Source organism: Bidens hawaiensis, unplaced genomic scaffold (assembly GCF_021521415.1).
Source record: "Bidens hawaiensis isolate Kalapana, Puna unplaced genomic scaffold, B.hawaiensis_p1.1 tig00019208_1, whole genome shotgun sequence".
Classification (NCBI taxonomy): domain Eukaryota; kingdom Viridiplantae; phylum Streptophyta; class Magnoliopsida; order Asterales; family Asteraceae; genus Bidens; species Bidens hawaiensis.
This window is the reverse complement of record NW_027492914.1, coordinates 164,393-236,481: the sequence shown is the minus strand read 5'-3', so window position 1 is coordinate 236,481 and position 72,089 is coordinate 164,393. Positions and strand designations below refer to the sequence as shown.

General features: G+C 36.1%; 7 protein-coding genes and 1 pseudogene across 7 annotated transcripts; all 8 read left to right on the top strand.

Moving 5' to 3' along the window:
* Nucleotides 1-11,014: 11,014 nt before the first annotated feature.
* On the top strand, nt 11,015-11,344 carry LOC143557880 (auxin-induced protein 15A-like). The gene has a single exon (XM_077046848.1). It carries the CDS (start codon nt 11,015-11,017, stop codon nt 11,342-11,344), a length of 330 nt encoding a protein of 109 aa, XP_076902963.1.
* Nucleotides 11,345-12,591: 1,247 nt separating this feature from the next.
* Nucleotides 12,592-12,891, top strand: LOC143557879 (auxin-responsive protein SAUR24 pseudogene; annotated as a pseudogene).
* Nucleotides 12,892-14,380: 1,489 nt separating this feature from the next.
* LOC143557878 (auxin-responsive protein SAUR24-like) lies at nt 14,381-14,710 on the top strand. The gene has a single exon (XM_077046847.1). It carries the CDS (start codon nt 14,381-14,383, stop codon nt 14,708-14,710), a length of 330 nt encoding a protein of 109 aa, XP_076902962.1.
* A 6,778-nt stretch (nt 14,711-21,488) lies between these two features.
* LOC143557869 (auxin-induced protein 15A-like) lies at nt 21,489-21,788 on the top strand. Its single transcript, XM_077046837.1, has one exon. It carries the CDS (start codon nt 21,489-21,491, stop codon nt 21,786-21,788), a length of 300 nt encoding a protein of 99 aa, XP_076902952.1.
* Nucleotides 21,789-29,979: 8,191 nt separating this feature from the next.
* LOC143557877 (auxin-induced protein 15A-like) lies at nt 29,980-30,279 on the top strand. The gene has a single exon (XM_077046846.1). It carries the CDS (start codon nt 29,980-29,982, stop codon nt 30,277-30,279), a length of 300 nt encoding a protein of 99 aa, XP_076902961.1.
* A 2,885-nt stretch (nt 30,280-33,164) lies between these two features.
* Nucleotides 33,165-33,512, top strand: LOC143557868 (auxin-induced protein 15A-like). Its single transcript, XM_077046836.1, has one exon. The coding sequence runs from the start codon at nt 33,213-33,215 to the stop codon at nt 33,510-33,512; it is 300 nt and encodes a 99-aa protein (XP_076902951.1). The 5' UTR covers nt 33,165-33,212.
* Nucleotides 33,513-60,320: 26,808 nt separating this feature from the next.
* On the top strand, nt 60,321-60,876 carry LOC143557867 (auxin-induced protein 15A-like). The gene has a single exon (XM_077046835.1). It carries the CDS (start codon nt 60,537-60,539, stop codon nt 60,834-60,836), a length of 300 nt encoding a protein of 99 aa, XP_076902950.1. The 5' UTR covers nt 60,321-60,536; the 3' UTR covers nt 60,837-60,876.
* Nucleotides 60,877-65,826: 4,950 nt separating this feature from the next.
* Nucleotides 65,827-66,126, top strand: LOC143557865 (auxin-induced protein 15A-like). Its single transcript, XM_077046834.1, has one exon. The coding sequence runs from the start codon at nt 65,827-65,829 to the stop codon at nt 66,124-66,126; it is 300 nt and encodes a 99-aa protein (XP_076902949.1).
* Nucleotides 66,127-72,089: the final 5,963 nt, after the last annotated feature.

Below are 72,089 nucleotides of genomic sequence, written 5' to 3'. Positions count from 1 at the left end.
TTTTCTGAATTCCAAGGACAAAGCTGCTGAATTGATCAAGAGTTGTGTTACAAGGATTGAGAACCAACTTGATGTGAGGGTGAAGGTAATGAGAATTGACAATGGGAGTGAGTTCAAGAACAAGCAAAAGGAATTTTTCATCAATTCAATGCCCCTAGAACTCATGAACAAAATGGTGTAGCTGAAAGAAGAAACATAACACTCATTGAAGCTGCAAGAACCATATTAGCAGATGCTTATTTGTCTATTACTTTTTGAGCAGAAACTATCAATACTGCTTGTTATGTTCAGAACAGGGTACTTCTCAACAAAAGTCAAGACAAAACTCCTTATGAGATTTTGTTCCAAATAAAACCCATCTAGTTTCTCAAGCCTTTTGGATGCAAATGTTCATTTTTGAATACCAAAGACTATTTGAACAAGTTTCAATCGAAGTCTTTAGATTGTTTCTTTGTTGGTTACTCCACACACTCAAAGGCTTATAGAGTATATGTGAAAGATCACTTGAGTGTGATTGAATATCTGATGTGATATTCAATGAAAACTAGTTAAATACAGTTGATGGAGCATCCTGGTTGTTTGATCTTGAGAAGTTAATAAAGTCTTTCAAGATTTATTTTCAAGACTTTGATGAAACTTTGTATAGACCAAGTGTCCAAGAAGAAAAGTCAGAAAAGAAGGTTGACTTGGACAAATTATGGTCAACAGTTGCTGACAAAAATGCTAAATACTCCTTTGATAAGAATGCTTCTGTCAGAAGATAAGCAAACTGACAATCTTGAGCAACCACCTGTTCAAGAAAAATCTATCATGGATGATGAGTAAAACTTACCCAACACATTCCTACACCACTCACCTCACCTCAAAACCAGCCCTTAAACCAAAACCTATCACCACCCCAACACCAAGACCATGAACCATACATCCCATCCCCACCAACTTCATCACATACACAGTACCAACCCAATCACCAACCCAAAGCCAAATACCAACCCAAACCTTAACCCAACCTTTAACCCAAACCCAAGGCCAGGCTGTACATGAACCTTACATTCTTCAATATGTACTAGCCCACCTAATAGACCAGCCAAATACACCATATCAATCCCCAACCCATTCACAAACAACTGACCAACCACATACTCTTCCAAATCATACATACCCACACACCTACCATTAGATCCATAAATCCATTACCCTCTACAAGTACAAACATTCTAGAAATCCACCCCATGAACCCAACCAACCTCAAACTAATATTCCTGACCCATTTCCAATTTCACCTATCAACCCCCTTCCCCTGATGCCAATTTTAGATTATTTGACAGACACATGGATGTTTTGATTGAAAATGTTGATTTGAAAAGGGAGAATGAGGAGTTGAGAAAAACAAATGATGAACTTGAATCACAATCGTCACAGGCTCTTAAATGGATTCAAACCCTGGCCACTGAGGTTGAGAGTCTCAGCTGCACTAAAACAGAGGGAGAATCCACCTGTGATCAATGATGCTGATAATGACATTTTAAAGAACCTTTGTGATGTGTATGGCAGTAGTGGTGATGAAGATGAGGAGGTGAATGAGAAGAATGATGAGGAGGGTTATGAAGCTGATAAGTCTGATGTTGCTGAACAAGACTACAATATTTAAGAGAATGATGCTACTGAGGAGACTGTACATGAGAAGGTGGTGGATGATGAAACTACTGATAAGGAGATGGTTGATGATGAGAATGTTGATGAGATTGTGAATAAGGAGAGTGTGGATAATGAGGATGATTTATTTGATAATGTTAAAACTTTACTGGAAAGGGAGAAAGAGGCCGAGGTTGAAAAATCTGTGGATGAGGAGATGAAGGACTTATTTGATCAAAATGATAATTTTCCCATTGAACCAACTGTGGTGGGTTACTTTGGAAGAAGAAAAGAAAAAAATAATGGGAAAGGCCATTGCTAAATCTGAAGAGTAGTTACACCCTCTTGAAACTAATAAAGTTAAATCAAGTGATGAAGTGCTGATGAGTGATGAGTCTACTGAAAGGGCTGCCAAGAGGCATGATGAGATAGTGGGGGAGTGGTTTGAAAGAGAAATAATCCCAAGATTTCTAACGGATAAAGAAATTGAAGACCATAGAATTTTGTTAGAAGATGCTGAATTGAAAAAAAACTGGATGAAGAAAAGGGAGAGTTAGAACAAGAGGTGATTGAGGGACTGCTAAGAGTTCAACAAACTGAAGAAGCTGACAAGCCTGTATCAGTTCAAGAAAACCCTAGAAATTCATGAAAAAAAATCACCTGAGCAAGCCACTGCTGAGGAAAATGATGATAAGCTGGTGGTTATTGATGAAAATGGTGCTAAAACTGTGGTTCAAATATTGTGTGAAAAACGGTAACAGACTGTTGATGATTTAGAAAAGAATCCAGAGAGTTGGGATCATGGATATGAGGATAAATTTGCGAAGGAGTATGTAAAGAAGAGGAAGAGGGGTGATAAAAATGAAAATACTGATGAACCCATTCCAAAGAAACAGAAAAGTCCAATCAATGCCATACTCATCCAAGCAGTGAAACTGTGACACTCGTCAATTTCAGGTTAACTCTGTTAATCCGAACTCCGTTAATTCAGACTTAAGATCACACGAACTATAACGCATATCTCATTACATTTAAACTAGGGTTTAGATGACGCATGGCAATCACTACACAAGTAGTCTTTCGGAATTTCACCGAAACACACACGAGTCGACTCAAACTGTTGGTGAACGAACAATAAATATCATGAACAAGTATTTGATAACTATGTGTTAAGTTATGTGTTACTTGATATTTACATGTATGAAATTAGTTATGAATGGTATTAACTAAGTTGTGCTAGAAACAAGTAACTAGAAGTGCAAGGGGTAAAGTGTAACATGTATGATATCTAATAAATATATAAACAACATATTATCATAAAACCCTAACACCCCCTCTCTCCCTCCTCTCACTCGACGGCAGCCTCCCTTCCCCTCCCCTTGACCGATTTTGCACACACACATACATACAAGGTGATTACAAGTGGTTTTGAAGGTCCAAGAAGCTAACTAGGTAATATAAACACCATATCTAATCCATTCTATCATTTAATTGTATGATTAAACCTGTAATCATAAACCCTAAGTGTTAAGTATGTTTTTTGTTGATGAATTAGGGTTACATGCATGATTGTTAGTTCATAGGTTAATTATTTGTTGAGTTTTGATGAAAACTGATGCTGGACAGATTATTGAATTCGTGTTTGGACGACTGTAACTCGATGTTAATGTTATGTTTTGATGTGATTTTTGATTCTATAATATACTAGGTCGAGTCTAGTTTCTGAAAAGTCCGAGTTTGTAATTTTTGGACGTAAAAAAGTTTGTTTTTATTATTTTACAAAACTGTTGTGCAAGGTTGATTTGGGAGACCTGCTGTTAGGCTGTTTTGCGACTAAGGTATCTCATAAACTATAAGACCAAATGGGTTGGTTCCACTTATGGAATAAAATATTTTGAGTTAGGAACCTAACCCAATTGGTCTTGCATTAATTGGAGTTGTCATTTAACGGGAATAACAAATAAAATTCTACTGCGCATAATAATGATTGCTGTGTGTTTACTGTGATGTTTTGATCATTGTGATAAAACCATACATGATAAAAATATAATAAAAATATTTTTAAAAACCTAACCCACATGTCTTCTGTGATGATTTTTGGCAATTTATTTGACATGTTAGGATATATTAATAAGAGTAACCTTGTTGAGTGAAAATCTGCCTGGATAATTTAGCTGCTGTATTTCTTGAATTGTCATGAAAAGTGCATAACCGATCAATGTTTGCTATGTTTTGACCAAATTGCCATTGTGGGGGATAATTGCTAGTAATGTACAATGTTAATACTTGACACTTAAGTAGTTGTTCACACATGTAACGTATCACCAACGTGTTTGTCGAGTCGCACTTATTTCACAAACGAAACACGAAACGCATCTCATGCATAAGTTGTATGTGTCGAGTCTAGGGACTCACTCGTAGTTTAAATACTTAGAAAATCTCGTTTTTGTTTTTAGAACACTAGTGAGGATTTTCTGTGGCGCACACCTTTTCTCGGATCTTTTTGGTTATCTTCGCAAACAGTGAGTTTCACGTCCCCTTTTTACTCTTTTTAAAACGCTTTTATTTGGGGAGATAACATACTCCAACGCTGTAGATTTTGTTTAGTTTTTATATATCACTTGTAAGGCTAAGTGGCAAACAAACCAACCAAAGTCCTTTATAACATCGAACCAGTTAATATTTGGATAATAGCGAGTCACTGTTGAGTAGTACTACTGGGTTTGACAAACCCAGCCCAACTCTAAACTCGACTGTAGGTCGAGTGGGTGTAATTTTGGCTAACACATTACCATGGTCGTGGTTGACATGGTGGCAAGGCAATTGATAAGCAGTTAGCTTCGGTGTCGAACACTTAGTAATACATGCTTGATAGGTTAGCTACCTATTGATATATAACTGACTTAACACTATCTTGTAACGCAAACGCAAACGCAAATGTAAACGCAAACTCAACACTTTATTTATATAAACCTGTGAACTCACCAACCCTGTGTTGACACTTTTAGTAAGTTATTCTTAGGTAGCCGAGGCGGGCACGCGGTATAGGAACATGCATTAGCTAAACACCATCGCTTTGAAAACTTCTTTTAATTCTTATCTTAATAACTTGGGTTTTTAAGTCGTCCTGTGTGGCGCAAACTTTTTGGTTTACAATTTACCCTTCCGCATTTTATTTAAGACTTAATGTCTTGTTGGTTTGAAAACGTTAAACATGGTGTTTGATTATAACTAATGATTCCAATCCTGTTAGTTCACACCCTCGGACGGTAAAACTCTGTTAGTGGATTTTGAGGGTGTGACAGAAACCTACTAATGTTGAAAGATGAGCTTGAATCAAATGAACCAAAAATTGATGTAGTTGTTGATCTATTTGATGATGATATACCTGATTCACCGCATGTAGATATGACTGATGAACACAGGGAAAATATACAACTCATGTTGAATAAAGCTAAAAAGGAAGATCATAAAATCATAAGTCTCATGAAACATGGTTATAAGTTTGAAACACTAGCTCCTATGACTGATGAGGAGTTGCAGGACCTAACTGATGAAGAAGTGAAGGATTTGAAGAAAAAGATTGAAAATAGAAATAAGGATACTAAAAAATTCCTTGCATATCTGAGAGTTCATGGGCTATCAGAGAAACAATTGAGCCATATGAAGTTTGAAGAACTGGAAAGTGCATACAACTCAACAAAAGAAAGTGTGAACAACGAAGAGTGGGAAAGACTAAAGAAGATAGCATCCGATCAACAAGATAAAATTGAAAAGCTTTATAACAAGTATAGGGAAAGTGTAAATTTATGATAGATCATGGTGTGGCTATAGAACATGTTGAAATAATGACCAAAGAGATTGTAGAAGAAAATTTCAGACTAATCTCTGTGAAACTTAAGTCTGAAGCGAGTGCTAGCAAGAGAAAACCAAGATTGATCACATTGGCTGAGAGGGAGAAGAAAAGCCTGGGAGGAAGAACATATAAAATTGTTTGAAAGGCTGGTGTCTGCAAGAAGTGAGGGGGAGAAGATAAAAGGTATGAGCAGGAATGAAAAATTATCACTTTATGAGTCTAAAAAGGCAAAATTTAATGAGGCAAAGGGCAAGTCAAAGTCCTCTCGGACTCCTCACCCAGTGAGTTTACCTAATCCAGTTGTTGTGAAGGAAGAACCTCTTGAGCCTGTTGAGCCCTAGAAGATGAGAACAAAATCAAAACCTTGAAAGGTTTGATGTTATGTAAGGGCATGGCTAAGGTTGTTTTTTATAATTTGGGCAAAGGGCAGTTAACAAAATTATTTTATACACAGAAAGAAGAATGGGAGAGACTAGAAGCAGATGAGAGAAGATTACTACAATTCCAGTGTGGACCAAGGGGTGAACCTATTGGAAGCCAAAGATCTATCCCTGTTGATCCAACCAATGATGAGATGATGTGATGATTATGAAATTGGCTAAAGAAGGGGGCGATTACTTGAAACTTATCCTGATGCCAAAAGATCAAATTGTCAATTTATATGAACAACTTGGGCATGTGAGAAGACCAGGAGATATGCTCCAAGGTCTTCCACTATAAGTGTCCTAATTCCAACCACCAGAGCAACTCATCAGGGATAACAAAGGCCACAAACTGATGTGGACCTACCCAAAAGACTCTATTTTGATGCCAGAACTGAATATTTAAAAGTCATAATGACTAGTGGTGAGTTGAGGCACATTATATTCAAAGATGATTTCCTGTACTTTGAAAAGGAACAATTGGAAGAAATGGCAACTCTGAGCTTATTTGATTATCAAGACAGGCAGAGCTTTGCCAGACAACAACAAAATGAACTATCCAAACATTTAAGAGATCAATCTAGGAAGGGATTTCCAATGCTGAATATGAAGAGGAAGTTGGAACTTTCTGATTTTGAAAGGAAGAAAAGGCAGAAAAGGATGTTGCACTGAGGCTTCTTTTCAACAGAAGAACAAATATTCCAATCCTTTTGCCAACTTAAAAGAATGTTTGAGCATGAGGCGGAGGATGACCAGGCCAATTCATGAAGTCCAAAAGAATGGAAGGATCTCTAAACTTGTCTTTGAACCTAAATTAAGATCAATCCTTTATTCTTCGATAATGGACTCGCTCTGGGAATAATTTATCATGACACTGACCTTAAATTTCTTCATATGGAAGATTGGGAGGATATAATCAGATGGACTCTGCACTCCCAGCATCACCACAATGAGTTATTCTTGTTCAAGGAAAGGGCCGCAACAGTCAAGCTGGACAGAAGAAGAGAGGCATCAAGCTCAACTCATTGAAGACTCTTCTCTTAGTTTATGTTTGATTTGTAATGCCCACGGGACAGAATTATCAGTTGTAATTTTTCATTATGTTATGTAATTTTGCTTTCTGAAAAATTTGATGTGTATTTTGACAAGTGTATGTAACCTATTAGGTGTTTTGGTGTAGCTGAGTGTGTTCCAATCTAAGGGGAGATTGTTGGGAAGGGATTAGCAAGATTGGAATCTTCTCAACCTCTTCAGAAAATGGCTAAGTATGAAAACCGAACACACTTGGATTTCTCAGCAAGCTTTTACTTAGTCAAGCAAGGTGTTTTGCTCTTCGAGCAAAGTTATCTTTTGGAATTCTTCTTTAGTGTTAGTTCGAGCAAACTATACTTCATCCAGCAACGATGTTCTTCAGGTCAGGCAAGGTTTGTTTCAGAGCAAACTCTTGACTAAACCTAGCTAAAACCAAGTATTTTGGTGGATCGAGCAAGGTTTATTTATAATAACAGTGGTCACAGCAAGCTTGAAGGAAGTTGATAAAGAAATTACTTAAGGACTTCTAACATGCAAGGTTCAACCTCGAGCATGATATGTTGTTACCAGCACACTTGGGTTTGTTCAAATAAGTTAAGTTAACAAAAGGTTGAAGGGATTTCTAAAGAACAAGTTTGCTCATAGGTGCTTATCGAGCAAAGTTTGACATGGTCAAGAAGATTGAAGTCTTCTTGATGAATATTTTGTAAGGAAAATATTCTAAGTAAAGCTTACTCGGAGAACTGTTCCCTAACACACTTAATGGTTATTTGGTATGATCGCTAAAGACAAGCTGCAAAGCTTGCTCGAAGACCTGTTACACTTAGAAACTTTTGTAAAAAGTTTGAATATGTTTTGTTTCAATCATTAGGGTTTCTAGAAAGGATTGTCAGGTGTTAGGGAAAGCCTATAAAAGGAAACTTTAGAGCATGCCTATGACACACGGAGAATAGACACACTTGAACAAGAGACTGAGCGATATAGTGATTTGACGGCTGTCTCCCTCTATACGGAAAGCTGCAATATATCAAAACATTCCACCTTGAGAACCTAATTGATTTTTATTGTATCCTTGATGCATCGGTAAAACGAAAATGAAGATCAAATCACGTTGATTCTACGAATTCCCATGATGAACTTCGAAAACCCCCAAATCCCACCCAAAGGCCATGGAAAATGAAGAGAAAATATTTATTAACCAAATTCAAGTCAACCTCTTCAGATTACATAAGCAAGATATAAATAGAGTTTCTAATACGAAACGGGCCCCAAAAAGGCCATGGGCCAAACACAAACCCAAAAAGAAAAATGCAAAAACTGACGAAAAAACATAAAAAGACCTATAACTTTATTTAGAAGACGTTTTTTACTCCTCGTTTCAAGCTTTATTTGACTGATAATGGGCTTGAAACGGATCTTCGTGGCCCAAATTATGCCTGTTTTCGTGGGCCACCTTTGGAAACATGATCATGGGCATCCAAATATAACATGACACGTTCTTCAAACACTTGGGCCTCAATCAACGACCTTCTTGTAGAAATACTACTAAACCTTCATATAGAAAAAAATGGCCATCTTTATGCCACAGATCACACAAGCAAAACTGATTATGAGACGGTCATTCTCAAATGGAAGGAGTGCAGCAACACCCATGGACATTCCGAAGGATATTTTGCTGTTTATGTCGATGAACAAGAGAAAAGACGATTTCTGGTTCGTGTATCACTCTTAAGCCGGCCAGAATTTCAAGAACTACTGGCGTATTTGCTAATCTAGCATCACGTTTCGGAGCCTTGTGATACTTCATTTATCATATAACATTTTAGCAAAGAACATCAACTAGGATCTTACACATATTTAATTGTAAATAGAGATTCATAACAATTTTTTGTGAAACTCAAATTTAGAGCAACCTCAAGTTTATTGAACGACATATAACTTATGCTATAAGCAATGACCATTTGGATAACATCAACTAAGGAAAGATTCATGTGGTAAAGGATCAACACACATATTATTCATGCAACTAAAATCAATTACAGTTTCATTCGTTGCGTTTGGTTCGGCAACCACAACGATTCATTGGAGCATCACAAGCAATGTGGAATTCGATTGAGTTGGAGTTCAGGGATGGCTACCCTAAGTTCAAATTAGAAATGTGTGGTTAGCTGGAACGTTTCGACCCGCTATACATATGTTTTACGTAAAACACAATACATGGTTAAAAACGACAAGCAGGTTGTGTGGGTTATGTAAATTAATTAGCCTGCAATCGCAATACCCGTATACCATTTGCCACTGATAATTTTCAATCAAAACCGGTCATTGATAATTTTCAATCACAACCGTTATTCTAAACCTGATTATACAACTAATTAAGTCTTTATTTCAAAGAAATTCAATATGTCTGCTTCTATGATCGTCGAATTTTTTGTACCTGGATTCACGAGTGAATATGATACGCGTAAAAGGTACCAAAAAAATCTTTCTTGGTCTATGCAAACACAAATCATAAGCAGATAAAACCTTCACCGTAGAATATATATATACACATATATATACACATATATATATTTATGTTGCCGATTTCTATAGTCAGAGATTATTGTGCTGAAATTTAACAGAACGGTCTCTTAATTATCTATCATTATCCTAATAACATAGATACTCCTAATATATTTATAATTAAAGTCAATGGGTCCTTTATGTTGTAACCGTGTCAACTGAGTTTTAACAAATTGCCAAGACAGGTTTACCAAAATGTGAAATCTTAGCCTTATGCATGTCACATTTGAACCGCACAAAAAATTCATTATAGGTTATTTGGTTATAATGCGGAATGTCCTACATATTTTTGTAAAGAACATCAACTAGGTAAAGATTCATGTGGTAAAGGATCAATACACATATTAGTCATGCAATTGAAATCAGTTACAGTTTCATTCGTTGTGTTTGGTTCGGCAACCACAACGATTCTTTGGTGCATCACAAACAATGTGGAATTCGATTGAGTTGGATTTCAGGCTTGGCTACCCTAAGTTCAAATTAGAAATGCGTGGTTAGCTAGAACGCTTCGACCCGCTATATATATGTTATACGTAAAACGCAATACATGGTTAAAAACGACAAGCTGGTTGTGTGGGTTATGTAAATTAATTAGCCTGCGATCGCAATACCCGTATACCATTTGTCACTACTGGCATTACTGTTCATAGCCGGTCATTGATAATTTTCAATCACAACCGTTATTCTAAACCTGATTATACAACTAATTAAGTCTTTATTTTAAAGATATTCAACATGTCTACTTCTATGATCGTCGAATTTTTTGTACCTGGATTCACGAGTGTATGTGATACATGTTAAAGGTACCGAAAGATTCTTTCTAGGTCTATGCAGACACAAATCATAAGCGGATAAAACACTCACTATAGAATATATATATATAAATACACACACACATATATATATCTATGTATTTATGCTGCCGATTTCTATAGTATATTCTGCTGAAATTTAACAGAACTGTCTCTTAATTATCTATCCTTATCCTAGTAACGTAGATACTCCTAATATATTTATAATTAAGGTCAATGGGTCCGTTATGTTGTAACCATGTCAGCTGAGTTTTAACAAATTGCTACGACAGGTTTGCCAAAATGTGAAATCTTAGCCTTATGCATGTCACATTTGAACCACACAAAAAATTCATTATTGGTTATTTGGTTATAATGTGGAGTGTCCTACATATTAAAGATTAGGCATCTAACATCAGACAGGGACCATAAGGGATTTCCTGTTGGATATATATTGTAACAGGTCGTTCGGGTTCATAAATGTCATTCAAATTATTTTGGGTCTTTTCGATAAAGAGAGACAATTCCATGTGAAGCTTCTTTCCAATCATGTGTCAATTTCTACAATCTTGTGCAACCAGCTGGCTATTTAAGCCATTCAGTATTTCAAAGCAAATCAACCACAACTTCCATACTCCAAAAAGTCTTTTACCGAGTCATTTTTCTCCATCAACGACCTTCTCGTAGAAACACTACTAAACCTTCAGATAGAAATGGCCATCTTTATGCCACGGATCACACAAGCAAAACAGATTCTGACACGATCATTCTCAAATGAAAGGAGTGCAGCAACACCCATGGACATTCCCAAAGGATATTTTGCTGTTTATCTCGGCGAACAAGAGAAAAGACGATTTCTGGTTCGCGTATCACTCTTAAGCCGGCCAGAATTTCAAGAACTACTGCAACTGGCGGAGGAACAGTTTGAGTACGACCATCCAATGGGTGGGCTAACCATTCAATGTAGTGAAGACGTATTTGCTGATCTAGCATCACGTTTCGGTGCCTTGTGGTGCTTTGTTTATCATATAACATTTTTGTAAAGAACATCAACTAGGATCTTACACATATTTGTAAATAGAGACGCGTAACAATTTTTTGTGAAATTCAAATTTGGAGAAACCTCAAGTTTATTGAACTACATATAACTTATTCTATAAGCAATGACAATTTGGATGAAATACATATTTCACGTTCTTTAATTTTTGAAGGCTGAATTTTAACCAAATACAAAACCGGATAGATGTGTATATGATTACTTAAGGATCTGTTTTTTATTGATAAAAATGATTGAAACAAATGGAAAGATTCATGCGGTAAAGGAACAATACACATATTAGTCATGCAATTGAAATCAATTACACTTTCATTCGTTGTGTTTGGTTCGGCAACCACAGCGATTCATTGGTGCATCACAAACAATGTGGAATTCGATTAAGTTGGAGTTCAGGCTTGGATACCCAAAGTTCAAATTAGAAATGCTTGGTTAGCTGGAACGCTTCGACCCGCTATACTTACGTTTTACGTAAAACGCAATACACGGTTAAAAACAAAAAACAGGATGTGTGGGTTATGTGAATTAATTAGCCTGGGATCGCGAAACACTTTTATCATTTGTCACTATTGGCATTACGGTTCATAGCTAGTCATTGATAATTTTAAATCTCAACCGTTATTCTAAACCTGATTATACAAATAATTAAGTCTTCATTTCAAAGAAATTCAACATGTCAACTTCTATGATCATCAAATTTCTTGTACCTGGATTCACGAGTGTATGTGTTATGCGTTAAAGGTACCGAAAGACTATTTCTAGGTCTACGCAGACACAATTCATAAGCGGATAAAACACACACTATAGAATATTATATATATACATATATACATATATATATATTTGTGTTGCCGATTTCCATAGACAGAGGTTATTGTGCTGAAATTTAACAGAACTGTCTCTTAATTATCTATCCTTATCCTAATAACATAGATACTCCTAATATATTTATAATTAAGGTCAATGGGTCCGTTATGCTGTAACTGGTAGTTCGGGTTCATAAATGCCATTCAAATTATTTTGGGTCTTTTCGATAAAGAGAGACAATTCCATGTGAAGCTTCTTTCCAATCATGTGTCAATGTCTACTATCTTGTGCAACCAGCTGGCTATTTAAGCCATTCAGTATTTCAAAGCAAATCAACCACAACTTCCATACTCCAAAAAGTCTTTTACCGAGTCATTTTTCTCCATCAACGACCTTCTCGTAGAAACACTACTAAACCTTCAGATAGAAATGGCCATCTTTATGCCACGGATCACACAAGCAAAACAGATTCTGACACGATCATTCTCAAATGGAAGCAGTGCAGCAACACCCATGGACATTCCCAAAGGATATTTTGCTGTATATCTCGGCGAACAAGAGAAAAGACGATTTCTGGTTCGCGTATCACTCTTAAGCCGGCCAGAATTTCAAGAACTACTGCAACTGGCGGAGGAACAGTTTGAGTACGACCTTCCAATGGGTGGGCTAACCATTCAATGTAGTGAAGACGTATTTGCTGATCTAGCATCACGTTTCGGTGCCTTGTGATGCTTTGTTTATCATATAACATTTTTGTAAAGAACATCAACTAGGATCTTACACATATTTGTAAATAGAGACGCGTAACAATTTTTTGTGAAATTCAAATTTGGAGCAACCTCAAGTTTATTGAACTACATATAACTTATTCTCTAAGCAATGACAATTTGGATGAAATACATATTTCACGTTCTTTAATTTTTGAAGGCTTAATTTTAACCAAATACAAAACCGGATAGATGTGTATATGATTACTTAAGGATCTCTTTTTTATTGATAAAAATGATTGAAACAAAGGGAAAGATTCATGCGGTAAAGGAACAATACACATATTACTCATGCAATTGAAATCAATTACACTTTCATTCGTTGTGTTTGGTTCGGCAACCACAACGATTCATTGGTGCCTCACAAACAATGTGGAATTCGATTGAGTTGGAGTTCAGGCTTGGATACCCTAAGTTCAAATTAGAAATGCTTGGTTAGCTGGAACGCTTCGACCCGCTATACTTACGTTTTATGTAAAACGCAATACACGGTTAAAAACGAAAAACAGGATGTGTGGGTTATGTGAATTAATTAGCCTGGGATCGCGAAACCCTTACCATTTGTCACTATTGGCATTACGGTTCATAGCTAGTCATTGATAATTTTAAATCTCAACCGTTATTCTAAACATGATTATACAACTAATTAAGTCTTCATTTCAAAGAAATTCAACATGTCTGCTTCTATGATCATCGAATTTCTTGTACCTGGATTCACGAGTGTATGTGTTACGCGTTAAAGGTACCGAAAGATTATTTCTAGGTCTACGCAGACACAATTCATAAGCGGATAAAACACACACTATAGAATATTATATATATACATATATATAAAGATATATATATATATATATATTTGTGTTGCCGATTTCCATAGACAGAGGTTATTGTGCTGAAATTTAACAGAACTGTCTCTTAATTATCTATCCTTATCCTAAAAACATAGATACTCCTAATATATTTATAATTAAGGTCAATGGGTCCGTTATGTTGTAACCATGTCAGCTGAGTTTTAACAAATTGCTACGACAGGTTTGCCAAAATGTGAAATCCTAGACTTAAACAGATCACATTTGAACCACACAAAAAATTCATTTTAGGTTATTTGGTTATAATGCGGAATGTCCTACATATTAAGATTAGGCATCTAACATCAGACAGGGACCATAAGGGATTTCCTGTTGGATATATATTGTAACAGGTCGTTCGGGTTCATAAATGTCATTCAAATTATTTTGGGTCTTTTCGATAAAGAGAGACAATTCGATGTGAAGCTTCTTTCCAATCATGTGTCAATGTCTACTATCTTGTGCAACCAGCTGGCTATTTAAGCCATTCAGTATTTCAAAGCAAATCAACCACAACTTCCATACTCCAAAAAGTCTTTTACCGAGTCATTTTTCTCCATCAACGACCTTCTCGTAGAAACACTACTAAACCTTCAGATAGAAATGGCCATCTTTATGCCACGGATCACACAAGCAAAACAGATTCTGACACGATCATTCTCAAATGGAAGGAGTGCAGCAACACCCATGGACATTCCCAAAGGATATTTTGCTGTTTATGTCGGCGAACAGGAGAAAAGACGATTTCTGGTTCGCGTATCACTCTTAAGCCGGCCAGAATTTCAAGAACTACTGCAACTGGCGGAGGAACAGTTTGAGTACGACCATCCAATGGGTGGGCTAACCATTCAATGCAGTGAAGACATATTTGCTGATCTAGCATCACGTTTCGGTGCCTTGTGTTGCTTTGTTTATCATATAACATTTTTGTAAAGAACATCAACTAGGATCTTACACATATTTGTAAATAGAGACGCGTAACAATTTTTTGTGAAATTCAAATTTGGAGCAACCTCAAGTTTATTGAACTACATATAACTTATGCTGTAAGCAATGACAATTTGGATGAAATACATATTTCACGTTCTTTAATTTTTGTAGGCTGAATTTTAACCAAATTCAAAACCGGATAGATGTGTATATAATTACTTTAGGATCTCTTTTTTATTGATAAAAATGATTGAAACAAAGGGAAAGATTCATGCGGTAAAGGAACAATACGCATATTAGTCATGCAATTGAATTCAATTACACTTTCATTCGTTGTGTTTGGTTCGGCAACCACAACGATTCATTGGTTCATCACAAACAATGTGGAATTCGATTGACTTGGAGATCAGGCTTGGATACCCTAAATTCAAATTAGAAATGCTTGGTTAGCAGGAACACTTCGACCCGCTATACTTATGTTTTACGTAAAACGCAATACACGGTTAAAAACGAAAAACAGGATGTGTGGGTTATGTGAATTCATTAGCCTGGGATGACGAAACCCGTATACCATTTTTTCACTATTGGCATTACGGTTCATAGCTAGTCATTGATAATTTTAAATCTCAACCGTTATTCTAAACCTGATTATACAACTAATTAAGTCTTCATTTCAAAGAAATTCAACATGTCTGCTTCTATGATCATCGAATTTCTTGTACCTGGATTCACGAGTGTATGTGTTAAGCGTTAAAGGTACCGAAAGATTATTTCTAGGTCTACGCAGACACAATTCATAAGCGGATAAAACATACACTATAGAATATTATATATATACATATATATACAGATATATATATATATATATATATATATATATTTGTGTTGCCGATTTCCATAGACAGAGGTTATTGTGCTGAAATTTAACAGAACTGTCTCTTAATTATCTATCCTTATCCTAATAACATAGATACTCCTAATATATTTATAATTAAGGTCAATGGGTCCGTTATGTTGTAACCATGTCAGCTGAGTTTTAACAAATTGCTACGACAGGTTTGCCAAAATGTTAAATCCTAGACTTAAACAGATCACATTTGAACCACACAAAAAATTCATTTTAGGTTATTTGGTTATAATGCGGAATGTCCTACATATTAAGAGTAGGCATCTAACATCAGACAGGGACCATAAGGGATTTCCTGTTGGATATATATTGTAACAGGTCGTTCGGGTTCATAAATGTCATTCAAATTATTTTGGGTCTTTTCGATAAAGAGAGACAATTCCATGTGAAGCTTCTTTCCAATCATATGTCAATGTCTACTATCTTGTGCAACCAGCTGGCTATTTACGCCATTCAGTATTTCAAAGCGAATCAACCACAACTTCCATACTCCAAAAAGTCTTTCACCGAGTCATTTTTCTCCATCAACGACCTTCTCGTAGAAACACTACTAAACCTTCAGATAGAAATGGCCATCTTTATGCCACGGATCACACAAGCAAAACAGATTCTGACACGATCATTCTCAAATGGAAGGAGTGCAGCAACACCCATGGACATTCCCAAAGGATATTTTGCTGTTTATGTCGGTGAACAAGAGAAAAGACGATTTCTGGTTCGCGTATCACTCTTAAGCCGGCCAGAATTTCAAGAACTACTGCAACTGGCGGAGGAACAGTTTGAGTACGACCATCCAATGGGTGGGCTAACCATTCAATGTAATGAAGACGTATTTGCTGATCTAGCATCACGTTTCGGTGCCTTGTGATGCTTTGTTTATCATATAACATTTTTGTAAAGAACATCAACTAGGATCTTACACATATTTGTAAATAGAGACGCGTAACAATTTTTTGTGAAATTCAAATTTGGAGAAACCTCAAGTTTATTGAACTACATATAACTTATTCTATAAGCAATGACAATTTGGATGAAATACATATTTCACGTTCTTTAATTTTTGAAGGCTGAATTTTAACCAAATACAAAACCGGATAGATGTGTATATGATTACTTAAGGATCTGTTTTTTATTGATAAAAATGATTGAAACAAAGGGAAAGATTCATGCGGTAAAGGAACAATACACATATTACTCATGCAATTGAAATCAATTACACTTTCATTCGTTGTGTTTGGTTCGGCAACCACAGCGATTCATTGGTGCATCACAAACAATGTGGAATTCGATTAAGTTGGAGTTCAGGCTTGGATACCCTAAGTTCAAATTAGAAATGCTTGGTTAGCTGGAATGCTTCGACCCGCTATACTTACGTTTTACGTAAAACGCAATACACGGTTAAAAACAAAAAACAGGATGTGTGGGTTAGGTGAATTAATTAGCCTGGGATCGCGAAACCCTTTTACCATTTGTCACTATTGGCATTACGGTTCATAGCTAGTCATTGATAATTTTAAATCTCAACCGTTATTCTAAACCTGATTATACAAATAATTAAGTCATCATTTCAAAGAAATTCAACATGTCTGCTTCTATGATCATCGAATTTCTTGTACCTGGATTCACGAGTGTATGTGTTACGCGTTAAAGGTACCGAAAGACTATTTCTAGGTCTACGCAGACACAATTCAAAAGCGGGTAAAACACACACTATAGAATATTATATATATACATATATATACACATATATATATATTTGTGTTGCCGATTTCAATAGACAGAGGTTATTGTGCTGAAATTTAACAGAACTGTCTCTTAATTATCTATCCTTATCCTAATAACATAGATACTCCTAATATATTTATAATTAAGTTCAATGGGTCCGTTATGTTGTAACCATGTCAGCTGAGTTTTAACAAATTGCTACGACAGGTTTGCCAAAATGTGAAATCCTAGCCTTAAACAGATCACATTTGAACCACGCAAAAAATTCATTTTGGGTTATTTGGTTATAATGCGGAATGTCCTACATATTAAGATTAGGCATCTAATATCTGACAGGGACCATAAAGGATTTCGAATTGGATATATAGTGTAACAGGTCGTTCGGGTTCATAAATGTCATTCAAATTATTACGGGTCTTTTCGATAAAGAGAGATAATTCCATGTGAAGCTTCTTTCCAATCATGTGTCAATGTCTACTATCTTGTGCAACCAGCTGGCTATTTAAGCCATTCAGTATTTCAAAGCAAATCAACCACAACTTCCATACTCCAAAAAGTCTTTTACCGAGTCATTTTTCTCCATCAACGACCTTCTCGTAGAAACACTACTAAACCTTCAGATAGAAATGGCCATCTTTATGCCACGGATCACACAAGCAAAACAGATTCTGAGACGATCATTCTCAAATGGAAGGAGTGCAGCAACACCCATGGACATTCCCAAAGGATATTTTGCTGTTTATGTCGGCGAACAAGAGAAAAGACGATTTCTGGTTCGCGTATTACTCTTAAGCCGGCCAGAATTTCAAGAACTACTGCAACTGGCGGAGGAACAGTTTGAGTACGACCAACCAATGGTTGGGCTAACCATTCAATGTAGTGAAGAAGTATTTGCAGATCTAGCATCACTTTTTGGTGCCTTGTGATGCTTTGTTTATCATATAACATTTTTGTAAAGAACATCAACTAGGATCTTACACATATTTGTAAATAGAGATGCGTAACAATATTTTGTGAAATTCAAATTTGGAGCAACCTCAAGTTTATTGAACTACATATAACTTATTCTATATGCAATGACCATTTGGATGAAATACATATTTCACGTTCTTTAATTTTTGTAGGCTGAATTTTAACCAAATACAAAACCGGATAGATGCGTATATTATTACTTAAGGATCTGTTTTTTATTGAAAAAGATGATTGAAACAAAGGGAATGATTCATGCGGTAAAGGAATAATACACATATTAGTCATGCAATTGAAATCAATTACACTTTCATTCGTTGTGTTTGGTTCGACAACCACAACGATTCATTGGTGCATCACAAACAATGTGGAATTCGATTGAGTTGGAGTTCAAGCTTGGATACCCTAAGTTCTAATTAGAAATGCTTGGTTAGCTGGAACGCTTCGACCCGCTATGCATATGTTATACGTAAAACGCAATACACGGTTAAAAACGATATACAGGTTGTGTGGGTTATGTGAATTAATTAGCATGGGATCGCGAAACCCGTATACCTTTTGTCACTATTGGCATTACGGTTCATAGCTAGACATTGTTAATTTTCAATCTCAACCGTTATTCTAAACCTGATTATACAACTAATTAAGTCTTTATTTCAAAGAAATTCAACATGTCTGCTTCTATGATTGTCGAATTTCTTTTACCTGGATTCACGAGTGTATGTGTTACGCGTTAAATGTACCGAAAGATTATTTCTATGTCTACGCAGACACAAATCATATGCGGATTAATCACACCCTATAGAATATTATATATATATTTTTATGTTGCTGATTTCCATAGTTAGAGGTTATTGTGCTAAAATTTAATAGAACTGTCTCTTAATTATCTGTCCTTATCCTAATAACGTAGATACTCCTAATATATTTATAATTAAGGTCAATGGGTCCGTTATGTTGTAACTATGTCAGCTGAGTTTTAACAAATTGCCACGACAGGTTTAGCAAAATGTGAAATTCTAGCCTTAAATTGGTTACATTTGAACCACACAAAAAAATCATTATAGGTAATTTGGTTATAATGCGGAATGTCCGATATATTAAAGATTAGGCATCTAACATCAGACAGGGACCATAAGGGATTTCCTGTAGGATATATATTGTAACTGTTCGTTCGGGTTCATAAATGTCATTCAAATTATTTTGGGTCTTTTCGATAAAGAGTGACAATTCCATGTGAAGCTTCTTTCCAATCATGTGTCAATGTCTACTATCTTGTGTAACCAGCTGGCTATTTAAGCCATTCAGTATTTCAAAGCAAATCAACCACAACTTCCATACTCCAAAAAGTCTTTTACCGAGTCATTTTTCTCCATCAACGACCTTCTTGTAGAAACACTACAAAACCTTCCGATAGAAATAGCCATCTTTATGCCACGGATCATGCAAGCAAAACAGATTCTGAGACGAACATTCTCAAATGGAAGGAGTGCAGCAACACCCATGCACATTCCAAAAGGATATTTTGCTGTTTATGTCGGCGAACAAGAGAAAAGACGATTTCTGGTTCGCGTATCACTCTTAAGCCGGCCAGAATTTCAAGAACTACTGCAACAGGCGGAGGAACAGTTTGAGTACGACCATCCAATGGGTGGGCTAACCATTCAATGTAGTGAAGACGTATTTGCTGATCTAGCATCACGTTTCGGTGCCTTGTGATGCTTTGTTTATCATATAACATTTTTGTAAAGAACATCAACTAGGATCTTACACATATTTGTAAATAGAGATTCGTAACAATTTTTTGTGAAATTCAAATTTGGAGCAACCTCAAGTTTATTGAACTACATATAACTTATTCTATAAGCAATGACCATTTGGATGAAATACATATTTCACGATCTTTAATTTTTTTAGGCTGAATTTTAACCAAATACAAAACCGGATAGGTGTGAATATGATTACTTAAGGAACTGTTTTTTATTGAAAAAAATGATTGAAACAAAGGGAAAGATTCATGCGGCAAAGGAACAATACACATATTAGTCATGCAATTGAAATCAATTACACTTTCATTCGTTGTGTTTGGTTCGGCAACCACAACGATTCATTGGTGCATCACAAACAATGTGGAATTCGATTGAGTTGGAGTTCAAGCTTGGATACCCTAAGTTCAAATTAGAAATGCTTGGTTAGCTGGAACGCTTTGACCCACTATGCATATGTTATACGTAAAACGCAATACACGGTTAAAAACAAAAATCAGGTTGTGTGGGTTATGTGAATTAATTAGCATGGGATCGCGAAACCCGTATACCATTTTTCACTATTGGCAATACAGTTCATAGCTAGTCATTGATAATTTTCAATCTCAACCGTTATTCTAAACCTGATTATACAACTAATTAAGTCTTTATTTCAAAGAAATTCAACATGTCTGCTTCTATGATCGGCGAATTTCTTTTACCTGGATTCACGAGTGTATGTGTTACGCGTTAAAGGTACCGAAAGATTATTTCTAGGTCTACGCAGACACAAATCATCTGCGGATAAAACACACTATAGAATATTATATTATATATTTTTATGTTGCTGATTTCCATAGTTAGAGGTTATTGTGCTAAAATTTAATAGAACCGTCTCTTAATTATCTTTCCTTATACTAATAACGTAGATACTCCAAATATATTTATAATTAAGGTCAATGGGTCCGTTATGTTGTAACCATGTCAGCTGAGTTTTAACAAATTGCCACGACAGGTTTGCCAAAATGTGAAATCCTAGCCTTAAACAGGTCACATTTGAACCACACAAAAAAATCATTATAGGTTATTTGGTTATAATGCGGAATGTCCTACATATTAAAGATTAGGCATCTAACATCAGACAGGGACCATAAGGGATTTTCTGTAGGATATATATTGTAACTGGTCGTTCGGGTTCATAAATGTCATTCAAATTATTTTGGGTCTTTTCGATAAAGAGAGACAATTCCATGTGAAGCTTCTTTCCAATCATGTGTCAATGTCTACTATCTTGTGAAACCAGCTGGCTATTTAAGCCATTCAGTATTTCAAAGCAAATCAACCACAACTTCCATACTCCAAAAAGTGTTTTACCGAGTCATTTTTCTCCATCAACGACCTTCTTGTAGAAACCCTACAAAACCTTCCGATAGAAATGGCCATTTTTATGCCACGGATCACGCAAGCAAAACAGATTCTGAGACGATCATTCTCAAATGGAAGGAGTGCAGCAACACCCATGGACATTCCCAAAGGATATTTTTCTGTTTATGTCGGCGAACAAGAGAAAAGACGTTTTTTGGTCCGCGTATCACTCTTAAGCCGGCCAGAATTTCAAGAGCTACTGCAACTGGCGGAGGAACAGTTTGAGTACGACCATCCAATGGGTGGGCTAACCATTCCATGTAGTGAAGATGTATTTGCTGACCTAGCATCACGTTTCGGTGCCTTGTGATGCTTTATTTATCATATAGCATTTTTGTAAATAACATCAACTAGGATCTTACACATATTTGTAAATAGATATTCTTAACAATTTTTTGTGAAATACAAATTTGGAGCAACCTCAAGTTTATTGATCTACTATAACTTATTCTATAAGCAATAACCATTTGGATGAAATACATATTTCACGTTCTATAATTTTTGTAGGCTGAATTTTAACCAAATGTATATACAAATCCGGATAGATGTGTATATGATTACTTAAGGATCAGTTTCATATAGAAAAAAATGATTGAAACAAAGGGAAAGATTCGTGCAGTAAAGGTACAATACACATATTAGCCATGTAATTGAAATCAATTATACTTTCATTCATTGTGTTTGGTTCGGCAACCACAACGATTCATTGGTGCATCAAAAACAATGTGGAATTCGATTGAGTTGGAGTTCAGGCTTGGATACCCTAAGTTCAAATTAGAATTGCTTGGTTAGCTGGAACGCTTCGACCCGCTATACATATGTTTTACGTAAAACGCAATACAAGGTTAAAAACGAAAAACAGGTTGTGTGAGTTATGTGAAATAATTAGCCTGGGATTGCGAAAACCGTATGCGAATTTGTCACAATTGGAATTACGGTTCATAGCAAGTCATTGATAATTTTCAATCTCAACCGTTATTCTAAACCTGAGTATACAACTAATTAAGTCTTTATTTCAAAGAAATTCAACATGTCTGCTTCTATGATCGTCTAATTTCTTGTACCTGGATTCACGAGTGTATGTGTTACGCGTTAAAGGTACCGAAAGATTATATCTAGGTCTACGCAGACACAAATCATATGCGGATAAAACACACACTATAGAATATTATATATATATATATTTTTATGTTGCTGATTTCCATAGTTAGAGGTTATTGTGCTAAAATTTAATAGAACTGTCTCTTAATTATTTGTCCTTATCCTAATAACGTAGATACTCCTATTATATTTATAATTAAGGTCAATGGGTTCGTTATGTTGTAACCATATCAGCTGAGTTTTAACAAATTCCTACGACAGGTTTTCCAAAATGTGAAATCCTAGCCTTAAACAGGTCACATTTGAAACACACAAAAAATTCATTATAGGTTATTTGGTTATAATGCGGAATGTCCTACATATTAAAGATTAGGCATCTAACAGCAGACAGGGACCGTAAGGGATTTCCTGTTGGATATATATTGTAACAGGTCGTTTGGGTTCATAAATGTCATTCAAATTATTTTGGGATGAAGAGAGACAATTCCATGTGAAGCTTCTTTCCAATCATGTGTCAATGTCTACTATCTTGTGCAACTTGCTGGCTATTTAAGCCATTCAGTATTTCAAAGCAAATCAACCACAAATTCCATACTCCAAAAATTCTTTTACCGACTCATTTTTCTCCATCAGCGACCTTCTTGTAGAAACACTACTAAACCTTCAGATAGAAATGGCCATCTTTATGCCACGGATCACGCAAGCAAAACAGATTCTGAGACGATCATTCTCAAATGGAAGGAGTGCAGCAACACCCATGGACATTCCCAAAGGATATGTTTCTGTTTATGTCGGCGAACAAGAGAAAAGACGATTTTTGGTCCGCGTATCACTCTTAAGCCGGCCAGAATTTCAAGAGCTACTGCAACTGGCGGAGGAACAGTTTGAGTACGACCATCCAATGGGTGGGCTAACCATTCCATGTAGAGAAGATGTATTTGCTGACCTAGCATCACGTTTCGGTGCCTTGTGATGCTTTATTTATCATATAGCATTTTTGAAAATAACATCAACTAGGATCTTACACATATTTGTAAATAGATATTCGTAACAATGTTTTGTGAAATACAAATTTGGAGCAACCTCAAGTTTATTGATCTACTATAACTTATTCTATAAGCAATAACCATTTGGATGAAATACATATTTCACGTTCTATAATTTTTGTAGGCTGAATTTTAACCAAATGTATATACAAATCCGGATAGATTTGTATATGATTACTTAAGGATCAGTTTCTTATAGAAAAAAATGATTGAAACAAAGGGAAAGATTCGTGCGGTAAAGGTACAATACACATATTAGCAATGCAATTGAAATCAATTACACTTTCATTCGTTATGTTTGGTTCGGCAACCACAACGATTCATTGGTGCATCACAAACAATGTGGAATTCGATTGAGTTGGAGTTCAGGCTTGGATACCCGAAGTTCAAATTAGAAATGCTTGGTTAGCTGGAACGCTTCAACCCACTATGCATATGTTATACGTAAAACGCAATACACGGTTAAAAACGAAAAACAGGTTGTGTGGGTTATGTAAATTAATTAGCATGGGATCGCGAAACCCGTATACCTTTTGTCACTATTCGCATTACGGTTCAGAGCTAGTCATTGATAATTTTCAATCTCAACCGTTATTCTAAACCTATACAACTAATTAAGTCTTTATTTCAAAGAAATTCAACATGTCTGCTTCTATGATTGTCGAATTTCTTGTACCTGGATTCACGAGTGTATGTGTTACGCGTTAAAGGTACCGAAAGATTATTTATAGGTCTACTCAGACACAAATCATATACGGATAAAACACACACTATAGAATATTATATATATATTTTTATGTTGCTGATTTCCATAGTTAGAGGTTATTATGCTAAAATCTTACAGAACTGTCTCTTAATTATCTGTCCTTACCCTAATAACGTAGATACTCCTAATATATTTATAATTAAGGTCAATGGGTCCGTTATGTTGTAACCATATCAGCTGAGTTTTAACAAATTCCTACGACAGGTTTTCCAAAATGTGAAATCCTAGCCTTAATCAGGTCACATTTGAACCACACAAAAAATTCATTATAGGTTATTTGGTTATAATGAGGAATGTCCTACATATTAAAGATTAGGCATCTAACAGCAGACAGGGACCATAAGGGATTTCCTGTTGGATATATATTGTAACAGGTCGTTTGGGTTCATAAATGTCATTCAAATTATTTTGGGATGAAGAGAGACAATTCCATGTGAAGCTTCTTTCCAATCATGTGTCAATGTCTACTATCTTGTGCAACTAGCTGGCTATTTAAGCCATTCAGTATTTCAAAGCAAATCAACCACAAATTCCATTCCATGTAGTGAAGACGTATTTGCTGATCTAGCATCACGTTACGGTGCCTTGTGATGCTTTGTTTATCATATAACATTTTTGTAAAGAACATCAACTAGGATCTTATACATATTTGTAAATAGAGACGCGTAACAATTTTTTGTGAAATTCAAATTTGGAGCAACCTCAAGTTTATTGAACTACATATAACTTATTCTATAAGCAATGACCATTTGGATGAAATACATATTTCACGTTCTTTATTTTTGTAGGCTGAATTTTAAACAAATACAAAACCGGATAGATGTGTATATGATTACTTAAGGATCTGTTTTTTATTGAAAAAAATGATTGAAACAAAGGGAAAAATTCATGCGGTAAAGGAACAATACACATATTAGTCATGCAATTGAAACCAATTACACTTTCATTCGTTGTGTTTGGTTCGGCAACCACAACGATTCATTGGTGCATCACAAACAATGTGGAATTCGATTGAGTTGGAGTTCAAACTTGGATAACCTAAGTTCTAATTAGAAATGCTTGGTTAGCTGGAACGCTTCGACCCGCTATGCATATGTTATACGTAAAACGCAATACACGGTTAAAAACGAAAAACAGGTTGTGTGGGTTATGTGAATTAATTAGCATGGGATCGCGAAACCCGTATACCTTTTGTCACTATTGGCATTACGGTTCAGAGCTAGTCATTGTTAATTTTCAATCTCAACCGTTATTCTAAACCTGATTATACAACTAATTAAGTCTTTATTTCAAAGAAATTCAACATGTCTGCTTCTATGATCGTCGAATTTCTTTTACCTGGATTCACGAGTGTATGTGTTACGCGTTAAAGTTACCGAAAGATTATTTCTAGGTCTACGCAGACACAAATCATATGCGGATAAAACACACACTATATATATATTTTTATGTTGCTGATTTCCATAGTTAGAGGTTATTGTGCTAAAATTTAATAGAACTGTCTCTTAATTATCTGTCCTTATCCTAATAACGTAGATACTCCTAATATATTTATAATTAAGGTCAATGGGTCCGTTATGTTGTAACCATATCAGCTGAGTTTTAACAAATTCCTACGACAGGTTTTCCAAAATGTGAAATCCTAGCCTTAAACAGGTCACATTTGAAACACACAAAAAATTCATTATAGGTTATTTGGTTATAATGCGGAATGTCCTACATATTAAAGATTAGGCATCTAACATCAGACAGAGACCATAAGGGATTTCCTGTAGGATATATATTGTAACTGTTCGTTCGGGTTCATAAATGTCATTCAAATTATTTTGGGTCTTTTCGATAAAGAGTGACAATTCCATGTGAAGCTTCTTTCCAATCATGTGTCAATGTCTACTATCTTGTGTAACCAGCTGGCTATTTATGCCATTCAGTATTTCAAAGCAAATCAACCACAACTTCCATACTCCAAAAAGTCTTTTACCGAGTCATTTTTCTCCATCAACGACCTTCTTGTAGAAACACTACAAAACCTTCTGATAGAAATGGCCATCTTTATGCCACGGATCACGCAAGCAAAACAGATTCTGAGATGATCATTCTCAAATGGAAGGAGTGCAGCAACACCCATGGACATTCCCAAAGGATATTTTGCTGTTTATGTCTGCGAACAAGAGAAAGGACGCTTTCTGGTTCGCGTATCACTCTTAAGCCGGCCAGAATTTCAAGAACTACTGCAACTGGCGGAGGAACAGTTTGAGTACTACCATCCAATGGGTGGGCTAACCGTTCCATGTAGTAAAGACGTATTTGCTGATCTAGCATCACGTTGCGGTGCCTTGTGATGCTTTGTTTATCATATAACATTTTTGTAAAGAACATCAACTAGGATCTTACACATATTTGTAAATAGAGTTTCGTAACAATTTTTTGTGAAATTCAAATTTGGAGCAACCTCAAGTTTATTGAACTACATATAACTTATTCTATAAGCAATGACCATTTGGATGAAATACATATTTCACGATCTTTAATTTTTTTAGGCTGAATTTTAACCAAATACAAAACCGGATAGATGTGTATATGATTACTTAAGGATCTGTTTTTTATTGAAAAAAATGATTGAAACAAAGGGAAAGATTCATGCGGCAGAGGAACAATACACATATTAGTCATGCAATTGAAATCAATTACACTTTCATTCGTTGTGTTTGGTTCGGCAACCACAACGATTCATTGGTGCATCACAAACAATGTGGAATTCGATTGAGTTGGAGTTCAAGCTTGGATACCCTAAGTTCAAAAAAGAAATGCTTGGTTAGCTGGAACGCTTCGACCCGCTATGCATATGTTATACGTAAAACGCAATACACGGTTAAAAACAAAAAACAGGTTGTGTGGGTTATGTGAATTAATTAGCATGGGATCGCGAAACCCGTATACCATTTTTCACTATTGGCAATACAGTTCATAGCAAGTCATTGATAATTTTCAATCTCAACCGTTATTCTAAACCTGATTATACAACTAATTAAGTCTTTATTTCAAAGAAATTCATCATGTCTGCTTCTATGATCATCGAATTTCTTTTACCTGGATTCACGAGTGTATGTGTTACGCGTTAAATGTACCGAAAGATTATTTCTAGGTCTACGCAGACACAAATCATCTGCGGATAAAACACACACTATAGAATATTATATTATATATTTTTATATTGCTGATTTCCATAGTTAGAGGTTATTGTGCTAAAATTTAATAGAACTGTCTCTTAATTATCTGTCCTTATCCTAATAACGTAGATACTCCTAATATATTTATAATTAAGGTCAATGGGTCCGTTATGTTGTAACCATATCAGCTGAGTTTTAACAAATTCCTACGACAGGTTTTCCAAAATGTGAAATCCTAGCCTTAAACAGGTCACATTTGAAACACACAAAAAATTCATTATAGGTTATTTGGTTATGATGCGGAATGTCCTACATATTAAAGATTAGGCATCTAACATCAGACAGTGACCATAAGGGATTTCCTGTAGGATATATATTGTAACTGTTCATTCGGGTTCATAAATGTCATTCAAATTATTTTGGGTCTTTTCGATAAAGAGTGACAATTCCATGTGAAGCTTCTTTCCAATCATGTGTCAATGTCTACTATCTTGTGTAACCAGCTGGCTATTTATGCCATTCAGTATTTCAAAGCAAATCAACCACAACTTCCATACTCCAAAAAGTCTTTTACCGAGTCATTTTTCTCCATCAACGACTTCTTGTAGAAACACTACAAAACCTTCTGATAGAAATGGCCATCTTTATGCCACTGATCACGCAAGCAAAACAGATTCTGAGATGATCATTCTCAAATGGAAGGAGTGCAGCAACACCCATGGACATTCCCAAAGGATATTTTGCTGTTTATGTCGGCGAACAAGAGAAAAGACGCTTTCTGGTTTGCGTATCACTCTTAAGCCGGCCAGAATTTCAAGAACTACTGCAACTGGCGGAGGAACAGTTTGAGTACTACCATCCAATGGGTGGGCTAACCGTTCCATGTAGTAAAGACGTATTTGCTGATATAGCATCACGTTGCGGTGCCTTGTGATGCTTTGTTTATCATATAACATTTTTGTAAAGAACATCAACTAGGATCTTACACATATTTGTAAATAGAGTTTCGTAACAATTTTTTGTGAAATTCAAATTTGGAGCAACCTCAAGTTTATTGAACTACATATAACTTATTCTATAAGCAATGACCATTTGGATGAAATACATATTTCACGATCTTTAATTTTTTTAGGCTGAATTTTAACCAAATACAAAACCGGATAGATGTGTATATGATTACTTAAGGATCTGTTTTTTATTGAAAAAAATGATTGAAACAAAGGGAAAGATTCATGCGGCAGAGGAACAATACACATATTAGTCATGCAATTGAAATCAATTACACTTTCATTCGTTGTGTTTGGTTCGGCAACCACAACGATTCATTGGTGCATCACAAACAATGTGGAATTCGATTGAGTTGGAGTTCAAGCTTGGATACCCTAAGTTCAAAAAAGAAATGCTTGGTTAGCTGGAACGCTTCGACCCGCTATGCATATGTTATACGTAAAACGCAATACACGGTTAAAAACAAAAAACAGGTTGTGTGGGTTATGTGAATTAATTAGCGGGTTATGTGAATTAATTAGCATGGGATCGCGAAACCCGTATACCATTTTTCACTATTGGCAATACAGTTCATAGCTAGTCATTGATAATATTCAATCTCAACCGTTATTCTAAACCTGATTATACAACTAATTAAGTCTTTATTTCAAAGAAATTCTTCATGTCTGCTTCTATGATCGTCGAATTTCTTTTACCTGGATTCACGAGTGTATGTGTTACGCGTTAAATGTACCGAAAGATTATTTCTAGGTCTACGCAGACACAAATCATCTGCGGATAAAACACACACTATAGAATATTATATTATATATTTTTATGTTGCTGATTTCCATAGTTAGAGGTTATTGTGCTAAAATTTAATAGAACCGTCTCTTAATTATCTTTCCTTATACTAATAACGTAGATACTCCAAATATATTTATAATTAAGGTCAATGGGTCCGTTATGTTGTAACCATGACAGCTGAGTTTTAACAAATTGCTACGACAGGTTTGCCAAAATGTGAAATCCTAGCCTTAAACAGGTCACATTTGAACCATGCAAAAAAATCATTATAGGTTATTTGGTTATAATGCGGAATGTCCTACATATTAAAGATTAGGCATCTAACATCAGACAGGGACCATAAGGGATTTCCTGTAGGATATATATCGTAACTGGTCGTTCGGGTTCATAAATGTCATTCAAATTATTTTGGGTCTTTTCGATAAAGAGAGACAATTCCATGTGAAGCTTCTTTCCAATCATGTGTCAATGTCTACTATCTTGTGAAACCAGCAGGCTATTTAAGCCATTCAGTATTTCAAAGCAAATCAACCACAACTTCCATACTCCAAAAAGTGTTTTACCGAGTCATTTTTCTCCATCAACGACCTTCTTGTAGAAACACTACAAAACCTTCAGATAGAAATGGCCATCTTTATGCCACGGATCACGCAAGCAAAACAGATTCTGAGACAATCATTCTCAAATGGAAGGAGTGCAGCAACACCCATGGACATTGCCAAAGGATATTTTGCTGTTTATGTCGGCGAACAGGAGAAAAGACAATTTCTGGTTCGCGTATCACTCTTAAGCCGGCCAGAATTTCAAGAACTACTGCAACTAGCGGAGGAACAGTTTGAGTACGACCATCCAATGGGTGGGATAACCATTCCATGTAGTAAAGACGTATTTGCTGATCTAGCATCACGTTTCGGTGCCTTGTGATGCTTTGTTTATCATATAACATTTTTGTATAAAACATAAACTAGGATCTTACACATATTTGTAAATAGAGATGCGTAACAATTTTTTGTGAAATTCAAATTTGGAGCAACCTCAAGTTTATTGAACTACATATAACTTATTCTATAAGCAATGACCATTTGGATGAAATACATATTTCACGTTCTTTAATTTTTGTAGGCTGAATTTTAACCAAATACAAAACCGGATAGATGTGTATGTGATTACTTAAGGATCTGTTTTTTATTGAAAAAAATGATTGAAACAAAGGGAAAGATTCATGCGGCAGAGGAACAATACACATATTAGTCATGCAATTGAAATCAATTACACTTTCATTCGTTGTGTTTGGTTCGTCAACCACAACGATTCATTGGTGCATCACAAACATTGTGGAATTCGATTGAGTTGGAGTTCAAGCTTGGATACCCTAAGTTCAAAAAAGAAATGCTTGGTTAGCTGGAACGCTTCGACCCGCTATGCATATGTTATACGTAAAACGCAATACACGGTTAAAAACAAAAAACAGGTTGTGTGGGTTATGTGAATTAATTAGCATGGGATCGCGAAACCCGTATACCATTTTTCACTATTGGCAATACAGTTCATAGCTAGTCATTGATAATTTTCAATCTCAACCGTTATTCTAAACCTGATTATACAACTAATTAAGTCTTTATTTCAAAGAAATTCAACATGTCTGCTTCTATGATTGTCGAATTTCTTGTACCTGGATTCACGAGTGTATGTGTTACGCGTTAAAGGTACCGAAAGATTATTTATAGGTCTACTCAGACACAAATCATATACGGATAAAACACACACTATAGAATATTATATTATATATTTTTATGTTGCTGATTTCCATAGTTAGAGGTTATTGTGCTAAAATTTAATAGAACCGTCTCTTAATTATCTTTCCTTATACTAATAACGTAGATACTCCAAATATATTTATAATTAAGGTCAATGGGTCCGTTATGTTGTAACCATGTCAGCTGAGTTTTAACAAATTGCTACGACAGGTTTGCCAAAATGTGAAATCCTAGCCTTAAACAGGTCACATTTGAACCACGCAAAAAAATCATTATAGGTTATTTGGTTATAATGCGGAATGTCCTACATATTAAAGATTAGGCATCTAACATCAGACAGGGACCATAAGGGATTTCCTGTAGGATATATATCGTAACTGGTCGTTCGGGTTCATAAATGTCATTCAAATTATTTTGGGTCTTTTCGATAAAGAGAGAAAATTCCATGTGAAGCTTCTTTCCAATCATATGTCAATGTCTACTATCTTGTGAAACCAGCAGGCTATTTAAGCCATTCAGTATTTCAAAGCAAATCAACCACAACTTCCATACTCCAAAAAGTGTTTTACCGAGTCATTTTTCTCTTGTTCCATGTAGTAAAGACGTATTTGCTGATCTAGCATCACGTTTCGGTGCCTTGTGATGCTTTGTTTATCATATAACATTTTTGTATAAAACATCAACTAGGATCTTACACATATTTGTAAATAGAGATGCGTAACAATTTTTTGTGAAATTCAAATTTGGAGCAACCTCAAGTTTATTGAACTACATATAACTTATTCTATAAGCAATGACCATTTGGATGAAATACATATTTCACGTTCTTTAATTTTTGTAGGCTGAATTTTAACCAAATGTATATATAGAACCGGATAGATGTGTATATGATTACTTTAAGATCTGTTTTTTATATAAAAAAATGATTGAAACAAAGGGAAAGATTCATGCGGTAAAGGTACAATACACATATTAGGCATGCAATTGAAATCAATTACACTTTCATTCGTTGTGTTTGGTTCGGCAACCACAACGATTCATTGGTGCCTCACAAACAATGTGGAATTCGATTGAGTAGGAGTTCAGGCATGGATACCCTAAGTTCAAATTAGAATTGCTTGGTTAGCTGGAACGCTTCGACCCGCTATACATATGTTTTACGTAAAACGCAATACAAGGTTAAAAACGAAAAACAGGTTGTGTGAGTTATGTGAAATAATTAGCCTGGGATTGCGAAACCCGTATGCGAATTTGTCACTATTGGAATTACGGTTCATAGCTAGTCATTGATAATTTTCAATCTCAACCGTTATTCTAAACCTGATTATACAACTAATTAAGTCTTTATTTCAAAGAAATTCAACATGTCAGCTTCTATGATCGTCTAATTTCTTGTACCTGGATTCACGAGTGTATGTGTTACGCGTTAAAGTTACCGAAAGATTATTTCTAGGTCTACGCAGACACAAATCATATGCGGATAAAACACACACTATATATATTTTTATGTTGCTGATTTCCATAGTTAGAGGTTATTGTGCTAAAATTTAATAGAACTGTCTCTTAATTATCTGTCCTTATCCTAATAACGTAGATACTCCTAATATATTTATAATTAAGGTCAATGGGTCCGTTATGTTGTAACCATATCAGCTGAGTTTTAACAAATTCCTACGACAGGTTTTCCAAAATGTGAAATCCTAGCCTTAAACAGGTCACATTTGAAACACACAAAAAATTCATTATAGGTTATTTGGTTATAATGCGGAATGTCCTACATATTAAAGATTAGGCATCTAACAGCAGACAGGGACCGTAAGGGATTTCATGTTGGATGTATATTGTAACAGGTCGTTTGGGTTCATAAATGTCATTCAAATTATTTTGGGTCTTTTCGATGAAGAGAGACAATTCCATGTGAAGCTTCTTTCCAATCATGTGTCAATGTCTACTATCTTGTGCAACTTGCTGGCTATTTAAGCCATTCAGTATTTCAAAGCAAATCAACCACAAATTCCATACTCCAAAAATTCTTTTACCGAGTCATTTTTCTCCATCAACGACCTTCTTGTAGAAACACTACTAAACCTTCAGATAGAAATGGCCATCTTTATGCCACGGATCACGCAAGCAAAACAGATTCTGAGAAGATCATTCTCAAATGGAAGGAGTGCAGCAACACCCATGGACATTCCCAAAGGATATTTTTCTGTTTATGTTGGCGAACAAGAGAAAAGACGATTTTTGGTCCGCGTATCACTCTTAAGCCGGCCAGAATTTCAAGAGCTACTGCAACTAGCGGAGGAACAGTTTGAGTACGACCATCCAATGGGTGGGCTAACCATTCCATGTAGTGAAGATGTATTTGCTGACCTAGCATCACGTTTCGGTGCCTTGTGATGCTTTATTTATCATATAGCATTTTTGTAAATAACATCAACTAGGATCTTACACATATTTGTAAATAGATATTCGTAACAATGTTTTGTGAAATACAAATTTGGAGCAACCTCAAGTTTATTGATCTACTATAACTTATTCTATAAGCAATAACCATTTGGATGAAATACATATTTCACGTTCTATAATTTTTGTAGGCTGAATTTTAACCAAATGTATATACAAATCCGGATAGATGTGTATATGATTACTTAAGGATCAGTTTTTTATAGAAAAAAATGATTGAAACAAAGGTAAAGATTCGTGCGGTAAAGGTACAATACACATATTAGCCATGTAATTGAAATCAATTACACTTTCATTCGTTGTGTTTGGTTCGGCAACCACAACGATTCATTGGTGCATCAAAAACAATGTGGAATTCTGTTGAGTTGGAGTTCAGGCTTGGATACCCTAAGTTCAAATTAGAATTGCTTGGTTAGCTGGAACGCTTCGACCCACTATACATATGTTTTACGTAAAACGCAATACATGGTTAAAAACGAAAAACAGGTTGTGTGAGTTATGTGAATTAATTAGCATGGGATCGCGAAACCCGTATACCATTTGTCACTATTGGCATTACGGTTCATAGCTATTCATTGATAATTTTCGATCTCAACCGTTATTCTAAACCTGATTATACAACTAATTAAGTCTTTATTTCAAATAATTTCAACATGTCTGCTTCTATGATCGTCGAATTTCTTGTACCTGGATTCACGAGTGTATGTGTTACGCGTTAAAGGTACCGTAAGATTATTTCTAGGTCTATGCAGACACAAATCATATGCGGATAAAATACACACTATTGAATATTATATATATATATTTTTATGTTGCTGATTTCCATAGTTAGAGGTTATTGTGCTAAAATTTAATAGAACTGTCTCTTAATTATCTGTCCTTATCCTAATAACGTAGATACTCCTAATATATTTATAATTAAGGTCAATGGGTCCGTTATGTTGTAACCATGTCAGCTGAGTTTTAACGAATTGCCACGACAGGTTTGCCAAAATGTGAAATCCTAGCCTTAAACAGGTCACATTTGAACCACACAAAAAAATCATTATAGGTTATTTGGTTATAATGCGGAATGTCCTACATATTAAAGATTAGGCATCTAACATCAGACACGGAACATAAGGGATTTCCTGTAGGATATATATTGTAACAGGTCGTTCGGGTTCATAAATGTCATTTAAATTATTTTGGGTCTTTTCGATAAAGAGAGACAATTCCATGTGAAGCTTTGTAACAATTCCGACGAAACCAGGTATACCTTAACCGGTAGAAAATAGTTACGTTATATTTAATGTCGGGTACATAAATTACCATAGTAATTATACGAGAATACATGGTTCGTTGTATTGATTGTACGTGAATATATCATCGTATTAAATATGCGATTAATCGATCGATAGTTATTGAAACCCGAACGAATCGAGGATTACATTATAGACGAGATATATGATATTTAGTGATGTTTACGAAGTATTAAAGCTTCGGGATAAGTGAATTAAAGCTCAGAAAAAGAATTTTCGATTTAATGGTACTTTGGTGCGTTAAGCGAAACCTTTAATACCAAACCAAGCAAGAGACGATCGATCAAGCCGAAAAAGATGCACAATTATTAATGATATGGTGTTTTAAGTTAATAAATGTCATGGTTTAAGTTTTTAAAGTTTTTAAATCGGTTTTATATAAATTTCATTTTTAAGCCGAAAACGACCGTTTTAGCCTCGTTTTAAGCCGAATTAAACATTTAACCGAAAAACGAACTGAATCAGATTATCCAAAACATTATCCAGATTACAGAAATCTGAATGAATGGCTAAAAATGGAGAGGTGGGTCCCACCCCACCCCCCTTGAGTGGTCCGATCGGATAAGGGAGGGGGATAACCCCTCCTCCTTATTTTTTTTCACAAACACATTCAACAAATCTTCCTTCTCTCTCAACTTCATGATCTAAAACCGAGATTTTGTAGCAAGAACAACGAGGTAAAGATCGAGATATTTACGTTTCCATCTTCGTTTCTTAAGTTTATTTGCAAGAAAATGAGGTTTCAAAGATGAAAACCGATTCTTGCATGATCAAGTGATGTATACGGGTTATACAAGGGATCTTGGTCCAAGAAAGGAGTTAAACGAACCAAAAACGAATTTTTACGGTTTAAACTTTAGTTTTGAAACAATAACCGAAACTATAGTGTAAGAGGCTTGATTGTGAGTGTAACTTGCTTGGTATTGTGGTACGTTGGTTGTAGGTTCTGTATTTAGTGGTAAATAAGACGGAAAGACGAGTGTGTAGCTTGTAGGGGCGGAAAACAAAAGGTATATTCGGTTTATGTTCGATTATGGATTTTTGGACAGATTGTGGATGGTTTAGAGTTAGGTCATGAAATTTTACAGAGGTGTTAAATACATGAAAATATGAGTTCTGTGAATTTTTGGTAATTTTTGGACAAAGGATGAATATTTGGTGAATTTAATGCTCGGTTTTGGCTAAAAATGGTGAAAAATAGTTAAATATCATGAAAAATTCTGGAAAATTCCAGATAAGCTTTTTATAACATTTATAAGTCACACACAAAATTTTAGGTCAGTTGGAGAAGTCTAAGTAGGCTTTTCGGTTAAACGAGTTCTAGGGTTTTCTAGCTCGGTTTTAGTGAAAATGGCATGTAAAAAGAGATTTTGGTTCTGGAAAAATTACAGGGGACTATGTGGATGGCAGGGGTCATCCAGGAAAAATTTGGGATTTTTCTAAGGTCGTTTGGTATTTACGACATATTTAGCGTTTAAATAGTGTTTAAAAATAGATAAATATATTTTAAATATAAAAATTAATTCTGGAAATATTTTTATAAAATTCCCCACTGTCAAAAAGTGATTTGTGCAAAATCTCAAGATCCGAGGATGAACGGATATTTATTTGGAATAAAAGTGAACTTTTATAATATAAAACGCGTAAACCAGCAAAGTTCGGGTGGACGAGCTGACTGGTGTATAAAAACCCTGAAAAATGAACTATTTTCATATAACTGAGTTAAACAAGTAAAAATAAATCATCCGAAAATAATTCGGATGATTTGGGTAATTTTATCCGATAAAACAGTTTCCGGTGCACCAAAGACGGAAACGGGTCCCGCGGCCAATCGGGGCGTCTAAACCGAGCTCTAATTTCACAACTTTAATTAAATTATCAGTCAACAACTATTTCCGGGCGTGTGTGACCAAACTCATTTTTGAAACGTAAAAACGGATAACGTGCTAGGCACGCAAAACGGGAAAAACGACTAATAGAAATTTGACTAGTGAACTCTAAACGATATCACAATCTGAGTCCGGAGAAGTGTTTCTAGGTTAAAATTGCCCCCGGAATGGGTACAGTGCTGGTTAACAGTGTCCCCAGATGTCCCTAGAAGTGTTTCTGGTTAACATTGCCCCCGGAATGGGTACAGTACTGGGTTAACAGTGTCCCCAGATGTACCGGTTGATACGGTTAAAGATTATATAAACAATAATTGTATAATAACGATCGTAGGGATCATATTAAAGATTGGACGTGTTAACTGATAATGATTGTTGTTACCTGCTTGCATGTGCTAAGGTGAGTTTCACGAGCCCTTTTTTCTGAATTGTTTTTAAATATCTTCTCGGGGCGGAAGCATGTTACTACTGAAATGTTTAAGTACATACTGAACGCATTGATTTGCGTGGATTTATATATATTTTATTGTACGGGAATTGTACGGAAATGTACTAAGATGGTAATTGTCTGAGTTGCTAACATTCTAAGGCCCCGGAACATGAGTGATTAACTAAAAGCCGGTAGAGTGTGGATAGTACTATTGGTCTGACAAACCCAACTGGTCCGGCATGGATTTGCTGATGTTTACCAGCCAGTTGCACATGTCTATTTTGTTGTTATATATTTTGCTATGTAATGTTAGACATAGCGGTTGGGGCAGGTTCGTGGGCGGAGTATGCCACGGGGTTGTGTGTGGATAGTCAGAGGTTTCACTCGTGGGCTCAGCATAATTACATCGATAATATTATATTTTGATATTGATTTATCATGGTTTACTCGAATTGTGAAACTCACCAACTATTCGTAGTTGACCCGTTTTCTCACATGCTTTTCAGGTACGATTAAGATGAAGTGATTGCTTACGTGCTAAGTGCTTGATGTGTGTAAGATTTGCGTGCGAGATGTTAGGATACATTATAATAAATAGAATTATGTATCGTATCGTATGATGTGTGTATCACCTAGACGGTAATGAAATACGAGATAATGTAATTTGAAGTATATTAATGTATTCAGTTTTCTTTATAAACAATGTGGTTGATATCAGAGGTGTCTGTTGCATCCCGTTTACGTTTCCGCTGCGGTTACGGGGTGTTACAGAAGTTGGTATCAGAGCCATTGGTTATAAAGAATTAGGATGTCTTTAAAAGATACCTAAAATATAACCAGTAACTCAAGTATTATAGGATCTGAATATCAACTAATAATTTATAGTGACGAGATCTGGATGAACTTGGATGGACAAGTGAGTTATTATGGTCCGGAACATAATAACAGACTTGTCCGCACGAGGGATTCATGGGAAGTCACGGAGAACATTAATAGGTAAAAATGGCAACATATGTGTAAAGTATATAATATTATTTATGCATGCTAATGTGTATATATATGTATGTACATATCTTGTGGGTACATGTATTGAGAAATAGGACCCGGATAAGGAACCGGGGGATGAAATAATAAAAGTACCGAGGATGCTGAAATTCCTAGAGCATCGGTTGATGATAAGTCTGACTTATTGGACCATAGTTATGATAGTACCAAGTTAGATCTCCCGTTTGACATTAACCAGAAATATCTAGTAACCATCACTCTCAACCAAAATTGATAAATCCCTTACCCTACCAACACCGGTACCGTATATCCTAATAACCCCCTATGTTCACCCGAACCGCCGACCCTCACGTACGGACAGACCTGTACCTGAACCCATTCTTATTCCATTAAGGTAAAAATAAATAAATAAATAAATAAAATAAAATAAAATAATAATAATAATAATAATAATAATAAATTTGATGATAAACGAGCAGATAAAAAAAATAATATATAGAAATATGTATGTGTGTTTCTCACTCTCAAACATATGAGACATACCACCTCCAGATCGAGAATTACCGATTTTAGTGAACCTAGAACGCCTGAGGACATTGACTGAGCAAGTGATAGAGTTTCCCATAATAGTAATTGATAATATTTGAAGGCAACATGGGTTGCGCGATTACCTTGAACCTTGCAACTCCCTATGTTATCCTTACATCCGTTAGATGCCTATACCCATGAATACTCGAATAGAATGATTACCCATACACAAAGAGGTGTTGGAATCATTATGACATAGTTGGTTGTTCGTTCGTAGGTGGTATACCGTGTATGCCGGATATACAAATAGACACGGATATTATAACTCCGTGGTTCGTAATCGTTTGGTGCTCACGGTGAGCATGTATCGGTTATGCTGTCATGCAGAAGGATATTGAAATCAAGTATATTAAACATTAATCTTTGTTGAGAAAGATCTATATGTCAGTTGGTGACAAGAATTATGAAACATACTTAAACGTTAACCGACGTTAGGTTAAGTCCATATGCTATTATATTTGTGGGACATATATACTAGATACTGGTATGTGTAATATGTATGATAATATTTGGTGTGTATGTGTACCTGTTGTTATGATTGAGCTGGTAACGAGTTATACGGTGAGATTAATATTGATTACTGCGTACGGGATGAGTACGGCAGAATGACATAAAGGGAGTAACTCCAATGATGGAGATTGATATGATTCAGTTGATTGCTCAAAGATAGCAGATGATGATACCGAATGTCGTATCACAGATCACTGCTAGTGTTGATGCAAATGTGATCGCAGAATTATAGATCGAGCAATCACATGAATATGAATATTTCAATTCTTAGTGGTATTACTAAGAGTGATAATTTTCCACCGAATACTATTATGACTACAAGTATTAGTTATAAACTAAACATGAATAGTAGTCGTAATGAATTAGATCCGGTATGAAGGATATGTTTGTTGATTGTGTTAAGGAAATTATTAATAGTTTGCTGATGGTAGAGGGAGGAATAGATTCGCGAGGGGATAGAAAAGATCGAAATGGTTAAGGATATTGGTAAGAGTCCAGAACATTGTGTAGTGAAATATGCTACAGATATGTTGGTAGATTATGTTGTATCGTGATGGAACACGATGGTACGAAATTATAGTTAGAAAATTTTTACTCAGATGATATGGTCAGAATTTAAAATTCTTGTGCTAGAGCACTTTTATTCGAGTAATTAAGTTCAGAGATTGGAAACTGAGCTATGGAAGATAGAAATGTTGTGTGCTGATCACTTAGAACACGCTAATCGTTTGAAGGAATTGTCATGTCTGGTAACATGGCTAGTTAATCCTGAAACTAAGCGAAGTGAGCGCTATATTAGTGACTAACTCCATCGTTAAGGAGTATAGTCAATCCTGTAGAATATACAACCTTTGGAAGGGTTGTGTCACAAGCCAGCATTGATATATTTGACTCCATGGGAAGCGGACTGGAAGGACGTTAGGTGAGACGTCGAGTGTTAAAGAAGAGAAATGATAAAGGTATAGTGCAAGATGGGCTTTTGAATAAGCAGGTATGTCCTACAACCCAGAATTATACTAAGACTAGTTCTGGTGTGAAAACATGAACCGCATGATGGTTCCTTCCCTAAATGTGGAAAATATGGTTATCGGCATGAAGAAGAATGTCGAGTGATAGTAGGCCACAGGTGTGGTAAAGATGGACGTAATGCCCCAATTGTAGAACCAATTGAAGCCATGTGAACCGGCAACCCCAACCCATTCGTGTACAGCCACTCCGAACCCAACAGCTTCAATAACAACCCATCCAAAGAAATCAAATTATGCCAAACAGTTGTACTTGCTATGAATGTGGCAGTACAGAACGTTTCAAGAGAAATTGCCCAAAGTTGAACCAAGGTGTCGTTGGAAGACGAACCTCATGACAAGCATCAACCTCTGATCAAGCAAGGAGCCGTGCTTTTGTTAGTAATTCGAATAAAGCACGTCATGATCCAAAGGTGGTATTAAGTATGTTGTAGTTTTAAATCAATAGGCTTCAGTGATACTTTTACGGTCATCAATAGAAGTTAGTTCCTGTTAACCTCCTATCATTTGGAAAGATACCGATTAGTGAAACTATAGAACCTTATACTATAGAATCGCTAACGGTAAATCCCTAATTGTTAACTAAATTGTTCGGAATTGTCCTATTATTCTGAACGATTAACCTTTCCTTATTGACCTAAGACCAGTAAAGTTAAGAAGTTTCGACGTAATAGTTAACATGGATTGGCTAACTCAACATGAAGCTGAAATCAAATATGAAAAGAAGATGATTAGAAGCTCTCTTTCGGGACGATGAAGCGATTAGATACAGAGAAAAGTATTTAAAAGAAAACATATAGAGGATGTTTCGGTGATACGTAAATTTCCACAAGTTTTCCCAGAAGAACTTCCTAGATTACCGCCAACCCGACAGGTCGAATTCAGAATCGATTTAATACCTCAAGCTGGCCCTGTTGCTAAAGCATCTTACCGACTTGCACCAACTGAAATGCAAGAATTATTGGATAAGGTTTTATACGATCTGGTTAGTCACCATGGGGTGCACCAGAGTTATTTGGGAAATGAAGGACGGAAGTGTTAGGATATGTATTGATTAGGGAGAATTGAATAAAGTGACGATCAAGAATAGGTATTCACTTCTTCGAAGTAAATGATCTATTTAACCAACTGCAAGGGGCGATTTATTTTTAGAAAATTGATCTTAGATATAGTTATCACCAAATGAAAAATCCAAGAGGAGGACGTTGCAACAACAGCGTTTCGGACTCGTTACGGCCATTATAAATTCTTATTTATGCCGTTCGGGCTAACAAATGCGCCGGCAATGTTCATGGACCTCATGAATCGAGTCTGTAAACCCTACCTCGACAAATTCGTCATCGTGTTTATTGACGATATTTTGAACTACTCGAAAAGTAAAGAGGAGCACGAGCAACACTTAAGAATAATTTTAGAACTTCTGAATCAGGAGAAGTTGTATGCAAAATTCCCCAAGTGTAACTTCTGGTTACAAGAAGTGCAATTCCTCGGTCACGTTGTAAACCATCAAGGAATACACGTTGATCCGAGTAAGGTAGAAACCATTAAAATTGGCAGTCACCCAAGGCGCCAAAGGAAATGCACCAACTTTTAGGACTAGCCGGAGACAATCAGCGGTTTATTGAAGAATTTTTTTAGCATTACCCAACTCATAATCCTTTATACGACGCAAATGTACAAATTTTATAGATGATAAGAGACCGCTGTCTCATATTCAACGAAGATGGGTCGAGTTGTTAAGCGATTATGACTGTGACATCCGTTACCACCCCGGCAAGGCTAACGTCGTAGCCGATGCCTTGAGTAGGAAAGATCGGGTTAAGCCATTGCGAGTGCGAGCGCTGGGGATGATAGTCCAGTCGAACCTTTCGGACCTGATGCGAGTCGCTCAACGTGAGGCGTTGAAAGAGGAATAATTGGAAAAGGAGGGACTTTACGGCAATGAGAAGAATTTCGAACAGCGCGTGGACGAAATTCTCTATTTCAAAAATCGGGTTTGGATTCCGACCCTCCATGACCTTCGTAATTTAATCATGGACGAAGCGCATAGATCGAAATATTCCATACATCCGGGATCGGATTGGACTATTGATGATATGAATATCTGAAAGGATTTTATTAATGGCCGAGTTTGGAGAAAGATATGGTTACGTATGTTGGTGAATATTTAAGTTATGCAAGAATAAGACTGCACACCGAAAACCCTAGGGAACGCCACAACGACAGAAAAATTCGCCAATGATAGTGGGAATAAATTACAATGGATTTCGGGACGCAAATTCCCAAGATATATCAAAGGCATGAGGTAAATTGGGTAATCGCGGATCGATTAACCAATCCTCGCATTACATCCCAATCTAGGACGATTACCACAATGAATTCTCCCCAAATTCATGATGGTGAAATGGTATCTCGTCGTGGAGTACCATTTTCAATTATTTCAGATCGAAATAGTCATCCTACTTCCATTATTGGAAGGCGGGGAAGAAAGCATCGAGAGCTTGAAGCTTTCTATGGGTGAAGTAATTATCACCAATTTGTTAAATTGAAAATGAGCGTCAATCAAGCCATAGGATTCGAATTGATTCGAGAAACAACCAATCAGATTTATAATATTTAAGATAAGTTGAAAGCAGCACGAGATTGGCAAAGGATTTATGCCAACATTCATAGGAAACCATTGGCACTGGAAAGAGGTGACAAGGCATTTTTAAGGCATCACCTTAGAGAGGTGATATGAGGTTTGGCAAAACCGAAAATAGCTCCTTAATATATTGGACCTCATGAGACTATCTCCATGATTGGTCATTTAGTTTATCGATTAAAGTACTCCAGGGGCTAAGTACTATACATGACGTTTTGCCATGTATACGGATTGAAAAGTACCTAAGCGATGAGGCAACGAAAGTACCAGTAATGGAGGTACTCATAGAAGACATGCTTGATATCATAAATAATTCCGTAGAGATAGTAGACGGGAAAACTAAGCAGTTTGGACACACCAAGCTTTATTGATTAAGATTAAGTGGAATTCACAGCAAGGACCAGATTATACCTCGTAACGCGAGGGTGAATTCTGAAGGAAAAACCCCCACCTTTCTCTCGGAAGGGGACAGTGGGCGTGTAAAATTTCGAGGACGAAATTTCTTAACGGGGGAGAATGTAACAATTCCGACGAAACCGGTAGACAATAGTTACGTTATATTTAATGTCAGGTACATGAATTACCATAGTAATTATACGAGAATACATGGTTCACTGTATTGATTGTACGTGAATATATAATTCATCGTAATAAATATGCGATTAATCGATCGATAGTTATTGAAACCCGAACGAATCGAGGATTACATTATAGACGAGATATATGATATTTAGTGATGTTTACGAAGTATTAAAGCTTCGGAATAAGTGAATTAAAGCTCAGAAAAAGAATTTTCGATTTAATGGTACTTCGGTACGTTAAGCGAAACCTTTAATACCAAACCAAGCAAGAGACGATCGATCAAGCCGAAAAAGATGCACAATTATTAATGATATGGTGTTTTAAGTTAATAAATGTCATGGTTTAAGTTTTTAAAGTTTTTAAATCGGTTTTATATAAATTTCATTTTTAAGCCGAAAACGACCGTTTTAGCCTCGTTTTAAGCCGAATTAAACATTTAACCGAAAAACGAACTGAACCAGATTATCCAAAACATTATCCAGATTACAGAAATCTGAATGAATGGCTAAAAATGGAGAGGTGGGTCCCACCCCACCCCCCTTGAGTGGTCCGATCGGATAAGGGAGGGGGATAACCCCTCCTCCTTATTTTTTTTCACAAACACATTCAACAAATCTTCCTTCTCTCTCAACTTCATGATCTAAAACCGAGATTTTGTAGCAAGAACAACGAGGTAAAGATCGAGATATTTACGTTTCCATCTTCGTTTCTTAAGTTTATTTGCAAGAAAATGAGGTTTCAAAGATGAAAACCGATTCTTGCATGATCAAGTGATGTATACGGGTTATACAAGGGATCTTGGTCCAAGAAAGGAGTTAAACGAACCAAAAACGAATTTTTACGGTTTAAACTTTAGTTTTGAAACAATAGCCGAAACTATAGTGTAAGAGGCTTGATTGTGAGTGTAACTTGCTTGGTATTGTGGTACGTTGGTTGTAGGTTCTGTATTTAGTGGTAAATAAGACGGAAAGACGAGTGTGTAGCTTGTAGGGGCGGAAAACAAAAGGTATATTCGGTTTATGTTCGATTATGGATTTTTGGACAGATTGTGGATGGTTTAGAGTTAGGTCATGAAATTTTACAGAGGTGTTAAATACATGAAAATATGAGTTCTGTGAATTTTTGGTAATTTTTGGACAAAGGATGAATATTTGGTGAATTTAATGCTCGGTTTTGGCTAAAAATGGTGAAAAATAGTTAAATATCATGAAAAATTCTGGAAAATTCCAGATAAGCTTTTTATAACATTTATAAGTCACATAAAAAATTTTAGGTCAGTTGGAGAAGTCTAAGTAGGCTTTTCGGTTAAACGAGTTCTAGGGTTTTCTAGCTCGGTTTTAGCGAAAATGGCATGTAAAAAGAGATTTTGGTTCTGGAAAAATTACAGGGGACTATGTGGATGGCAGGGGTCATCCAGGAAAAATTTGGGATTTTTCTAAGGTCGTTTGGTATTTACGACATATTTAGCGTTTAAATAGTGTTTAAAAATAGATAAATATATTTTAAATATAAAAATTAATTCTGGAAATATTTTTATAAAATTCCCCACTGTCAAAAAGTGATTTGTGCAAAATCTCAAGATCCGAGGATGAACGAATATTTATTTGGAATAAAAGTGAACTTTTGTAATATAAAACGCGTAAACCAGCAAAGTTCGGGTGGACGAGCTGACTGGTGTATAAAAACCCTGAAAAATGAACTATTTTCATATAACTGAGTTAAACAAGTAAAAATAAATCATCCGAAAATAATTCGGATGATTTGGGTAATTTTATCCGATAAAACAGTTTCCGGTGCACCAAAGACGGAAACGGGTCCCGCGGCCAATCGGGGCGTCTAAACCGAGCTCTAATTTCACAAATTTAATTAAATTATCAGTCAACAACTATTTCCGGGTCGTGTGTGACCAAACTCATTTTTTAAACGTAAAAACGGATAACCGTGCTAGGCACGCAAAACGGGAAAAACGACTAATAGAAATTTGACTAGTGAACTCTAAACGATATGACAATCTGAGTCCGGAGAAGTGTTTCTGGGTTAACATTGCCCCCGGAATGGGTACAGTACTGGGTTAACAGTGTCCCAGATGTCCCTAGAAGTGTTTCTTGGTTAACATTGTCCCCGGAGTGGGTACAGTACTGGGTTAACAGTGTCCCCAGATGTACCGGTTGATACGGTTAAAGATTATATAAACAATAATTGTATAATAACGATCGTAGGGATCATATTACAGATTGGACGTGTTAACTGATAATGATTGTTGTTACCTGCTTGCATGTGCTAAGGTGAGTTTCACGAGCCCCTTTTTCTGAATTGTTTTTAAATATCTTCTCGGGGCGGAAGCATGTTACTACTGAAATGTTTAAGTACATACTGAACGCATTGATTTGCGTGGATTTATATATATTTTATTGTACGGGAATCGTACGGAAATGTACTAAGATGGTAATTGTCTGAGTTGCTAACATTCTAAGGCCCCGGAACACGAGTGATTAACTGAAAGCCGGTAGAGTGTGGATAGTACTATTGGTCTGACAAACCCAACTGGTCCGGCATGGATTTGCTGATGTTTCTCAGCCAGTTGCACATGTCTATTTTGTTGTTATATATTTTGCTATGTAATGTTAGACATAGCGGTTTGGGGCAGGTTCGTGGGCGGAGTATGCCACGGGGTTGTGTGTGGATAGTCAGAGGTTTCACTCGTGGGCTCAGCATAATTACATCGATAATATTATATTTTGATATTGATTTATCATGGTTTACTCGAATTGTGAAACTCACCAACTATTCGTAGTTGACCCGTTTTCTCACATGCTTTTCAGGTACGATTAAGATGAAGTGATTGCTTACGTGCTAAGTGCTTGATGTGTATAAGATTTGCGTGCGAGATGTTAGGATACATTATAATAAATAGAATTATGTATCGTATTGTATGATGTGTGCATCACCTAGACGGTAATGAAATACGAGATAATGTAATTTGAAGTATATTAATGTATTCAGTTTTCTTTATAAACAATGTGGTTGATATCAGAGGTGTCTGTTGCATCCCGTTTACGTTTCCGCTGCGGTTACGGGGTGTTACAAGCTTCTTTCCAATCATGTGTCAATGTCTACTATCTTGTGCAACCAGCTGGCTATTTAAGCCATTCAGTATTTCAAAGCAAATCAACCACAACTACCATACTCCAAAAAGTGTTTTACCGAGTCATTTTTCTCCATCAACGACCTTCTTGTAGAAACACTACAAAACCTTCAGATAGAAATGGCCATCTTTATGCCACGGATCACGCAAGCAAAACAGATTCTGAGACGATCATTCTCAAATGGAAGGTGTGCAGCAACACCCATGGACATTTCCAAAGGATATTTTGCTGTTTATGTCGGCGAACAAGAGAAAACACGATTTCTGGTTCGCGTATCACTATTAAGTCGGCCAGAATTTCAAGAACTACTGCAACTGGCGGAGGAACAGTTTGAGTACGACCATCCAATGGGTGGGCTAACTGTTAGTGAAGACGTATTTGCTGATCTAGCATCACGTTGCGGTGCCTTGTGATGCTTTGTTTATCATATAACATTTTTGTAAAGAACATCAACTAGGATCTTACACATATTTGTAAATAGAGATTGGTAACAATTTTTTGTGAAATTCAAATTTGGAGCAACCTCAAGTTTATTGAACTACATATAACTTATTCTATAAGCAATGACCATTTGGATGAAATACATATTTCACGATCTTTAATTTTTGTAGGCTGAATTTTAACCAAATGTATATATAAAACCGGATAGATGTGTATATGATTACTTTAGGATCTGTTTTTTATATAAAAAAAATGATTGAAACAAAGGGAAAGATTCATGCGGTAAAGGTACAATACACATATTAGGCATGCAATTGAAATCAATTACACTTTCATTCGTTGTGTTTGGTTCGGCAACCAAAACGATTCATTTGTGCCTCACAAACAATGTGGAATTCGATTGAGTTGGAGTTCAGGCTTGGATATCCTAAGTTCAAATTAGAATTGCTTGGTTAGCTGGAACTCTTCGACCCGCTATACATATGTTTTACGTAAAACGCAATACACGGTTAAAAACGAAAAACAGGTTGTGCGAGTTATGTGAAATAATTAGCCTGGGATCGCGAAACCCGTATGCGAATTTGTCACTATTGGCATTACGGTTCATAGCTAGTCATTGATAATTTTCAATCTCAACCGTTATTCTAAACCTGATTATACAACTAATTAAGTCTTTATTTCAAAGAAATTCAACATGTCTGCTTCTATGATCGTCGAATTTCTTGTACCTGGATTCACGAGTGTATGTGTTACGCGTTAAAGGTACGAAAGATTATTTCTAGGTCTACGAGACACAAATCATATGCGGATAAAACACACACTATAGAATATTATATATATATTTTTATGTTGCTGATTTCCATAGTTAGAGGTTATTGTGCTAAAATTTAATAGAACTGTCTCTTAATTATCTGTCCTTATCCTAATAACGTAGATACTCCTAATATATTTATAATTAAGGTCAATGGTTTCGTTATGTTGTAAACATATCAGCTTAGTTTTAACAAATTCCTATGACAGGTTTTCCAAAATGTGAAATCCTAGCCTTAAACAGGTCACATTTGAACCACACAAAAAATTCATCATAGGTTATTTGGTTATAATGCGGAATGTCCTACATATTAAAGATTAGGCATCTAACAGCACACAGGGACCATAAGGTATTTCCTGTTGGATATATATTGTAACAGGTCGTTTGGGTTCATAAATGTCATTCAAATTATTTTGGGATGAAGAGAGACAATTCCATGTGAAGCTTCTTTCCAATCATGTGTCATTGTCTACTATCTTGTGCAACTAGCTGGCTATTTAAGCCATTCGGTATTTCAAAGCAAATCAACCACAAATTCCATACTCCAAAAATTCTTTTACCGACTCATTTTTCTCCATCAGCGACCTTCTTGTAGAAACACTACTAAACCTTCACATAGAAATGGCCATCTTTATGCCACGGATCACACAAGCAAAACAGATTCTGAGACGATCATTCTCAAATGGAAGGAGTGCAGCAACACCCACGTACATTCCCAAAGGATATTTTTCTGTTTATGTCGGCGAACAAGAGAAAAGACGATTTTTGGTCCGCGTATCACTCTTAAGCCGGCCTGAATTTCAAGAACTACTGCAACTGGCGGAGGAACAGTTTGAGTACGACCATCCAATGGGTGGGCTAACCATTCCATGTAGTGAAGATGTATTTGCTGACCTAGCATCACGTTTCGGTGCCTTGTGATACTTTATTTATCATATAGCATTTTTGTAAATAACATAAACTAGGATCTTACACATATTTTTAAATAGATATTCGTAACAATTTTTTGTGAAATACAAATTGGGAGCAACCTCAAGTTTATTGATCTACTATAACTTATTCTATAAGCAATAACCATTTGGATGAAATACATATTTCACGTTCTATAATTTTTGTAGGCTGAATTTTAACCAAATGTATATACAAATCCGGATAGATGTGTATATGATTACTTAAGGATCAGTTTTTTATAGAAAAAAATGATTGAAACAAAGGGAAAGATTCGTGCGGTAAAGGTTCAATACACATATTAGCCATGTAATTGAAATCAATTACACTTTCATTCGTTGTGTTTTGTTCGGCAACCACAACGATTCATTGGTGCATCAAAAACAACGTGGAATTCGATTGAGTTGGAGTTCAGGCTTGGATACCCTAAGTTCAAATTAGAATTGCTTGGTTAGCTGGAACGCTTCGACCCGCTATACATATGTTTTACGTAAAACGCAATACACGGTTAAAACGAAAAACAGGTTGTGTGAGTTTTGTGAAATAATTAGCCTGGGATCGCGAAACCCGTATGCGAATTTGTCACTATTGGCATTACGGTTCATAGCTAGTCATTGATAATTTTCGATCTCAACCGTTATTCTAAACCTGATTATACAACTAATTAAGTCTTTATTTCAAAGAAATTCAACATGTCTGCTTCAATGATCGTCGAATTTCTTGTACCTGGATTCACGAGTGTATGTGTTACACGTTAAAGGTACCGAAAGATTATTTCTAGGTCAAGGCAGACACAAATCATATGCGGATAAAACACACACTATAGAATATTATATATATATTTTTATGTTGCTGATTTCCATAGTTAGAGGTTATTGTGCTAAAATTTAATAGAACTGTCTCTTAATTATCTGTCCTTATCCTAATAACGTAGATCCTCCTAATATATTTATAATTAAGGTCAATGGGTCCGTTATGTTGTAACCATGTCAGCTGACTTTTAACAAATTCCGACGACAAGTTTTCCAAAATGTGAAATCCTAGCCTTAAACAGGTCACATTTGAACCACACAAAAAATTCATTATAGGTTATTTGGTTATAATGCGGAATGTCCTACATATTAAAGATTAGGAATCTAACAGCAGACAGGGACCATAAGGGATTTTATGTAGGATATATATTGTAACAGGTCGTTTGGGTTCATAAATGTCATTCAAATTATTTTGGGTCTTTTCGATGAAGAGAGACAATTCCATGTGAAGCTTCTTTCCAATCATGTGTCATTGTCTGCTATCTTGTGCAACCAGATGGCTATTTAAGCAATTCAGTATTTCAAAGCAAATCAACCACAACTTCCATACTCCAAAATGTCTTTTACCGAGTCATTTTTCTCCATCAACGACCTTCTTGTAGAAACACTACAAAACCTTCAGATAGAAATGGCAATCTTTATTTCACGTACTATAATTTTTTTAGGCTGAATTTTAACCAAATGTATATACAAATCCGGATAGATGTGTATATGATTACTTAAGGATCAGTTTTTTATAGAAAAAAATGATTGAAACAAAGGGAAAGATTCGTGCGGTAAAGGTACAATACACATATTAGCCATGCAATTGAAATCAATTACACTTTCATTCGTTGTGTTTGGTTCGGCAACCACAATGATTCATTGGTGCATCAAAAACAATGTGGAATTCGATTGAGTTGGAGTTCAGGCTTGGATACCCTAAGTTCAAATTATAAATGCTTGGTTAGCTGGAACGCTTCGACCAGATATACATATGTTTTACCTAAAACGCAATACACGATTAAAAACGAAAAACAAGTTGTGTGGGTTATGTGAATTAATTAGACAGGGATCGCGAAACCCGTATACCATTTGTCACTATTGGCATTACGGTTCATAGCTAGTCATTGATAATTTTCAATCTCAACCGTTATTCTAAACCTGATTATACAACTAATTAAGTCTTTATTTCAAAGAAATTCAACATGTCTGCTTCTATGATCGTCGAATTTCTTGTACCTGGATTCACGAGTGTATGTGTTACGCGTTAAAGGTACCGAAAGATTATTTCTAGGTCTAGGCAGACACAAATCATATGCGGATAAAACACACACTATTTAATATTATATATATATATATTTATGTTGCTGATTTCCATAGTTAGAGGTTATTGTGCTGAAATTTAATAGAACTGTCTCTTAATTATCTGTCCTTGTCCTAATAACGTAGATACTCCTAATATATTTATAATTACGGTCAATGGGTCCATTATGTTGTAACCATGTCAGCTGAGTTTTAAAAAATTCCTACGACAGGTTTGCCAAAATGTGAAATCCTAGCCTTAAACAGGTCACATTTGAACCACACAAAAAATTCATTATAGGTTATTTGGTTATAATGCGGAATGTCCTACATATTAAAGATTAGGAATCTAACAGCAGACAGGGACCATAAGGGATTTTCTGTAGGATATATATTGTAACAGGTCGTTTGGGTTCATAAATGTCATTCAAATTATTTTGGGTCTTTTCGATAAAGAGAGACAATTCCATGTGAAGCTTCTTTCCAATCATGTGTCATTGTCTGCTATCTTGTGCAACCAGATGGCTATTTAAGAAATTCAGTATTTCAAAGCAAATCAACCACAACTTCCATACTCCAAAAAGTCTTTTACCGAGTCATTTTTCTCCATCAACGACCTTCTTGTAGAAACACTACAAAACCTTCAGATCGAAATGGCCATCTTTATGCCACGGATCACGCAAGCAAAACAGATTCTGAGACGATCATTCTCAAATGGAAGGAGTGCAGCAACACCCATGGACATTCCCAAAGGATATTTTGCTGTTTATGTCGGCGAACAAGAGAGAACACGATATCTGGTTCGCGTATCACTCTTAAGCCGGCCAGAATTTCAAGAACTACTGCAACTGGCGGAGGAACAGTTTGAGTACGACCATCCAATGGGTGGGCTAACCGTTCCATGTAGTGAAGATGTATTTGCTGATCTAGCATCACGTTGCGGTGCCTTGTGATGCTTTGTTTGTCATATAGCATTTTTGTAAAGAACATCAACTAGGATCTTACACATATTTGTAAATAGAGATTCGTAACAATTTTTTGTGAAAGTCAAATTTGGAGCAACCTCAAGTTTATTGAACTACACGTAACTTATTTTATAAGCAATGACCATTTGGATGAAATACATATTTCACGATCTTTAATTTTTGTAGGCTGAATTTTAACCTAATGTATATATAAAACCGGATAGATGTGTATATGATTACTTTAGGATCTGTTTTTTATATAAAAAAATGATTGAACAAAGGGAAAGATTCATGCGGTAAAAGTACAATACACATATTAGGCATGCAATTGAAATCAATTACACTTTCATTCGTTATGTTTGGTTCGGCAACCACAACGATTCATTGGTGCATCACAAACAATGTGGAATTCGGTTAAGTTGGAGTTCAGGCTTGGATACCCGAAGTTCAAATTAGAAATGCTTGGTTAGCTGGAACGCTTCGACCCGCTATGCATATGTTATACGTAAAACGCAATACACGGTTAAAAACGAAAAACAGGTTTTGTGGGTTATGTGAATTAATTAGCATGGTATCGCGAAACCCGTATACCATTTGTCACTATTCGCATTACGGTTCATAGCTAGTCATTGATAATTTTCGATCTCAACCGTTATTCTAAACCTGATTATATAACTAATTAAGTCTTTATTTCAAAGAAATTCAACATGTCTGCTTCTATGATCGTCGAATTTCTTGTACCTGGATTCACGAGTGTATGTGTTACGCGTTAAGGGTACCGAAAGATTAATTTTAGGTCTATGCAGACACAAATCGTAAGCGGATAAAACACACACTATAGAATATTATATATATATAAATATATATATATATATATATATATATATATATATATTTATTTATGTTGCCGTTCCATAGTCAGAGGTTATTGTGCTGAAATTTAACAGAACTGTCTCTTAATTATCTATCCTTATCTTAATAACGTAGATACGCCTAATATATTTATAATTAAGGTCAATGGGTCCGTTATGCTGTAACTGGTCGTTCGGGTTCATAAATGTCATTCAAATTATTTTGGGTCTTTTCGATAAAGAGAGACAATTCCATGTGAAGCTTCTTTCCAATCATGTGTCAATGTCTACTATCTTGTGCAACCAGCTGGCTATTTAAGCCATTCAGTATTTCAAAGCAAATCAACCACAACTTCCATACTCCAAAAAGTCTTTTACCGAGTCATTTTTCTCCATCAACGATCTTCTTGTAGAAACACTACAAAACCTTCAGATAGAAATGACCATCTTTATGCCACGGATCACGCAAGCAAAACAGATTCTGAGATGATCATTCTCAAATGGAAGGAGTGCAGCAACACCCATGGACATTCCCAAAGGATATTTTGCTGTTTATGTCGGCGAACAAGAGAAAAGACGATTTCTGGTTCGCGTATCACTCTTAAGCCGGCCAGAATTTCAAGAACTACTGCAAATGGCGGAGGAACAGTTTGAGTACGACCATCCAATGGGTGGGCTAAACGTTCCATGTAGTGAAGATGTATTTGCTGATCTAGCATCACGTTGCGGTGCCTTGTGATGCTTTGTTTATCATATAACATTTTGGTAAAGAACATCAACTAGGATCTTACAATAATTTGTAAATAGAGATTCGTAACAATTTTTTGTGAAATTCAAATTTGGAGCAACCTCAAGTTTATTGAACTACATATAACTTATTCTATAAGCAATGACCATTTGGATGAAGTACATATTTCACGTTCTATAATTTTTGTAGGCTGAATTTTAACCAAATGTATATACAAATCCGGATAGATGTGTATATGATTACTTAAGGATCAGTTTTTTATAGAAAAAAAATGATTGAAACAAAGGGAAAGATTCGTGCGGTAAAGGTACAATACACATATTAGCCATGCAATTGAAATCAATTACACTTTCATTCGTTGTGTTTGGTTCGGCAACCACAATGAGTCATTGGTGCATCAAAAACAATGTGGAATTCGATTGAGTTGGAGTTCAGGCTTGGATACCCTAAGTTCAAATTATAAATGCTTGGTTAGCTGGAACGCTTCGACCTGGTATACATATGTTTTACCTAAAACGCAATACACGATTATAAACGAAAAACAGGTTGTGTGGGTTATGTGAATTAATTAGACAGGGATCGCGAAACCCGTATACCATTTGTCACTATTGGCATTACGGTTCATAGCTAGTCATTGATAATTTTCAATCTCAACCGTTATTCTAAACCTGATTATACAACTAATTAAGTCTTTATTTCAAAGAAATTCAACATGTCTGCTTCTATGATCGTCGAATTTCTTGTACCTGGATTCACGAGTGTATGTGTTACGCGTTAAAGGTACCGAAAGATTATTTCTAGGTCTAGGCAGACACAAATCATATGCGGATAAAACACACACTATTGAATATTATATATATATATATATATATATATATATTTATGTTGCTGATTTCCATAGTTAGAGGTTATTGTGCTGAAATTTAATAGAACTGTCTCTTAATTATCTGTCCTTATCCTAATAACGTAGATACTCCTAATATATTTATAATTACGGTCAATGGGTCCGTTATGTTGTAACCATATCAGCTGAGTTTTAACAAATTCCTACGACAGGTTTGCCAAAATGTGAAATCCTAACCATAAAAAGGTCACATTTGAACCACACAAAAAATTCATTATAGGTTATTTGGTTATAATGCGGAATGTCCTACATATTAAAGATTAGGAATCTAACAGCAGACAGGGACCATAAGGGATTTTCTGTAGGATATATATTGTAACAGGTCGTTTGGGTTCATAAATGTCATTCAAATTATTTTGGGTCTTTTCGATAAAGAGAGACAATTCCATGTGAAGCTTCTTTCCAATCATGTGTCATTGTCTGCTATCTTGTGCAACCAGCTGGCTATTTAAGCAATTCAGTATTTCAAAGCAAATCAACCACAACTTCCATACTCCAAAAAGTCTTTTACCGAGTCATTTTTCTCCATCAACGACCTTCTTGTAGAAACACTACAAAACCTTCAGATAGAAATGGCCATCTTTATGCCACGGATCACGCAAGCAAAACAGATTCTGAGACGATCATTCTCAAATGGAAGGAGTGCAGCAACACCCATGGACATTCCCAAAGGATATTTTGCTGTTTATGTTGGCGAACAAGAGAGAACACGATATCTGGTTCGCGTATCACTCTTAAGCCGGCCAGAATTTCAAGAACTACTGCAACTAGCGGAGGAACAGTTTGAGTACGACCATCAAATGGGTGGGCTAACCGTTCCATGTAGTGAAGATGTATTTGCTGATCTAGCATCACGTTGCGGTGCCTTGTGATGCTTTGTTTATCATATAGCATTTTTGTAAAGAACATCAACTAGGATCTTACACATATTTGTAAATAGAGATTCGTAACAATTTTTTGTGAAAGTCAAATTTGGAGCAACCTCAAGTTTATTGAACTACACGTAACTTATTCTATAAGCAATGACCATTTGGATGAAATACATATTTCACGATCTTTAATTTTTGTAGGCTGAATTTTAACCAAATGTATATATACAACCGGATAGATGTGTATATGATTACTTTATGATCTGTTTTTTATATAAAAAAAATGATTGAAACAAAGGGAAAGATTCAGGCGGTAAAGGTACAATACACATATTAGGCATGCAATTGAAATCAATTACACTTTCATTCGTTATGTTTGGTTCGGCAACCACAACGATTCATTGGTGCATCACAAACAATGTGGAATTCGATTGAGTTGGAGTTCAGGCTTGGATACCCGAAGTTCAAATTAGAAATGCTTGGTTAGCTGGAACGCTTCGACCCGCTATGCATATGTTATACGTAAAACGCAATACACGGTTAAAAACGAAAAACAGGTTTTGTGGGTTATGTGAATTAATTAGCATGGTATCGCGAAACCCGTATACCATTTGTCACTATTCGCATTACGGTTCATAGCTAGTCATTGATAATTTTCGATCTCAACCGTTATTCTAAACCTGATTATATAACTAATTAAGTCTTTATTTCAAAGAAATTCAACATGTCTGCTTCTATGATCGTCGAATTTCTTGTACCTGGATTCACGAGTGTATGTGTTACGCGTTAAAGGTACCGAAAGATTAATTCTAGGTCTATGCAGACACAAATCGTAAGCGGATAAAACACACACTATAGAATATTATATATATATAAATATATATATATATATATATATATATATATATATATTTATTTATGTTGCCGTTCCATAGTCAGAGGTTATTGTGCTGAAATTTAACAGAACTGTCTCTTAATTATCTATCCTTATCTTAATAACGTAGATACGCCTAATATATTTATAATTAAGGTCAATGGGTCCGTTATGCTGTAACTGGTCGTTCGGGTTCATAAATGTCATTCAAATTATTTTGGGTCTTTTCGATAAAGAGAGACAATTCCATGTGAAGCTTCTTTCCAATCATGTGTCAATGTCTACTATCTTGTGCAACCAGCTGGCTATTTAAGCCATTCAGTATTTCAAAGCAAATCAACCACAACTTCCATACTCCAAAAAGTCTTTTACCGAGTCATTTTTCTCCATCAACGATCTTCTTGTAGAAACACTACAAAACCTTCAGATAGAAATGACCATCTTTATGCCACGGATCACGCAAGCAAAACAGATTCTGAGATGATCATTCTCAAATGGAAGGAGTGCAGCAACACCCATGGACATTCCCAAAGGATATTTTGCTGTTTATGTCGGCGAACAAGAGAAAAGACGATTTCTGGTTCGCGTATCACTCTTAAGCCGGCCAGAATTTCAAGAACTACTGCAAATGGCGGAGGAACAGTTTGAGTACGACCATCCAATGGGTGGGCTAAACGTTCCATGTAGTGAAGATGTATTTGCTGATCTAGCATCACGTTGCGGTGCCTTGTGATGCTTTGTTTATCATATAACATTTTGGTAAAGAACATCAACTAGGATCTTACAATAATTTGTAAATAGAGATTCGTAACAATTTTTTGTGAAATTCAAATTTGGAGCAACCTCAAGTTTATTGAACTACATATAACTTATTCTATAAGCAATGACCATTTGGATGAAGTACATATTTCACGTTCTATAATTTTTGTAGGCTGAATTTTAACCAAATGTATATACAAATCCGGATAGATGTGTATATGATTACTTAAGGATCAGTTTTTTATAGAAAAAAATGATTGAAACAAAGGGAAAGATTCGTGCGGTAAAGGTACAATACACATATTAGCCATGCAATTGAAATCAATTACACTTTCATTCGTTGTGTTTGGTTCGGCAACCACAATGAGTCATTGGTGCATCAAAAACAATGTGGAATTCGATTGAGTTGGAGTTCAGGCTTGGATACCCTAAGTTCAAATTATAAATGCTTGGTTAGCTGGAACGCTTCGACCTGGTATACATATGTTTTACCTAAAACGCAATACACGATTATAAACGAAAAAACAGGTTGTGTGGGTTATGTGAATTAATTAGACAGGGATCGCGAAACCCGTATACCATTTGTCACTATTGGCATTACGGTTCATAGCTAGTCATTGATAATTTTCAATCTCAACCGTTATTCTAAACCTGATTATACAACTAATTAAGTCTTTATTTCAAAGAAATTCAACATGTCTGCTTCTATGATCGTCGAATTTCTTGTACCTGGATTCACGAGTGTATGTGTTACGCGTTAAAGGTACCGAAAGATTATTTCTAGGTCTAGGCAGACACAAATCATATGCGGATAAAACACACACTATTGAATATTTTATATATATATATATATATATATATATATATATATATATATATATATATATATATATATATATATTTATGTTGCTGATTTCCATAGTTAGAGGTTATTGTGCTGAAATTTAATAGAACTGTCTCTTAATTATCTGTCCTTATCCTAATAACGTAGATACTCCTAATATATTTATAATTACGGTCAATGGGTCCATTATGTTGTAACCATGTCAGCTGAGTTTTAAAAAATTCCTACGACAGGTTTGCCTTAAAAAGGTCACATTTGAACCACACAAAAAATTCATTATAGGTTATTTGGTTATAATGCGGAATGTCCTACATATTAAAGATTAGGAATCTAACAGCAGACAGGGACCATAAGGGATTTTCTGTAGGATATATATTGTAACAGGTCGTTTGGGTTCATAAATGTCATTCAAATTATTTTGGGTCTTTTCGATAAAGAGAGACAATTCCATGTGAAGCTTCTTTCCAATCATGTGTCATTGTCTGCTATCTTGTGCAACCAGCTGGCTATTTAAGCAATTCAGTATTTCAAAGCAAATCAACCACAACTTCCATACTCCAAAAAGTCTTTTACCGAGTCATTTTTCTCCATCAACGACCTTCTTGTAGAAACACTACAAAACCTTCAGATAGAAATGGCCATCTTTATGCCACGGATCACGCAAGCAAAACAGATTCTGAGACGATCATTCTCAAATGGAAGGAGTGCAGCAACACCCATGGACATTCCCAAAGGATATTTTGCTGTTTATGTTGGCGAACAAGAGAGAACACGATATCTGGTTCGCGTATCACTCTTAAGCCGGCCAGAATTTCAAGAACTACTGCAACTAGCGGAGGAACAGTTTGAGTACGACCATCAAATGGGTGGGCTAACCGTTCCATGTAGTGAAGATGTATTTGCTGATCTAGCATCACGTTGCGGTGCCTTGTGATGCTTTGTTTATCATATAGCATTTTTGTAAAGAACATCAACTAGGATCTTACACATATTTGTAAATAGAGATTCGTAACAATTTTTTGTGAAAGTCAAATTTGGAGCAACCTCAAGTTTATTGAACTACACGTAACTTATTCTATAAGCAATGACCATTTGGATGAAATACATATTTCACGATCTTTAATTTTGTAGGCTGAATTTTAACTAAATGTATATATACAACCGGATAGATGTGTATATGATTACTTTATGATCTGTTTTTTATATAAAAAAAATGATTGAAACAAAGGGAAAGATTCATGCGGTAAAGGTACAATACACATATTAGGCATGCAATTGAAATCAATTACACTTTCATTCGTTATGTTTGGTTCGGCAACCACAACGATTCATTGGTGCATCACAAACAATGTGGAATTCGATTGAGTTGGAGTTCAGGCTTGGATACCCGAAGTTCAAATTAGAAATGCTTGGTTAGCTGGAACGCTTCGACCCGCTATGCATATGTTATACGTAAAACGCAATACACGGTTAAAAACGAAAAACAGGTTGTGTGGGTTATGTGAATTAATTGGCATGGGATCGCGAAACCCGTATACCATGTGTCACTATTCGCATTACGGTTCATAGCTAGTCATTGATAATTTTCGATCTCAACCGTTATTCTAAACCTGATTATACAACTAATTAAGTCTTTATTTCAAAGAAATTCAACATGTCTGCTTCTATGATCGTCGAATTTCTTGTACCTAGATTCACGAGTGTATGTGTTAAGCGTAAAAGTTACCGAAAGATTATTTCTAGGTCTACGCAGACACAAATCATATGCGGATAAAACACACACTATAGAATATTGTAATTGAAATCAATTACACTTTCATTCGTTGTTTTTGGTTCGGCAACCACAACGATTCATTGGTGCCTCACAAACAATGTGGAATTGGATTGAGTTGGACTTCAGGCTTGGATACCCTAAGTTCAAATTAGAAATGCTTGGTTAGCTGGAACGCTTAGACCCGCTATACATATGTTTCACGTAAAACGCAATACACGGCTAAAAACGAAAAACAGGTTGTGTGGGTTATGTAAATTAATTATCCTGGGATCGCGAAACCCGTATACCTTTTGTCACTATTGGCATTACGGTTCATAGCTAGTCATTGATAATTTTCAATCTCAACCGTTATTAATATACAACTAATTAAGTCTTTATTTCAAAGAAATTCAACATGTCTGCTTCTATGATCGTCGAATTTCTTGTTCCTGGATTCACGAGTGTATGTGTTACGCGTTAAAGGAACCGAAAGATTATTTCTAGGTCTACGCAGACACAAATCATAAGCGGATAAAACACACACTATAGAATATTATATATATATATAAATATATATATATATATTTATGTTACCGATTTCCATAGTTAGAGGTTATTGTGCTGAAATTTAACAGAACTGTCTCTTAATTATCTATCCTTATCCTAATAACGTAGATACGCCTAATATATTTATAATTAAGGTCAATGGGTCCGTTATGCTGTAACTGGTCGTTCGGGTTCATAAATGTCATTCAAATTATTTTGGGTCTTTTCGATAAAGAGAGACAATTCCATGTGAAGCTTCTTTCCAATCATGTGTCAATGTCTACTATCTTGTGCAACCAGCTGGCTATTTAAGCCATTCAGTATTTCAAAGCAAATCAACCACAACTTCAATACTCCAAAAAGTCTTTTACCGAGTCATTTTTCTCCATCAACGATCTTCTTGTAGAAACACTACAAAACCTTCAGATAGAAATGACCATCTTTATGCCACGGATCACGCAAGCAAAACAGATTCTGAGACGATCATTCTCAAATGGAAGGAGTGCAGCAACACCCATGGACATTCCCAAAGGATATTTTGCTGTTTATGTCGGCGAACAAGAGAAAAGACGATTTCTGGTTCGCGTATCACTCTTAAGCCGGCCAGAATTTCAAGAACTACTGCAACTGGCGGAGGAACAGTTTGAGTACGACCATCCAATGGGTGGGCTAACCATTCCATGTAGTGAAGACGTATTTGCTGATCTAGCATCACGTTTCGGTGCCTTGTGATGCTTTGTTTATCATATACCATTTTTGTAAAGAACATCAACTAGGATCTTACACATATTTGTAAATAGAGATGCGTAACAATATTTTGTGAAATTCAAATTTGGAGCAACCTCAAGTTTATTGAACTACATATAACTTATTCTATAAGCAATGAATATTTGGATGATATACATATTTCACGATCTTTAATTTTTGTAGGCTGAATTTTAACCAAATGTATATATAAAACCGGATAGATGTGTATATGATAACTTTAGGATCTGTTTTTTATATAAAAAAATGATTGAAACAAAGGGAAAGATTCATGCGGTAAAGGTACAATACACATATTAGGCATGCAATTGAAATCAATTACACTTTCATTCGTTATGTTTGGTTCGGCAACCACAACGATTCATTGGTGCATCACAAACAGTGTGGAATTCGATTGAGTTGGAGTTCAGGCTTGGATACCCGAAGTTCAAATTAGAAATGCTTGGTTAGCTGGAACGCTTCGACCCGCTATGCATATGTTATACGTAAAACGCAACACACGAATAAAAACGAAAAACAGGTTGTGTGGGTTATGTAAATTTATTATCCTGGATCGCGAAACCGTATTCCTTTTGTCACTATTGGCATTACGGTTCATAGCTAGTCATTGATAATTTTCGATCTCAACCGTTATTCTAAACCAGATTATACAACTAATTAAGTCTTTATTTCAAAGAAATTCAACATGTCTGCTTCTATGATCGGCGAATTTCTTGTACCTCGATTCACGAGTGTATGTGTTACGCGTTAAAGGAACCGAAAGATTAATTCTAGGTCTACGCAGACACAAATCATAAGCGGATAAAACACACACTATAGAATATTATATATATATATAAATATATAAATATACATATATATATATATATATATATATATATATTTATTTATGTTGCCGATTTCCATAGTCAGAGGTTATTGTGCTGAAATTTAACAGAACTGTCTCTTAATTATCTATCCTTATCCTAATAACGTAGATACGCCTAATGTGTTTATAATTAAGGTCAATGGGTCCGTTATGCTGTAGCTGGTCGTTCAGGTTCATAAATGTCATTCAAATTATTTTGGGTCTTTTCAGTAAAGAGAGACAATTCCATGTTAAGCTTCTTTCCAATCATGTGTCAATGTCTACTATCTTGTGCAACCAGCTGGCTATTTAAGCCATTCAGTATTTCAAAGCAAATCAACCACAACTTCCATACTCCAAAAAGTCTTTTACCGAGTCATTTTTCTCCATCAACGATCTTCTTGTAGAAACACTACAAAACCTTCAGATAGAAATGACCATCTTTATGCCACGGATCACGCAAGCAAAACAGATTCTGAGACGATCATTCTCAAATGGAAGGAGTGCAGCAACACCCATGGACATTCCCAAAGGATATTTTGCTGTTTATGTCGGCGAACAAGAGAAAAGACGATTTCTGGTTCGCGTATCACTCTTAATCCGGCCAGAATTTCAAGAACTACTTCTCCATCAACGATCTTCTTGTAGAAACACTACAAAACCTTCAGATAGAAATGACCATCTTTATGCCACGGATCACGCAAGCAAAACTGATTCTGAGACGATCATTCTCAAATGGAAGGAGTGCAGCAACACCCATGGACATTCCCAAAGGATATTTTGCTGTTTATGTCGGCGAACAATTGAAAAGACGATTTCTGGTTCGCGTATCACTCTTAATCAGGCCAGAATTTCAAGAACTACTGCAACTGGCGGAGGAACAGTTTGAGTACGACCATCCAATGGGTGGGCTAACCATTTCATGTAGTAAAGACGTATTTGCTGATCTAGCATCACGTTTCGGTGCCTTGTGATGCTTTATTTTTCATATAACATTTTTGTAAAGAACATCAACTAGGATCTTACACATATTTGTAAATAGAGATTCGTAACAAGTTTTTATGAAATTCAAATTTGGAGCAACTTCAAGTTTATTGAACTACATATAACTTATTCTATAAGCAATGACCATTTGGATGAAATACATATTTCAGGTTCTTAAATTTTAGTAGACTGAATTTTAACTAAATGTATATTCAAACCGGATAGATGTGTATATGATTACTTAAGGATCTTTTTTTTTATTGAAAAAATGATTGAAACAAAGGGAAAGACTCACGTGGTAAAGGTACAATACACACATTAGTCATGCAATTGAAATCAATTACACTTTCATTCGTTGTGTTTGTTTCGGCAACCACAACGAATGAAAGTGTAATTGATTTCAATTGCATGAGTTCGGCAACCACAACGATTCATTGGTTCATCACAAACAATGTGGAATTCGATTGAGTTGGAGTTCAGGCTTGGATACCGTAAGTTAAAATTAGAAATGCTTGGTTAGCTGGAACGCTTCGACCCGATATACATATGTTTTACCTAAAACGCAATACACGATTAAAAACGAAAAACAAGTTGTTTGGGTTATGTGAATTAATTAGCCTGGGATCGCGAAACCCGTATACCATTTGTCACTATTGGCATTATGGTTCATAGCTAGTCATTGATAATTTTCAATCTCAACCGTTATTCTAAACCTGATTATACAACTTATTAAGTCTTTATTTCAAAGAAATTCAACATGTCTGCTTCTATGATCGTCGAATTTCTTGTACCTGGATTCGCAAGTGTATGTGTTACGCATTAAAGGTACCGAAAGATTATTTCTAGGTCTACGAAGACACAAATAATAAGCAGACAAAACACACACTATAGAATATTATATATGTATTTTTATGTTGCCGATTTCCATAGTGAGTGGTTATTGTGCTGAAATTTAACACAACTGTCTCTTAATTATCCATCCTTATCCTAATAACGTAGATACTCCTAATATATTTATAATTAATGTCAATGGGTCCGTAATGTTGTAACCATGTCAGCTGAGTTTTAACAAATTGCTACGACAGGTTTGCCAAAATGTGAAATCCTAGCCTTAATCAGGTCACGTTTGAACCACACAAAAAATTCATTATAGGTTATTTGGTTATAATGCGGAATGTCCTACGTATTAAAGATTAGGCATCTAACATCAGACAGGGACCATAAGGGATTTCCTGTTGGATATATATTGTAACAGGTCGTTCGGGTTCATAAATGTCATTCAAATTATTTGGGTCTTTTCGATAAAGAGAGACAATTCCATGTGAAGCTTCTTTCCAATCATGTGTCAATGTCTACTATCTTGTGCAACCAGCTGGCTATTTAAGCCATTCAGTATTTCAAAGCAAATCAACCACAACTTCCATACTCCAAAAAGTCTTTTACCGAGTCATTTTTCTCAATCAACGACCTTCTTGTAGAAACACTACAAAACCTTCAGATAGAAATGGCCATCTTTATGCCACGGATCACGCAAGCAAAACAGATTCTGATACGATCATTCTCAAATGGAAGGAGTGCAGCAACACCCATGGACATTCCCAAAGGATATTTTGCTGTTTATGTCGGCGAACAAGAGAAAAGACGATTTCTGGTTCGCGTATCACTCTTAAGCCGGCCAGAATTTCAAGAACTACTGCAACTGGCGGAGGAACAGTTTGAGTACGACCATCCAATGGGTGGGCTAACCATTCCATGTAGTGAAGACGTATTTGCTGATCTAGCATCACGTTTCGGTGCCTTGTGATGCTTTATTTATCATATAACATTTTTGTAAAGAAAATCAACTAGGATCTTACACATATTTGTAAATAGAGATTCGTAACAATTCTTTATGAAATTCAAATTTGGAGCAACTTCAAGTTTATTGAAATACATATAACTTATTCTATAAGCAATGACCATTTGGATGAAATACATATTTCACGTTCTTAAATTTTTGTAGATTGAATTTTAACCAAATGTATATTCAAACCGGATAGATGTGTATATGATTACTTAAGGATCTTTTTTTTTATTGAAAAAAATGATTGAATCAAAGGGAAAGACTCATTTGGTATAGGTAAAATATACATATTAGTCAATTGAAATCAATTACACTTTCATTCGGTGTGTTTGGTTCGGCAACCACAACGAATGAAAGTGTAATTGATTTCAATTGCATGAGTTCGGCAGCCACAACGATTCATTGGTGCATCACAAACAATGTGGAATTCGTTTGAGTTGGAGTTCAGGCTTGGATACCCTAAGTTCAAATTAGAAATGCTTGGTTAGCTGGAACGCTTCGTCCCGCTATACATATGTTTTATGTAAAACTCAATACACGGTTAAAAATGAAAAACAGGTTGTGTGGGTTATGTGAATTAATTTGCCTGGGATCGCGAAACCCGTATATGAATTTGTTACTTTTGGCATTACGGTTCATAGCTAGTCATTGATAATTTTCAATCTCAACCGTTATTCTAAACCTGATTATACAACTAATTAAGTCTTTATATCAAAGAAGTTCAACATGTTTGCTTCTATGATCGTCGAATTTCTTGTACCTGGATTCACGAGTGTATGTGTTACGCGTTAAAGGAACCGAAAGATTATTTCTAGGTCTACGCAGACACAAATCATAAGCAGATAAAACACACATTATAGAATATTATATATATATATATTTATATATATTTATGTTGCCGATTTCCATAGTCAAAGGTTATTGTGATGAAATTTAACAGAACTGTCTCTTAATTATCTATCCTTAACCTAATAACGTAGATACGCCTAATGTATTTATAATTAAGGTCAATCGGTCAGTTATGCTGTAACTGGTCGTTCGGGTTCATAAATGTCATTCAAATTATTTTGGGTCTTTTCGATAAAGAGAGACAACTCCATGTGAAGCTTCTTTCCAATCATGTGTCAATGTCTACTATCTTGTGCAACCAGCTGGCTATTTAAGCCATTCAGTATTTCAAAGCAAATCAACCACAACTTCCATACTCCAAAAAGTCTTTTACCGAGTCATTTTTCTCCATCAACCACCTTCTTGTAGAAAAACTACATAACCTTCAGATAGAAATGGCCATCTTTATGCCACGGATCACGCAAGCAAAACAGATTCTGAGACGATCATTCTCAAATGGAAGGAGTGCAGCAACACCCATGGACATTCCCAAAGGGTATTTTGCTGTTTATGTCGGCGAACAAGAGAAAAGACGATTTCTGGTTCGCGTATCACTCTTAAGCCGGCCAGAATTTCAAGAACTACTGCAACTGGCGGAGGAACAGTTTGATTACGACCATCCAATGGGTGGGCTAACCATTCCATGTAGTGAAGACGTATTTGCTGATCTAGCATCACGTTACGGTGCCTTGTGATGATTTATTTATCATATAACATTTTTGTAAAGAAAATCAACTAGGATCTTACACATATTTGTAAATAGAGATTCGTAACAATTTTTTATGAATTTCAAATTTGGAGCAACTTTAAGTTTATTGAACTACATATAACTTATTCTATAAGCGATGACCATTTGGATGAAATACATATTTCACGTTCTTTAATTTTTGTGGGCTGAATTTTAACCAAATGTATATTCAAACCGGATAGATGTGTATATGATTACTTAAGGATATGTTTTTTATTGAAAAAATGATTGAAACAAAGGGAAAGACTCATGCGGTAAAGGTACAATAGATTGAAATCAATTACACTTTCATTCGTTGTGGTTGCTTCGGCAACCACAACGAATGAAAGTGTAATTGATTTCAATTGCATGAGTTCGGCAGCCACAACGATTCATTGGTGCATCACAAACAATGTGGAATTCGTTTGAGTTGGAGTTCAGGCTTGGATACCCTAAGTTCAAATTAGAAATGCTTGGTTAGCCGGAACGCTTCGTCCCGCTATACATATGTTTTATGTAAAACTCAATACACGGTTAAAAATGAAAAACAGGTTGTGTGGGTTATGTGAATTAATTTGCCTGGGATCGCGAAACCCGTATATGAATTTGTTACTTTTGGCATTACGGTTCATAGCTAGTCATTGATAATTTTCAATCTCAACCGTTATTCTAAACCTGATTATACAACTAATTAAGTCTTTATTTCAAAGAAATTCAACATGTCTGCTTCTATGATCGTCGAATTTCTTGTACCTGGATTCACGAGTGTATGTGTTACGCGTTAAAGGTACCGAAAGATTATTTCTAGGTCTACAAAGACACAAATCATAAGCGGATAAAACACACACTATAGAATATTATATATGTATTTTTATGTTGCCGATTTCCATAGTCGGTGGTTATTGTGCTGAAATTTAACACAACTGTCTCTTAATTATGTATCCTTATCCTAATAACGTAGATTCTCCTAATATATTTATAATTAAGGTCAATGGGTCCGTTATGTTGTAACCATGTCAGCTGAGTTTTAACAAATTGCTACGACAGGTTTGCCAAAATGTGAAATCCTAGCCTTAAACAGGTCACATTTTTTTTTGGGTAAAGGGCAACAGCCCGGCAAACTATATATCACTAAAAAACTTTTACAACCTTTAAGGGGGCATACCCCCCGAAACTTGAGTATTTATCTCCAAAACATGCTTTGGAGACCAAAAATAGGACACAAGACAATAGTTTCTCAAAACACCAAACCGAAACGATCTAGTTGGTAAGGTGACCATACCTATGTTACACATACAAACAATAAGACTAAACACATGGTTATTGACATTAATAATGGTACCCACTCTAAAGATGTAACCTATGTAGCAGGACCCCCAACCCCAAATGTAAAACCCAAAATAACCACCTCTGTTAGTTGAGTATTCGGAGATCCAAATAAACGTGTAAAACCCCTCAAGTGGGCCTTCAATATATTTTACTTCATACCCATTATTGTAATGGGCCTTCAAAATCTTGATTCCCCTTAAACGAGACTTCATTTCCATTTTAGTGATATTCCAGTCGGTTACCCATTTAACCCAAAAACCATGTATGACAACTTGAGGGTTGATCCAGCAGTAGTAAAACAAACTCGGCCTCCACAGGTAATTTTTATTGACCAAATTAAACACTTTAGTCCAGCCTCTAGCTTGCCACTTCTCACTATCAACATAACACTTAATACTCCGTTGACCAGAGTCTTCGCTAACATCAACCATGCTAACATGATGTTTCCCGATCTTCAAATCCCATATATAGAGCAACAGGTGATTTTGGAGAGCTTGATACATCACGTCACTTGTTACTAATTGTACCCAGTAAGACGCATAACCGCAGAGCCTCGTTAAGTTGATCACCATACTAATCAGTTGCGTGAATAAATTATCTTCAAGTGCAGCAGTAGCGACCAGAATATCCATAGACCAGCAGGTACAGGGGAAGCGCGCCATATTGTGACCTCCATCATCTCTATGTTGAAAAGTATACATACACCCGTTTGTCACTTTTGCACACAAGATCACTAAGGGGTACCACACGCCATACAGGGCCCGAACCACCCCGAAAATACCCCGCCAAAAGTTGTTTGACCTGCACCGATACCTGCACACTGCAACAAACATGTTAGCCCAAACCAGAACCCACCCCCCAGTAACGGTTGAAAAACTAAAGCTTTGGACCGTGAGGGTAAAGATGGAAAGGATTTTCATGTAATGAGTGACAAAAGTCTCATCTCTATAATACTTCTGACTCTCTATCCTCTCACCCACAGGAAAGATAATAATGCACACCCACACCCACACCCACACCCACACCCACATCCAAACAGAATACCCAATGCAGAACTTAATCATTTGGCAAATTAGGGGTAATTTCGTCATTTTTCCATAGTATATCACATAACTTCCAAACAGGGGCAACCTTCAACGTGGCTGCAGATTTCACCATGGGGAGACCCAGTAAACGTAACCGAACAGCCTCTTTAATGAGTTTAACCACTTCACAAACAGGACGGTTTCGTTTCTCATGAGTTCGCAGATTACGCTCCTGCCATACGTAGTATACAGCAGCACCTAAAGTCAACCGGTTTATTATGCTCCAAACAGAGTTATTAGACTTGAGAGAGCACACGTGTGTAATCAATAAAGGCCAACTGTTAGGAATATTACCCCACTTGGTTAACGGTTTCAATTCCTCTAAAATCTTTGCCGGATAGGCACAATCAAAAAACAGGTGAGCATGGCTGTCTGGAACAGAATTACAAAACACACATCTCAGGTTGTTCACATCTGTCCAGGTGCCAATAACATCTTGAATTTTTAAACGATTCTTTAAGGCAAGCCAAAGAATAAATGCATGCCTTGGTATGTTTTGATTATACCAGACAAGCTTGAACCAAGGAACCTCCAAGCCTTCTTCTCGAATGTCAGCCCACACATCACTAACAGAAAAGTTAATTAGCTCACCCTTGTTAGTCTTCCAAAAAACCTTATCTTCAAGTTGAGGTTGAAGCACAATACATTGGGACCGAGCAAAGGAAGGGAAGCGAGTGGGCCAGTCCTCCGGCCAGATCCAAGAGTTATTAATTACCAAATCAGCCACAGTATCATGCCTAGTAAGGTCACCTTCACACATATTCCTATGGGTAAGAATGTTGCTTAACGGGCCAGTAGGATGCCAATTATTAAACCAAGCTGAGGTCTTTGTGCCATTACCGACCTGATGAATAATATGGCTTCTCAGAACATCACGGAATTCCAATATCTTCCTCCAACCCCAGCTCGTATCACTCTTCCCCTCAAATTCCCAGAAGTTACCATTTCACAGCCGGTAGGCATGGACCCATTTAACCCACAAGGATTTCTTTCTAGTAATGATTCCAGGTACGGAGTAATTTGAGACCAAGACCCCCATGAATCATGGGGGTACATACGTCTTTCCACTTAACTTTCGCCTTGCCACGTTTCAGATCTCCATGGCACCAAAGAAACCCACGCATAAGTTTTTCAATTTCTTTAGAAACTGACACGGGGAGGATGAAAACCGAAGACCAATACACTTGGAGGGAGTTAAGAACCGACGAAATGAGCTGCCAACGACCAGCAAACGACAGAGATTTATTCTTCCAGTCCTGAATCTTCCTCTTCACTTTGTCAATAAGGGGCAGGCAGTCATTATGGTAGAGGCGAGTAGATATTAGGGGAACACCTAGGTATCTAACAGGCAACTCACCAACACGAAACTGACTGTTATTTTCAATAATTTCACAAACTTCCGGGTCAACATTACCAAAAAAGATAGTACTCTTCGGTATACTAGGAACTAGACCAGAAGCACATTTGAATTCCTCCAAAGCAGACATTAACGTGTTGACAGAGTTGACATCCCCATGACAAAACAGGAACAGGTCATCAGCAAAGCAAAGGTGCGTGAGATTAACATCCTCACAACGCCAGTGATATTTGAAGCTATCATCATGCTTTACTTTCCGTGAAATCATAAGGGTGAGGACCTCCATGACTAAAGTGAAAAGGTATGGAGACATCGGGTCACCTTGACGCAGGCCTCTTTTGCCCTGAAAATACCCTTTATGTTCCCCATTAATGGCAATAGAGAACGAAGCAGTCGAGACACACGTCATGATCCATTTTATCATTCTAGCAGGGAAACCGAAAAACACTAAGCAACTCTCAAGAAACCCCCACTCCACAGTATCATACGCTTTTTGAACGTCAATTTTAAAGGCACACTTAGCAGGCCCCCTATCCCGGTGATAATTCCTCATGAGTTCTTGCGTGAGGAGGATATTATCACTAATTTGACGACCCGGGATAAAAGCACACTGGTTTTCATTAACTACATCCACAAGAGCATTCTTTATACGATCAGCAATAATTTTGGTAATGCACTTATAAATGACATTGCAACAGGCAATAGGACGGAAATCAGAAACTCTACGGGGGGGTATCAATTTTAGGAACCAAAGCCAGCACAGTGGAGTTAACTTCAGTGAGCAGTTTACCATTGAGGAAGAAGTCCTTAACTGCTTTGCACATATCCTGCCCTATAATACTCCAAGCAGACTTGAAAAATTTAGAAGAAAAGCCATCAGGTCCAGGAGCTTTATTGTCATCAATATCAAATAAAGCAGACTTGATTTCATCCGAGGTAACATCCCTAACCATATGAAAAGCATCCGTAGGTGAGATTTGCTTGGTAAAGAGATCGAGAGGGTCAACAATAGGCACTGTGGCAGCTGACACACCCAAAACCGACTCAAAGTGTTTAACAAACTGGTTAGCCACTTCAGCCCCCAAAAAGTTCACACCATTCAGATCCTCCACCGAGTGGATTCTATTGCGGTTCAGGTTACTTTTAACAACTTTATGGAAGTACTTTGAGTTATGGTCACCCTCTTTTAGCCAAGTAACCTTTGCCTTTTGCTGTAAAAATAATTCTTCATCCCTCACCGCATCTTTATAGGCATTCAGATACAAAATTTCCTCTTCCCGGAGTGCAACGTTATCAGGATTATTCACTATGTCAGTTTGAATGCTTTCCAGCTCGGATTTTAGCTTAACAACCTTAGTGAACAAGTTTCCTTGATCAAAATTTAGTTTCCTAATATCCTTCAACATTTTCAAGTGGGTCACAACAGCAAACATAGCATAGCCATGGATGGGACGATCCCAAAAACTTTTAACAACAGGTAAGAATTCCGTTTTGGTCACAATATAATTGGGAAATTTAAAGGGCTTGGGTTTAGGGTTCGGAACCTCCGGGAGGGTGATAACAACAGGGCAATGGTCAGATTTTAGGAAAGGAAGGAAAGTGGCATTGGTTAAAGGAAAAACAGACACAAACTTCTCATTTGACATGGCCCAGTCCAACTTTTTGAGGAGGCCATTAGGATTACCCGGGCTCTGGTTCCAAGTGTGTTTCAGACCAGACATACAGATATCCTCAATTTCCACCTCATTAAAACATTCCCTGGCCTCAGACATACTTTTGGTGATACAAGAGCCTCCCGAAGATCGTTCCTGTGGATCAATAATGGCATTGAAGTCACCAATAAGGACCCACGGGTGGTCTTGGACAGCAAATTTATGGCGGCACAGAGACATCCAACATTCCCGTCTCGGGACCATCCTATGATGAGCATAGACAAAAGAACAATAGAAACCTTTTAATCCGTTAATCGGGTCAATAAAACAGTGGAGCGCTTGAGGATGTCTATCAACAACCATAAGATTCACTGTGTTTGGATCCCAACTAACAATAATACGACACCCACCCCGACACACACCAGCATTTGAATCCCATAACCTGTTTCCAAAAACACGAGCACAAGTTTTGGTAAGCTTTTTCTGAGAGAGGTGGGTTTCAATAGCA

Excerpts from the sequence above, each read along its gene's own strand:
- LOC143557880 (XM_077046848.1), top strand. The coding sequence starts at position 11,015 with ATGGCCATCTTTATGCCACGGATCACACAAGCAAAACAGATTCTGACA.
- LOC143557878 (XM_077046847.1), top strand. The coding sequence starts at position 14,381 with ATGGCCATCTTTATGCCACGGATCACACAAGCAAAACAGATTCTGACA.
- LOC143557869 (XM_077046837.1), top strand. The coding sequence starts at position 21,489 with ATGGCCATTTTTATGCCACGGATCACGCAAGCAAAACAGATTCTGAGA.
- LOC143557877 (XM_077046846.1), top strand. The coding sequence starts at position 29,980 with ATGGCCATCTTTATGCCACGGATCACGCAAGCAAAACAGATTCTGAGA.
- LOC143557868 (XM_077046836.1), top strand. The coding sequence starts at position 33,213 with ATGGCCATCTTTATGCCACGGATCACGCAAGCAAAACAGATTCTGAGA.
- LOC143557867 (XM_077046835.1), top strand. The coding sequence starts at position 60,537 with ATGACCATCTTTATGCCACGGATCACGCAAGCAAAACAGATTCTGAGA.
- LOC143557865 (XM_077046834.1), top strand. The coding sequence starts at position 65,827 with ATGGCCATCTTTATGCCACGGATCACGCAAGCAAAACAGATTCTGAGA.